The sequence below is a fragment of the Perca flavescens genome, chromosome 21, assembly GCF_004354835.1.
Source record: "Perca flavescens isolate YP-PL-M2 chromosome 21, PFLA_1.0, whole genome shotgun sequence".
Classification (NCBI taxonomy): Eukaryota; Metazoa; Chordata; class Actinopteri; order Perciformes; family Percidae; genus Perca; species Perca flavescens.
The window spans coordinates 24,491,625-24,563,713 of NC_041351.1; the positions used below are offsets into that span (position 1 = coordinate 24,491,625).

Below are 72,089 nucleotides of genomic sequence, written 5' to 3' on the forward strand. Positions count from 1 at the left end.
ATCTTTGGTTCCAACCACCGTGTCTTTGTGCGACGCACTTGAATGAGAAGGTGGATCCAAACTTTTGGCCTGTACTATAGCTAGCTAGCTAGCTGCTCCTCATAACAAGACCCCTGACGTTCACAAAAATGCCTTAAATTGAAATCGGACACAACTGTTAGCTTTATAAGACCTTGGGGAACCTGTAATAAAAGTGCCGTGACGAAATTCAAACTGTAAATATACTATAGTTATGCAGAAAGTGTAGCTAGCTAGCCGTGACCTTTTCCCATTGTATTGAATGGGACATATAGCTAGCTAGCTGCTCCTCCTTACAAGACCCCTCACGTTCATAACTGTAATAGTCGGTAGTGTAGTAATCCACAAAGGCTGACGTTTGAGCTTAAAACGGCCTATATTTGAGCTTAATATAGTTGTTTTTCTCGCATAAAAAAGTCTCAGAAATTAATTTGGTAACGAAACAATGCAGTGCCTGGAATATGAGACCTGCTGTCTCGTCTCTAATGTGTGTGTATGGGGGTTTCGCTCAACCAATCAGCGGGGAGATTATCTAAATATTCATGAGCATACCATATTTGGAAGAAAAGCTCTTGTTACAAATAGAGCCAAAACACAGGCATGCATAAGGGCCAATAAAATATCAACCAGGCCATTTTCAGCCCAACCAATGTTACATACCCCATTAGGAGATCTTAAGGAACAGTGTGAAATACCCTATATAATCATTCTATCAACCCTTTAAGGTCTTAAGATGACACAGACCGAATTTGAAGTTGATCGGATGAAATCTCTAGGAGGAGTTTGTTAAAGTACGACATGTGGAAATGGCCAAAATTGCACTAATTTCAAACTTTGAAATCAAAATGGCGGAGTTCCTGTTGGGTTTAGGGTATGGCTCCAATGAAGCTTTTTGTACATCCTGACATGTTACATATGTGTACCAAGTTTTGTGAGTCTACGTTAAACACACTGCAGGGGCTCCATTTTGTTTAACTTTGTAGGGGGCGCTAGTGAGCCATTTTTGCACGCCTATTCCCTGAAACCCTTAAAATACGTACATTTTCACCAGACTTAATGAGTCCGCCAATTTTGGTGAGTTTTTGAATATGTTAAGCCCCTCAAAAAGGCAATAAATTTGCAGAAAATAATAATAATTCCTTCAGTTTCAATAGGGCCTTCGCCGCTGTTGGTGCTCGGGCCCTAATAATCTCCTCTCTTTCATTGGTTCCAACCCAGACATCTGATGACATATGTGTATGTTTTAATTTTGCTGTCCATAACTGCACTCAGTATGAGCAGAGCTTTTATTTGAGCCTAATATTAAGGCTCTTTGACGATTTTGAAAAAATGACATTTAAATAGCCAAAAATCGGTGGCCATCTTGAATTTGAAGGTCAAAAATAGGTCAAATCAATAAATCTTTATCATTTATGAATTTCTTGACCCAAATAGACTCAGAAACCATGTATTATGCAGTACTGTGGGAAAAACCATTAAAAAGTTAATTTCCAGCTAGGCTGACGGCAGCCATTTTGGATATAGGGCTCCCAAAGAATTTCCCCACATTTTTGAGAGGGGCACCCCGGCTAATTTCTTTCTTTAACCTTCATAGATGACAAATCCAGTGAAAAACAAACCTTTCCTCTCCACGGTCACGGAACTGCTATAGATGACCCAACTAATACCAGGGCCTCTCCTAAGTGGAATGCAGCCATCATTAATGGTTTTGAATACACCTGTGCTCCTACTATGACACGTCAACATGTCTTCTGTGAGAAAGGTCTATAGCCTACTGGATATTTTAGGCCAACACTGTAATGTCATATAATGTCGTGTAATGTCAATGTTTGGGAGTTTAAAAATATATTGTTTTTAAACATAGACAAATATATTGACTGACAATCTTGATAAACATCCTGCTAAATTGTAATCTGATAGTCGATTGTTTTTCATTTTGTTCATTTTGTGTTTATTAAAAGAGCAGGGCAGGTCTGTGCTGCCCTCTGCTGGACAACGTTGTCACACAAAGGTTTTCTCTCATACCACTTGAATTACAATATGCTAAATAAGTTATTATGGTATTTTTGCCCAACGACCCCAAAAATAAACTACCTATCGCAGCTTTAAGTTATTTAATGGGATAGTTGGCTATCAAATTGTATTGCTCACGAATATTTGCACCTGTGTTTCGATTCAGTCCAATAACTGAACTATTTACGCCACCAGTAAGAAAGACCGTCTGTCCATCATCTCAGTTAGTTCTCTCTGAAACACCAGTAAACTCGTCTATATATGTGCAACCAATCTGCTCTTTCACACTGAAAATAAAAAGAGTTAGGGTCGGGATGATACGGACTGAAATGCATCCTTTATTAGGAGATGACACGTTTCTATTTCTATATCACTTTATTACTATTAATGATAAACATTAACAAACAAAATAAGGGACAAGACAAACCCCCAATCATTAAGACACATATACCAGCAGAAAGCTGTGATGAACAATCATTTGTGGCTGAAGTGAGTGGTATTTTGAGCTATTTTTGTACATGAACTTTTTTTTTTTCAGAGTTCAGTAGTTGTATTTACTATCTTTTTCATACAACTTGAATGCAGCATGGTGTTAGCTAGGTAGCCTGCTAACAGGCAAACAATATGAGCATCTTATAAGTTGCGCTTCTTAATTTTGTACCGTATGGCACTTAATTGCAGCGGTGTGGACCCGAAACACCAATACTGTGACACGGGCTATTTTAAAGCTCGTTATTGAATGACTTAAATGATTAATTTAAAGTTATATCATTATACTTCTAGTATTAAAATGTTAGCCACCATAGCAGCTCCGCTAGCGAAAGTAACGTTACGTTAAACTGGTTCTACATTGCCATTGTTATTTTCTTCAGCACACAGACGGAGGATGTTGAATGAAAGAGTGAAGATACACAGTCGACAACTGCGACTAAAGGCAATTGCATGTCTGGGACAATAACAGGTAGCTAACTTAGCTGGAGAGTCAGTCAGTCATGCTATTTTAGTTAGTTTTGTTGTTTTAAAGTACTGCTAGCGTAACTTAACATTAATTGGCATTACTTTGCACGCGCTTTTTGCCAAATAAATAACAGACGGTAATCTAATTTATTTGGCAAAAAGCGCGTTCAAAGAGGAGGAGGAGACGTACATTGTATGTGTGGAATTCTACGATGTCATTTTTGTTAGTAATGGAAGAGAAATGTAGTAAAGTTGAAATATATTTGCCCCATAGATAATAATGCCAGGGGCGTAGCCAGACGTTGTAATCCTTTGGGACTTTGCGGGGGAGTCTGGGGGCATGCTCCATTTATGTCAGCTAGGGCCTATATGCACTATTTTTCAAGCCATTTGATAATAAATTTAGAATGCTAAAAAGTCTGTACAGCATTAGGGAAAACATGATAGTTGCCAAGAAAAAGAATCTTCCTGTTTTGTATCTAATTGTTCCTCAAACTGTCTTCATCATTGTGAATCCAGAACACAACATGCTGAGGATGACTCATTTTCACTTCTGTCACCTAAAGAGAGGCAAAACTTGATGTTATTATTTTTAACTTGCATAACATGTGTAGGGTAGGAATTTGGCTAAAAATGTAAGCCCCCCATCTGCAGCCCTTTGCTGCGTGTCATCCCCCCCTCTCTCTCCCACCTTTCCTGTCTATCCACTGTCACTATCAAATAAAGGGAAAAGCCCCATACAGTGTGGGAAACGGGATACAATCGACAGGATACAAGGGAGGCAGCAGGCGTATATGTCATGCCAAGCAAAATCATAACCCTCACTGTAGGTGGGAAACGTCTGTGTTAACTAGGCAGGGTCAGGGGTGAGTACTTGTGTCAACTTCAAAAAACTGGCTTAGGTTCAACAAGTTATTGAACTATGTGACCTTATGTTTTGACTGATTAGTTTTGACTCTGCGTTGCATAAATAAATTAGCTTAGCCATTGAGGCCAGTCACTTTTCTGTTATCATCACCATTCTCTCTTATATTCTTGTCCTCATCATCAGCTGCCGAGCTTTTCCCATGCTGTAAGCTACTGCCCTAGCTGTGAGGAGAGAGAAGACATGATGCACTGACCACAGTCACAAACTGACCAATTCAAGGTATGTTATTGGTGGCTTGCTTTTACCAGTAGCCCTATAAATGCACACAGCTGTTTTCTTTGTGACCATTGACTTCTTTTATTCTTTCAAGCAGAATAGTTTACCTTATTGTATAAAATCTGGATACAGAGACTGTGGATCAGAGTTACATTTAGTACAAGAAAGCACTGTGCCTTTTCCTTCAATTCAAATTTGCATTTAACATTTAATTTATTATGCAGCTAAGCAATGCAATCAGCAACACCAATGCCATCTAGTTGATTTTTTTAAGTAAAAAGACAGAGGGACCCCTTTGAAATAGGCCATGCCAGTTTTTCCCTCACCAAAATGTAACCTAACTTTGGAGGGTTATTTAACCCCCTTCCCAACAAGCTAGCATGACAAAGATCAATTCTTGGGTTTAATAAATCAATTTTGGATCATTCAAATAAAAATGGATTTCAATGGGGAAATCGATTATTTACACCCAGCCTAGTTGATATAGCTCATCTAGTGGGTTTTGGGCCTTATGATTTCAGTTTCAGTTTGGATGACTCGCGCAGCCGCATCCGCAGTCCAAGTGCTCTAAGTCAAGCAGCGCAGCAGTGAGGAGAGACGGATACAATACAGAGAGCGAGAGCGGACTGGAAGAAAGATGCCTGAATATTAATGCATTAATATCCATTTTGAATTTGAACATTTATTTCCCCTAATGGAAGTGTTTTGGGCCGTTGTAGCGCTTTTGCCGTGGTCGGCCACTGTAGAATACCCTACAAGAAAGGGATAAGCATACTTTGTTCAAGGAAACGTATAGAGTAGGGCTGTCCTCGACTAAAGAAATTCTTAGTCGACTAACACTTATACGATTTTGTCGACTAATCGATTAGTTGATTTAATTGACAGCGCTGTGCGTTTTGAGAGGTGGTTAAGACTGGAAAAGCACAATATAAATTTAGTTAATTAACCATCTGTAAAACTGAGTTTCTCCACAATTAATCCTGCAAAAGCACCACTTTAAATCTTGTGTTTACCATAAATGTGCTCAGAAGGTTCTTGGAAATAAGTAATTAAGCATGAATAAGCATAAAAAATAACTAATCAACTAAAGAAATCTTAGTCAACTAAGACCAAAACGACCGATTAGTCGACTAATCAACTAAGAGGTGGCAGCCCTAGTATAGAGAACTATTCATTTCCAAATACATTAGCTGGTGTTATGCTATGGACATTATACTGTACATGTCAGAAATAACATGTAGTCATTGTTAAAGTTATACTATAAAACCAGAACATATAGGATAATAAATGGCGTTACATCAATTATTATTATTATTATTATTATTACAACCAGCAATGAAAGCATATGAGCTAAGTGAGATTTTCTTAAGAAATTTACCAGCCCCGGAGGTATTACTAGCACCCATGCAATAAAGCTCATCCTTCCATTTTTTTTCGTTTCGTCCCAGACTCACTGGTGTGGAAAGGAATTTAATCTCTGTTTCGTTTCTTCAGCAGTTGAGGTGATCAGCTGGGGCAAGTCAGGAATGTGAAACTCAAAGCCAGTTTTACCCCTCCCTTCCTCAGTCACATGATCTCTTATATTTGTCATTGATGTCACCAGTTTGATTTACTTCTATTACCATGTCATCTGGTAAATACTATATCATTAGGTTTTTGTCTTTGCGGAACAGACTTAAATGAAATAGTGCCTCAGACAAATAGATTTACTGTAGGTCATGAACGACAGGCAGTATGCTTCTCTACTGCAACTCCAGCTGCTTTTGTTTTTTTATTGTCGTCTCTTTTTATTGCTTTGCTTGTGAGCTATGGCATAACCATTTCCAGGAATATGAGAGTGTGACTGTTGGTCACAATCAGCCATAGTCTGAATGAACTTACCAGTTACTTTCAGTTTCATTTCTCTGTGACTGCTCAGAATGAAACACAATAAAAGGAGGAGGGAGGGATGGGAGTTTATAAGCTAAAACAGGAAGGTTGCCTGTTTATACACAGAAGTTCTGCTTCTGATTGAGATCAACAACACATCTTGTAATTTGAAAGAATAGGTAAGATTGACCCAATCTTTCTCTCTACTTTTTATGCAACTTTGTACTCTTGACTTTAGTTTGTTCACCTCTGTCTACATATGTTGGCAATGTTTCATGTTTTGTATGATTTATTTCTGTAATTGAAATGCCATGGTTTATCAAATAAGAAAATACTGTTTACAAGGTGGGGTAGTATTATAGATGGGTTGATAGTGTAAACCTTTTCAACTTTGTGATAGCATTTAATACATTATGTGTTGTGCTGTCTGTCAGATTTGTATGTATAGTCATAAACAAACACTAAGGGTTCATTTGGTGTGCCTCTGTTGGAAAAGAGAATAATCTGCCTTGTTATGCTCGATTTATCACTATACCTTATTGGCTACCTGGTTTGACGAGTGACAGTTTGATCTGGTAGGCAAAATATTTGGTGATGAGCGCCCTCCAAATCAATATTGCAATTTTTGTTTTTGTCAATATTGACAAAACTATTTGCTAGGGCTATTAAGTATTGAATCACCATACTTTCTCAGTACTGACCAAAGTGTGTCCATAGCATTGAGTATCACAAAGCTGTCAAGCTGTCATCGCAATTGTCAAATCAAATCAAATGTTTGGATAGATTGTTAGTCTTATTCTTTCATCAAAATTTCAACATCTAAATCAAGAAATCAGGAGACTTTGCTAGTTATAGACATAATATATTTAGACAGGGTTATTGTGCAACTGTTTGAACAATGTATTTATTTGTGTTAATAATAATAATAATAATAAAGCTAATACTAGGGGTGGGCGATATGGACAAAAAATAATATCTCTATATTTTTTCCGATTTTTGACAATAACGATAATTAGATGATATCCTTTTTAAAAATGTGTTTTAAAAGTCTGAATTACTTAATCACTGATGATAATAATGGGCACAATGTTGAATGAAAACAGTTCTTATTTATTTTCTTTACAATTTAAGTATTCAAGTAAAAACAATTCAAAGACAAAATACTACTATACTAATACTAATTGAACTAGTGTAGGAACATTGACCTCTGAGTAATGTAGGTTGTGCAGCATACAAGCAAGATGAAATCATAATAATAAACAAAGGGCTCTGTTCTGTAACATATTGCACACAACCATGTCCTTATTGGAAGCAGTCCTGGAGCTGATAGGGCAGTGCCAGGCCAATCGATCGCCGCCATCTTTGTTGACATTAGTGAATGTGTAGCGTTCCAATCTATGGTTCCAATACGTGTTTTGAAGTGTTTTTTTCTAAGTAATTTAAATACTCGATAATGTCAATTTGCACATTGTTAACACAACAATGATGATATTATAATAATATAATATAACGATATATATCGCCCACCCCTAGCTAATACTAATAATTACATGCAGCCTCTTTCATATACACATAGACATTTGATTCATTGTTAATACGAAAATATTGATTGTAGCAGTTTTAAACTACTAAACTTATATATAGGCACTATAGCCAGGCAGATGGTGATTTTAAAAATCCAATAATTATACATCTGCGAATGTCCATTTTTTTAAATTTAAGAAAAGATATAACAGAAACAAACATTTCTGGTAAGGATCCCCTCCATTTAATTGAATTAATTATGACCAAACTATGTACTGAGTGGGACATGTTACAGTTGAAAAATAAACTACTGTTACTATAGTCTGGCTCAACGGAAGTACATTGCTGGGATAAAGCCTGACGCGCCGGATGACCAAACTGCAGCGCTGATACAGTGCTGTGGAGAAAGGTCTGGCAATGCGAGACCACTGTTACTACAAAACAACAACATTTCTGTGCTGCAATTTCTTTTTTATTTATCAGTTAGCATACAGTGTGTGCTGGTATAATTTATCTTTGATAAGATAATAGTGGCCAATATATCAGCCCAGACAATTTCTATAAATGGCACCAGTACATTTCAAACAATACTTAGCCCTCATATTGATGGCTACTGTTGTAGGGTTTCCAGTATATAGGTTTCTGCATCTTTTTCTTCTCTCTCTAACATTAAGGATCATTCTCTGTTGGATATTTATGTGTCGTTTGTGTGTTTTAATACAAATTCCTAAACCACATGCATGTAGCTTATTAGTGAGAGCACAGACTACTGGTAAACTACTTTGCAGTGTTCTGTTATTAATGGTCTCTTTTCTCCCTGATAGCATTGTTCAAAATGCCGACGGTTCTGGAGAATATAGTGGCCATGGTGAAGCAGCACCCAGATGGGATCCCCCTTAAAAAGCTGGCTGTATTCTACAACCAGACCTACCGCAAGAACCTGACTTTATCAACACTGGGTTTCGACTCCATGGCTAGCCTGGTAGCCTCTCTGGACAGGGATCTGGTTGTGGAGGGGGAACTGGTGTTTTGCAAGTTCAATCGCCATGATAGTCGGATCGTAACTGGAGCTGGAGCATCAGCAAAAGCTACAGAAGACAACAAGAAGATTGAGAACGTTCTAGAAAATATTGTGGCCATGATGAAAGAACACCCAGATGGGATTCCTCTGAAGAAGGTGGCTATAGTCTACAGCCAAATATATCGCCACAACCTGGCCTTAGCCTCTTTGGGCTTCAAAACTATTTCCTGCCTGGTAGCATCTTTAAAAGAAGATCTAGTTGTAAGTGGGGATTTGGTGTTCCATAAGATTCACCAGCCTCAAAATCAGCCTGTTGCTGAGAAGCCAGCAAAAGCCACAGACGACAGCAGGCCTGCAACACCACAGAGAACTGAAAAACTTATTGGGAAGAGTAGCACTACTCAAAGTGTTACAGTGCCACAGGTGGATGTCAACTCTCACTATGTGCCTTCCAATCCGGCAGGAATTAACTTTTTAGGTCCTCCTTTGATTAGCACTGCCTCTTTATTCTCCACCGACTGTCTTCCTGTTAACCCACTCTTTACTGCGCCCAAGCCAGCTGAGAAATTGAGCCAACAGCAGCTGTACCAAAGGGTCCTAGAGGTCAGTTATGAAAACAAATAAATAGAACTCTGAGTATTTTTCACTCAGGTTGTATTTATTCTGTAAGCTTTTGTTTCTAATGTACATATCTGAAGATATTTGACATTAAAGCAACAATAATACAATAACACTCATTTAACTTAAAGCTAGTAAGTGACCTGGAAAGTGCATGTTTCATCCAAGCATGGTGCTAATTACCCTGACATAAAACTTGACACAAACCAATGCGCAATGACAGTGTAGACATTTAAAATAGGCTAGATATGGGGTTACGAGTCCACAATGTTATTGAGGCTGGCAATAGTTGGTTAGCAAGGCACGTTTACAATCCAAATGGAAACTCCACAACCAAATATCTTTAAAAAAAAAAAAAAAAAAAAAAAGTCACAAATATTTAGCTTAATGAGTTAAAATGCTCAGTAATATCCCATAACAGCTAGGCACTACTTTTATAAAACTCAAACTACAGAAAGTTGTGTATTTGTTGGCGACTATTTTCTGTCATTTTCTACATTTGGTGCTCTAAGTATTTATGGCAGCAGGAAAGTATCAGTAGTCTGAAGGATTACATCAAAATAATCTCCTATTCAAAATAACACCAGCCTCATCCTATAACTAATGCTTCATCACAGTGTTGTACATTAAAAATGGACATGTCAAATACCAACCGAGCAATGCAGGCAATTGCACTGAGAGAGACTGGGAGGAATGACGGTTAGTTTTCCCTCTCTGCCCCTAATTGCAGGTTATTTGGCTATGTAGTAATGTAAGCATGGGTGCTACTTTTGATTAGTTCACTAACCTATTATAAGGCTTTAAATAAGACCCATGGAAATCCATCATTCCTCAGTTTACTGATGCGGAGAGAAGGAGTGTTAGTGCCCAGACCACTGCTTTTGAAACAAAAGCTTTAAATATATTAAGTCAAAACATTTCCGTTCAAAATTGCTATCCATGTCCGACGATTACCACAGTGAAACTGGGGCCATGGTGTTGATACTTTGCATTTGTAATCCACGTTGGCTGACTTTTGACAATGTAATTCTAAAGTATATTCACAAATATATTTGAAGAGTTTGAGTTACATATCAACTAATAACAATTCACAAGCATATAGTCGTTAATGATTTAAACAAACCTTCAAAAGCATTAAGCCAATCGCAAAACTGACCTTTGAATTTTACAGCATGCAAAGTAATTACCACTGTCTACCTTTTGTACTGTATGTGAACCAACTGGGCAGTAAAAGTTTATTAATATGTTCCAGGTGATAAAGAAGTACCAGTTGAAGGCTCCATCAATGGACGAGCTCCAAACCTGCTATTTTAAGAGGTTTAATGAATCGCTCCCTATCACACAGTACATGTCTCTGTATGACAGCTGGGAAGCATCTTGCCCCAAGAAGCTACCCACTCAATCTGAACCAACAGCAGATCCCAATACTGTTGTATTGCAGACAACTACAGGTAGCCAATCATGACATTGTTCACTTTAATGCATTAAAAATGAGAATTGCCACTTATCCATACTTGCATACTAACAAATATGTGTTGCCATATCCTTCCCCAGTAGCACAGGGTCTTACGCAAGAGCCTGAAGAGGAACAGCAGCAACAGGCCATTGCGTCCAACTTCCTCTCGGACTCTGACTTTCCAGTGCTGGGGGCAGATGTGAGCTCGACCAAAGAGAAGAAGAGCAAAATTACAGATGCAACCCAGAAAAAAGGCAGTGCCACTGTCTTTAAAGAAGCTTATCATGCCCAGCTGAGAGAGGTCCATGGAGGTAATATGCGGGCTATCATGCAGGATGAGGAAGAGCTTGCACGGAGAAGGCGGAACCGAGTCCTGGATCAGGATTCTGTCAACAGTTTAATGGAAGATGTGATACGAGACATAGCTGCTGAGGGAGAGCTGGTCACCAAAGAGAAGGTGAGGAAAAAGGTGGTGAACTTAGTTTAGCATAAGGTCTAGAAGCAAGCTAAAACGGCTAGCCTTGCTCTGTCCAAAGATTTAAAAAAAAAAATAAGCCCATTACCAACCCAACTGCAACTAATTAACACTTTATATCTCTTTTGTTTAATTTATACAATAACCTAAAGGTAAGTTGTGGTTTAACAGGGGTTGGCACTAATTTTTGCAGGGTGCAGTTGCTTCTGATTCAATTCAATTTTATTTTTAGTATCAAATCATAACATAGGTTATCTCGAGACACTTTACAGATAGAGTAGGTCTAGACCACACTCTATAATTTACAAAGCCCCAACAATTCCAACAATTACAGTAATTCCCTTAAGAGCAAGCAGTGCGACAGTGGCGAGGAAAAACTCCCTCTTGGGAAGAAACCTCGGACAGACCCAGGCTTTTTTTTAGGCGGTGTCTGACGGGCCGGTTGGGGGTGTGATGAACAGTGGCAATAATAGTCACATTAATAATGGAACAGTGACTGGATGTAGCAGGAAGCTGCAGGGTTCAGCAGGAAGCAGATGTCTCTGCTAGTTGCCTGGCAACTTCACAGTGATGACAAGAAAGGGAAGTCATGACCAAGAGTCGCCTTCTCTCTTGCCTTTGTTGTTTTATTGCTACATTTCCTGGCATATTACCTGTATTACCTATACCTGTCAATCAGTGGAATAGTGTGATACTGCCAGCATTGTGTCACCCATATGCTCCTCATATGTGCGATACAAACACTACAGGGACCCCCCTCACAAAAACGTTAAGTGATTTTAAAAAACCTTCATGGTACATTTTGCTACTAAAAGGTCATTCTGGTGCTGTAGTTGCATAAACAAAAATAACACTGCAATCCCTATAGAGTCTATCCGGGAGGCATTAATATAGTTATTTCAATCAACAGTAGCCTCAGCAGACCATGATGCAGTGTAGGAACAGGACATGTTGAACTTTCAGTAAGTGACCTTGGCATAATAAGAAATGTTAAAATAACCAAGTTCAGTAGTGAAAAGAAGTAAATATATATGATTTCTATTAGCCTTAAGAGCATCCAAGGGTAGGTTTTGCCCTCAATGTGTTACATTTGTGACTGTGTGTAACTAACTGATGTACTGTATCTCATTTCCTCATTGCCCCCTCAATGCCTACCACAACTGTATCCAGGTGATATCCAGGGTGTGTAGGCTTATGCAGATTCCCTCTTTGGATGTTGGAAGGATACAACCCTGGAAGATTCCGGCTTTAAAAGACCTTCAATACCTCATAAGAGAGATCAACATGTTCATAGAGGTTAGCACACATGCATTTGCGAAGAATTGATTCAACCTGGATATTTGGTTGCTATTGAAGTCCTTTTTCTCTTTCTATCAGTCTACTGAAGCAGTGACATCCATCTGTACCCTGTATGAGCTGGGCCAGTCACTAGCGGGGCTGAAGGACAAGAAGCGCTATGAAGAGCTGAACTTGGGGCCCCTCTGCAAACTCCCCCTCATCCACCGCATGTTCAAGATTGACAGTAACACTAAGGATGACGATATCCACCAGATCGAGACAATTGACATCTTAAAGGTTGGACTCACTTGCCAAATGACATTTAGCTGGTACTAAACATTCACCAATCACCAATATAATAAGTTTTATTTATAATAATTGCAGTCACCTTTTGTGTTTGAACAAAAATGTTTATTTTGATTTCACTTTCTCTGTTGAAAAATTTGGTTCTGGTAAAAGATAATGAGCTACAGTTCAAGGGTATGTTTGCAGATGTGCATCTGAAGTTACACAAAACATTAACTGTTAAAAAAACCACAACATTTTTCTCAGTTTCTGAAAAAAGCCCAGGTGCCAGGATAGTAGACGTGTTTCTATTAGCAGATGCAAATGAAATCAGAAGGGCAATGCAAAATAATTCAAATGACCTCAAGGTGCCACACAACCATATAGTCATGTGGCTGTGGTTGCTTTGGCAATATGGGAGCCATTGGGTGCAGCTTAAACATAAAAGATAAATCCCACAAACTGTATGTTTAGCCACATTAACTGAAGATGCTACAGAGCAATCTAGTTTGTACTGAATTCTGATCATTATCAATACAAAAGTAGCGATTGAGAACATAAAGTCATTATTATTACTAAGGTAATAAATCAACTGAGGGTTTATAATATTTCTCAGACTTCTATACAATATGACTTCTTTTTAGAACCATCCATACAGTTGTCGCTTGTTTACCTACTAATTCATGATTTCTGTAGCTTTTCAGTATGTGGGTACTGTCTTGTCTGAACATTTTTACTTTCAATTTTTAATTCTTGCCTGAATGTGTCTACTCTTGCTTCCATTGTTTAGCAAATTCGTGTTTTTAGGAAGCAGCAGAACAAGCCAAAAGTGGACCTGGCTGAGTTCATGAAGTATCTGTCTGACCACTACAACTGTGATTCTCCCTACGAGCTGGGTATCAGGATACACAGCCTTGGGCTGCCCATAGGGGTAAGAGACATGACCTATGGCAACCTTCCAAAGTTGTTTCCTCATGAGTTAACTATTGTTGTTTTTTTATTCTGCACTTATTTTATTTTCACTATTTCCCTGCAACAGCACTAATCTTATTAATTTCTGTAAACAAATCACACAGAAGGTTTACAGCCTTTTTTGTGGTCACCAACAGGGGTAACTAGGTCAAAAAATGGTTGACATTGGTCCCAATCTGTTTGTCTGCATAAATGGCCAGTAATGCCAAGTCATTGTTGAGAATATTTACATCCTCTATCAATCTCTTCATTTACTGTGTTAACCTAGTCAGGTCTCAGTGTCCTCTTATGATCCAAAGTGTAATGCTTTTTAGGCAAAACGGATTCATACAAATATTATTGCACAATTTTACGTGACAGACTTATGCACAGCTTTGTTTCATTATTTTAAATCTATAGTTTCACCCTTTTTTTGGCTGACCTTGTCTGGCAATTAGAGTTTAATGGAATGAAGTAAATACTGATCAGTTTGCTATTCATAGAGCTTTAAAGTTATTTAGACTGAAAATAGAAAAAAAATACAGTTGAGATGAAAAATACATTTGGTTGTGTATAATTCTCAGCTTGATTAACAATCCTTCTCCGTCCCCTTCAGACCTTACTGAAGGTGAGTCGATGTGAGTACATGATAATGGACCAAGCCAGGGAGGTCATCCAGAAAGAGCTGGAGGATGAGACCTACGAGCGGCTGAGAAAGATAAAGAAGACCGTGTTGGAGCCAGTGCAAGGAGCATCTTCCTTCTCCACGGGAAGCTTAGACCTCAGGAAGAAGTACGCTTCTATGACTGCAGCCGAGGTAGCGCTGGCAGTCTACTCAAACGCAGAGGGGGTGTTCAGTCCCAAGATGGCTAAGGTGGGTCCTAGACACTGCTAGATGTATTCTATTAATGAATCCCATGCTTGCTCAGATGCATCAAAAGAGCTTGCTCAGTGGCAGTGTCGGCATTTTGTGTCCACTTTTTTGGGAGCTCAGTGGTTATGACACTCTGGTTTTGTGTCCTTAAATTGCTGCCTTAAGCTGCTGGGTGTTAATTCCTCTAAACCTCCCACAATGAGCCATTTGGGGGGTATAACAAAGAGTTACAGTGCTGCTCTCTAGTTCTGAACTCATTTACAAAATGTTACCCTTAATCTCCTAATCCTTAATAAAGGCGTAAGAAAAAAAGTTAGTTTTAGCTGATGAATACGGGGTAGATTTAGTGGCTTAACTCATCTTGATAGCTGCCTACTTGTACATGTTCTGGAATTATCTTTATCCTGGAGAATTTATTCAACTTATCTGCAGTCTTTGACATAACAGGCATTTTTTTATCATCATTAAAATACCAATCATTATTAATCATCCAGGTCAACATGGCCATCTCCATTTGTTTATACCCCATCTGTTTCCAACTAGATCATATCCTAAAATGGAAAGATGGAAGCACGCTATTATCTCTGCATCACTGTATGTTGTATCATTAATATTTCCTTTATATTATATTAATAAGAACTAAGCTATAAAAACTATAAAAACCAGCTTCAGACCAAAAGTACATGCAAACATGTGATGGGTCAAAAAATGTGACGAGACCCCCAGCTCACGAGATGAAACGAGATTGGGTTCTCGAGACGAGATTTTAACACTATTTTAAAGAAAGCTTCATTGAAGGAATAAGACTGGAAAAATAGTCCTTTATTCAATCAAAAGTCACAAAATGAAAAACGAGCACTGAAAGGTTTTGCCACAAACTCAAATGACTGGCTTCTCTCCTGTTACAGCGTTACTTTCTATCTATATGTACGGTGGAGAGATGGTCTCTTTACTCAGTCAACCAAGGTTAAAGTGTAAACTAGCCTGTAAGCTTATTTTACTATTGTTTCACAGTGATTACGTTCTAAAGCACAAATAAATTAGTATCAAACACTCAACAGATGAGTTTTGTGAAGACAAATGCTCTTTTCTCCTAGCCTGGAAATCCAGACCCAAATGCAAATTCAAATTGTGCTAATTTCAAGGTCAAAGTCAGACTCCTCCGTCATGCTGGCTGCTGCTCTGCACTTGTGTACTGATATCGCCACACACTTTTTACCTTGACTAGAGACGTAATTGCGATAGGATCAAATGGGGCTAGGGGTGTAAAGTGGGGGCCCTGTTACATACTTTCCACCTCCTTACTTCTGGGGACCTTGCTCAGACCTGAACTCAGCCTTCACTTTGATCTTAAACACACACCTGTAAAGGTTGGTGACTGCAATTTGAATGGAATAGATTGAACTGTGAAGTAAAGTTTTTGATGTCATTAAGTTGTTCTGCAGACACAGGCGGGGTGATGCATGTTTGAAGCAAAAACTATGTAATGGAATTAGGGCTAGGCGATATAGCTGAAAACTGTATCGCGATATAAGTGTTTCATATCGGTCGATATCGATAATTATTGATATTTTTTATGACCTATTTAAAATAAGGACCAGGATAAAAATATATTAAATTTAAAAAAAATTATTTTAAACTTAACCTTCCTCTGATTATAATCCCCTCAGTTATAAAAGCAGAAATGTCAACACAACCATGGAAAACACTCAAATAATTAAAATGTAAACATAGGTCTAAAATCACAATGAACACTTAACAATTGTCTCTTAACATTAAGGTGCAAACTTAAAGAATAAGTAAGAAATGCTTAATAAAGTGTAATAAAATAGTGCCAAATGTTAAATATAAGAAACCTGAGAAAAACTATTTTCTGCAGGTTTAGTGCTAGGTTGGTAACCTGGCTTCTGGACAGTGCTCAGCATGTCTGCCTCCGTTATTTCTTTGTAGCGTTTAGTAAGGTGCTGATGCAGAGTACCTCTCCATGGTGGTCTGCTGCTTGTAGTGTTTAGTAAGGCGCTGATGCAGAGTACCTCTCCACTGTGGTCTGCTGCTTGTGCGGTGTAGCAGCTGCAGATGTTGTTGGATGTTGCTGGCGAATACGGCTGTGCTCCAAAGTGTGAGCGCGGCTAAGGTGGTAAAACAAGTTTGTGGTAGTACCAGTGTTGGTGGGGACGACGGCCTGACCTATAAAATCCCCCAAAAACTGCCATACTGACTTTGTTTTATCAACAATTTCCTCGCTTGCTGCGGCACTCACTTTCCACTTATCACTCCACGCTGGTTCTGTTATTGAAGAACACGAGACAGCGATGTGGCACAACCAAACTTGATACTGTTACATGATTGGCTGTTAGAGTGTCACTCCCTACGTTGCTAGGTTACCAGAGAGTGAGTGCCTTTGTTCATGCAACCAAACTTGCTTCACAACCTCTGGTTTCTTCTGATGAAGAAAAACAAGTTATCAAACATTTTATCAACCGCATTTTCTATTGATATTGATTACGTGTCTATCGCGAGACATATTGTTATCGTTTTATCGCCCAGCCCTAAATGGAATGCTTTTTTATGTTTACACATGAACAAAAATTAAATATGATGTACTCTAGAGAAACTTGTTTTTATTTTAGACCATAGTTCTCAATAGTCATTTTTGATGTCATGTCAATGATTACCATGTCTGTGATACATACCTTTTTGTTTAATTTCCAATCCAGCACATCCAGAACTTCCTGCTGCAGGTGTCAGGTAACCGTCTGGCAACAGCTCTGTTTCAGCTGGCCATCTGTGGAGGCTCCCTGGCTGTCCCACAGGACCTGGTGCCCAAAGATAAGACATCCAACACCACCGAACAAACTAAAGATGCAGACAAACCCACCACATCCCTCCCCAGTGAAGGTATTAATGCAGGATATAGTGTTTCTGCCATATCATATCCGCTATTCTGATAATGTCTGCTATTGATGTATCTGGTCCACATTAGTCTATGATTTACTGACATTTCTGCCCTATGTTTCACAGCGAAAGTGAAACAGTACCTTAAAGACAGCCTGTCCTCTCAGCACACAGCCATCACTTTAGCCCACATGGCCTCTTTGGAGAGGAAGTTGACCAAACACTTCCAGGTCAACAATTTCCTCTCTTTAGAGCAAGGCAACTTTCTGGAGTACCTTGTTAAACACATTCAGGTAAAAGTTTTTCCATCTCTAAAACCGTTTACTCTAACTCTCAGATTCTGTGAAATATAGATCTAAGGCATTTAACAGCCCTTGAAAACATCTCCTGTTTTTGCCACAGTAATAAGATACAAATTCATCCTGTTTTTTTGTCTCTTGTTGTGTGCAGCTCCTGCAGGACACACTGGGGTCTACTTTGCCTCTGAGCAGTGGCTGCATGGAACTTGTGGGCACTGGTTTCAGACCCACCAGACAAGACGTGTTTGAGTTCATCACACAGTGTGGTGACATAACGTCCACTGATCCAGAAGAAGTGAGTCGTTTAAAGACACACACAAAGTTGTTCAAAACATACACTAATTACATGCCACTTGATCACATGATAATACTGAGGAGGCCTAATTTATCAAAATGATATTTCAATACGATCCAGCTTACTACAATGTGCTACCTTGACAAGTGGCTCATGTTAATGCTTGGTGATTAAATCTTACCGTAATGTTATAAGGTTACAACAAACTTCTACACGCTCGTAACTTTATTTTTAGTATGATTGTTTTGAGCACGGTTAATATACAATTACATTTTGCCAAGTAACGTTAGCTGTATGGGTAGTCGTCTGTCTGTCTAATCTAATGCTAAGTTAGCCAGCTAGTGCATTTCAATCCGTCTGTCTCACTCCCCGCCGCTAAGAGACTTAAGTCGGGATAAGAGCGGACAAAAAGCCCTGGGGGCACATCCACAGTTAGCTCCCAGCCCAACTACAGCAACCTGAACCTAGCCAGTACAAACCCCAGCGCTGGGTGCTAACGACGGTAACAGCAATAACAGAAAGTTCGGGGAACATATCAGATCCAGGCGGCTGGGTCTGGCCAAAATAGAGCCACCACAGTGGCCATCCAGACGTCTGCAGTCCGCCCCAGAGATGCTACCCGGCCCCACCGGCGAAGTAAGTCTTCCAGCGACCGGTAGTAATGTTGCTACAAACCAATTTCCCACAAGTGCTGAAAACATTCGAGAAGGGACACTGACATCTGAAATGTATTCTGATAATGTGGTTTTAGCTGCTGGTTAATGTTAGCTTGCCTGCTTGCTGCTAACAGGTTAGCCATCACCACAAATAGAATCTAAGTAATTAAATAGAAAACACTGCAACTATTTCATTAGAATGTCATTACATTATTAAACGTGCTAAACGTAATATAAATAGATTAACTTTTCCTTGAATAGATGCATATAATCGGCAATGGTGGTTAACAATGAAGACAACAACTCCCTTGATCCCACACAACGTCATCATAAGTCTGTGTTTACATTATAGACCGTTCATATCCATGGTTTTCTATTGACATAGCATTTCTTATGATTTCTTTGTCATCTAAGGACGAATATATGTAGACTAATAGATGATTAACAGTTAACTGCAAAAAGTAATAAAAGGATTTCAGTCAGACAGCACAGCAGCTGAGATCTAAGGGTGATTATACCGCAAAGGCCCAATATCCCAAAATCTTCCCTACAAAACCCAGATCATCAACCTGGTTTACAGGCAAACAAAGTTTTGACCTCCTCGGATGGGGGATGGCTGTATATGATCTGCCTGTAAAATAAATGTTCTAGAAGGTGAGAGTAACATCAACATTCACCCTTCTTTACTCAGCTCTCCCACATTGAGTCAGCACTGAGATCCCACTACCGGGTCCGGGACAGTCGTGACCTAGGCTACGGCACTCTGCAAATGCTGGCTGGCCTGGTCCAACGCCAGAGAGGGCTGAATGGAGGAGGACAGAGCCAGGTCTACTACGAGTCAGCCCTGTTTGCCAAACACAGCAATTCAAGGTTAGTAGTGTATTATCAGACAGACAGGCTTTATGTTACATGCTAAGATAACCTTGAGGACATCATCAGGGTTATCTTAGTACACATTGCAACTGCTTTCACAGGCTGTACAGTACTTCTATTATGAATAAACTTGGTATGTGAGAAATGTAGAATGCTCCTTTAATGGCTCCAACTGTTGAATCAACAAGGCTAGGTGGAGACCCAGCCCAGTACATGGCAAGACCATGTATGGTCCAGCAGGAATGTGATCTGAAATTGGGAAGAAATTAACAACAGAGTTTTGAGTGGTTGGGTCCACCAACATTTTTTGCATCTGCCAAAAAACTTGACTTGAAATGTGATATGGTTTTGAGCATCATGTGTCAGTTGGTTTTCAAGATATTTTTCTAGTAACTGAAAAACAAAGTTTTGTCTCCCATATCCCTCCCATGAACAGTGTTGAAGGTGGGTGTGGATCAGTGGGACGGCTAGGTGAGATGTCCAAGGCCCACGCTCTGGCCAGCTTGCTCTCCTGCCCTCTGCTAGAAGATTTAAGTGAGTGGAGCCAATGGGAGCTGATCTTCAAACCCCTTCATGGCTCCCTCAAAGATTTCATTGAAAGAAACGCAGGTAGGTCTCTAGGAAATCTACTCTTCCTGTGCAGTGAAATTTTAATTGTGCTCAATTTTCCTCAAACATGCCAAATTAAAGAAAGAAAATTGTAGTTAATGAACATTTAAAATTCTTTTTGAGGATTTTTTCTATTTTTTATACTTAACACAGCTAATACAGGCCTGGCAGCGTTGGAGGTGACACCAGGTTTGCTCCTCAGGATCACCACGCACACAGGAGACAAGCATTTCTCCAGTGCAGCAATGGCCCTCGACTCAGTCAGCACAGCTGGCCACCTTGTGTCCATGGTAGTAGCTGATGGGATCGTCAATGCTCCCACAGCCCTCCTGGCCAATCACATGCAGAGCTCCCTGGCAGCAGCTGTGGGCAAAGAAGGTAGTGATGCAAGTTTTAATTCCTTGCTTTTAAATTCCCTTTTAATGCCTTTCTAACTTGCTTCTTAGAAAGGAAATATTTAAAGCTAGCATAAGCCATTATATTTAAAATGCAGCATGATTGTGTCATCATTACTAAAATAAGGTTTGTGTTCCTTAGATTTGTCCCAGTCTGAAGAGGATGTGTCATGTTACAGCAGAGTGGCCAAATTCCTCTTGGCATGTTTGACACGAATCCCCACCAGAATCTGCCAGGCTCTTTTGCAACAGGTTAGTCACAGTAAATTGTAGGATCAAATCATATACCTTATGTTATTTCTGGAGAAAGGGGTTATGGTGAAGTGTGTTTTGGATTTTAGAATAAAGATAGTGGGAGAATACACAGAACGGAAATTTCAAAAGGAGAAAATACTGGCATTAGCATTGTTGTCAGAAAAGATAGTATTTCAACTTAACATGTTTCCTATTAGTAACTGTATTACATATTGGACCTTGAATGTCATTTTGATGCAACATTGGCTTGTAACAGGTAGAATGGTGCTTCTGTCATTCCCACTCCACGTCCGGAACACTGTTCTTGCACTATGTAACTTGGGCGGGTACAATCTCTCCTGTACATTAGTGAAAGGTTGTAAAAAAAAAAAAAGAGGGCTTTAGCCTGTGAATTTAATCTGCTCAACCAAATTGCTAAGGATGTGGTTGTTTATCAGTCTTACAGTTGTCATTCCATAGACTTTTCCAGCAAGCCAGTCAGGTCAGATAGATACATCAGCTTTTTGAATTACTGGTAATTTTTTGAGTTGCTGTGTACTATCTTCTTTATTTTAGCCCGTTTTTAATTTTCTATTTTCTTTAATTAATGTTTTTAATTGTTTTTGATGTTTTATGTAAAGCACTTTTAATTGCCTTGCCCTCCTTGAATTGTTGCTGAAATGTGCTATAAATGAACTTGCCTTGCCTTTACATCAGACACAGGATTACAGCTATCATTGTAATCCTTTATCATCACAATCATGTTTTTTTATTTTTGCATAATTACCAAACCTATGTTGAAAGAAGTGCAATCCGGTTGTAACTCTAATTAAGAAATGATGTGTATGTTCTTGTGTGTGAATGTGACTTCCAGGTGTTTCTGGAGCCTTTCTCTCTTGTCTTGGGCCAGGCCAAGTCTAAACAGGTCCTGATCACTGTAGCTCAGTCTGACCTGAGGCACATGAACTGTCTGCATCGGCTTGGTATCCTCCTGGGCATCACAGACTGGATCAAAGACTACCAGAAAAAACTGAACCCACAACAGATCCAAAGCTGCAACACACAAACAGCCCCTGTGGAACAGGCCAAGGTCAGAATACAAGTCCGAAAAAATTAGAAAAACAGTACTCGATTGGATTGGATGAATCCTATTTGAAACTGACAAATATCAACACCGGTGCAATTATTGTGCTTGGACCTTGTACATATATTGCTCTAAACTTATACAGTGTTGATTACAGTACATCTTTCTTGGGAGAAAACAGTAATGTGATCTACAGGAAGTTATCTTTTTTACATTCTCAGCAGCAGTATCAGTGAAATAAACAGAGAAAGAATTGGCCCCAGTTTAACTGGCAAGTGATCTCTGGTTAGTGTAATACTACTGCTGCACTAACCGTTGCTTTCACGGGTTAAAACGTCAAACATCGCCATGACACGATCCTATCAGCTGTCACCAATTAACGTTAATTCCAAGTGGAACTTGACCACTTGCCAAAATGAATCTCTGCAGCCGGTGTCTGTACTCAGCCAAATATCATTTGTGAGGGAAGAACATTCACTTTGTTACATCATTGTACAACCGCAAGCGGAACGTTTTGTGGTTGTCCACAATACAAACCAAGTGATAGGCCTTCTCTAGTAAAAACGATCTAGTAGTTGTATTTTCCCAGTCAAACTTCTGTTCATGTCATACCAATAGTCTAAGCTTATCAGTTTGATAGTTCTGAATCTTGACCTAGGAGTATTTGGAGAAAGTTGCTTGTGAAAAATTAAGTTTGCCAAAGTCAATATGCTACTGTTATTTTCATGTGCCAGATACTTAATCAACATTTCATATATTATGCTACTTTAGTAAAATAAATGTTCATAATGACAGAGAAATTGTCTTTTGCAATTATTTGAGTTCTATTTTATGTCATTTTCAAGCTGGATTCAGATTTGAAGTTGTAACACTGAAATCAGATTCAGATTCTATACTATATTCAGATTGGATAAAATGCTATCAAACTCAACCCTAATTGATTAAAAAAGTACTATGCATACCTGTCCTTAGTTATTCATTTTTATTCATCAGTGATTGAATAGTTAAATCAGCTTACCCCTGCATCTTATGCACACTGTATGTTTAATGTAAAACAAAGCAAACAGATAATGATTGGCATTGGCTTGGCTTCTAATTTCCTTTTCTTTTTTTCTTGTCTTCAGCCTAATTTGAAAGATTCTGAGACCATCAGTCTGTCAGCTCTAAATATCAATGAAGATGATTATCTTGAGGATAACACAATGGACAACAGCTTTGCCTCCTCCCATCTCAACCAGAGCCTACAACAAGGTGATTTAAAGTAGTACTCCACCACAGCAATCTACATTTTCTTTTCATAATGTATAAGGACTCTACCAGTTTCCCTTTCTATCATTTGATTGCAATTTATTTTTACTTCTAGTCAATGGCGAGAAAGACGTAGTGGTTGAGGACATAGAGGATGAAGAGGAGCTGTATGAGTTGGCCTCAATGCCTAACGGAGAGACATCAGACGTCAGCAGTGAAGCTGAAGGGAGCCTGGACGAGGAACAGTCAGAAATGTCCGATTCTGATGAAATGGATGCTGCCAGCTGCCAATCAACGACGACATTAGGCTTCCAAAAAGCCATCATTGAGGACATTAGGTTTGTTCTCATATCGTCTCCTTTACAATTTCCTACACAATGTCCACCAAAGTATCATGATTTGGTTTTGCCAAGTAGGGCTCCCTAAATGTATAGCTGATCTATACTTTGTTCTTCTGTATCTTCTTTTTCTCTGACAGGAAGAATGAGTTTGGTATTGGTGTGGAATTGACCGCTGAAGGCCAGAAGCTGATGCAGGTCCAACAGGACAGGCTGGGCCGCAGTTTAGACCGCCTCTCCACCGAACTCTACAGCAAAGACACACACTTTGTCCTGGAACTCATTCAGGTGGATTCCTAATATTTACATCCTGAAAGATGATGCTTGATCTTGTGTATTTTTGTTCATTTATTGTAAGTCAAATTTGTGAATATTGCGCCACTCCCAAGTTAAAAGATTGTCTAGTAAACAAAGAGAGCTAAAAGAACTGAAGAAATATATTATACTTACTACTGATTAAAGAATCACATAAAAAAAATTTTTTAAATCTCTTGATCAAGTGTGATTTAATATATTGTAAAAGTAAAAAGCCATTTGAGATTTTTATTCACTCTGAAGATGGCTATCTAGAGTTTCATGTCCTAGTTTAATTTGAAATACAGTATGTCTGTCTAAAAATGACTTAATATAACCTCTTTGTTTCCATTTTTCAGAATGCTGATGACAACAGTTACCCATCAGATGTTGGTGTCATTCCAGCGCTGGCCTTTGTGGTGGAGAGAGACAGCATCTCCGTTCTCAACAATGAGATCGGCTTCAAGGAGACGAACATCAGGGCCATCTGTGATGTGGGTCGCAGCACCAAGGGCAAACACAAATATGGATACATAGGTAAGTATTTACATGATGCCTTGAAGGAGCTCAGAAAGTCAAGGCTCATTGTTTGAAATGTCCAAGCCTTTGTCACCAGAGGATATACTATGAAGTTAGAAAACGTGACCTTGTCTAAACATGGTCCGTTTATGATCCTGATTGTTCTACTTCTCATAGGTCAAAAGGGCATCGGCTTCAAATCGGTGTTCAAAGTCACAGACCGTCCGGAGATTCACTCCAATGGCTTCCACTTGCGCTTCGACAAGACCTGCGGCCCCATGGGATACATCCTCCCCCACTGGACTGAAGATGAGAAGCTTCTAGACTCACAGCTGAAAGACATGAATCAGCACAGGTTGGATGATTAATAAACAGTAGGCTTTGACTGGTCATAGTAAGGGAAAAGCACAGATGTTAAAAATAACGTTCGATGGCTCTGTTCTTTTCAGATGTCCAAGTAAGCCATGGCATTGTGACAGTGAGCCAGTATGCACAATAACTGAAGCAGCTAAATGGATTTCAGCCATCAATTTATTATTTATGCCTGTATAAGGTGTAGGATGTGAAAATATGCCAGCTTCACACGCTGCATTTCCTAGGGCTGGGTTTAAAAAAACACAAAATTCCAATACAAATAGATTTTCATTTGAATGATCAAATATCAATTCATAAAATCTGATCATAGAATCAATGTCTGTCTATATCATATGAAACTACATGAACTAAAGAATCCATTGGTGCCAACTATTCTATGCTAGCTTGTCGGGAAGGGGGTTAAAAACGCTCCAAAGTCAGGCTACATTTTGGTGAGGGAAAAACTGGCATGGCTACTTGTACAATTGTAGAATGTCTTTCATATCCAAGCAAAATTGGTTTTGCAATATTTAGCAGATGGTATATGGCATTTGTTTGTTAATATTGTCTCTGGTGGATTTATGAGGACTACGGTTAACTGCTCCTCAGAGCTCTGCAGGGTAAATCCAGACAGCTAGCTAGACTATCTGTCCAATCTAAGTTTTCTCTCGCACAACTAAAACAAAATTATTTTTTTTTTAAGATACATTTTTTATTATTTTTAGATCTTTTGAACATACATAACAGTCAAACACAACTGAACAAGAACAACATACCTCTCCCACCCCCCACCCTCTGCGGTCTCGAGGAAAACCAGAGGCTGGTCAGAGCACGGAGGCGGATCTGTCAAATCGAGACTTACTAGTTTTCTAACTACATCACTGTATTTTTTTTTTTCTTATCAGCTGGACCACTAAGATCTACCTTCCTCTACGCTCCGAAAGCCATCAGACCAGAAACCTGTTTCAGGACGTGCACCCATCCCTGCTGCTCTTCCTGCACCGCCTGCGCTCCATCTCGATCTACAATCAGGTAGCTCTTGCATTAACACCTTTGCTGACATGTATTTTTGAAAACAAACATCATTGTTTCAATCCTAAAACAAGCCATGAAGAATCATCTGTTTTTTATACATCCTCGTCTGTTTCCCTGCAGAGTGAGAAGCGTCTTGTGACAATGACTCGGAAAGATCTGAGTCACAATGTGTTAGAGGTGGAGCACACAGAGGGCATTGAGCGCTGGCTAGTGGTCAAAACTATGGTGCAGCCCAAGAAGGTAATGCAGAACATATCTCATCTCAAATCTCATTCTGTTGCTTTCTTTTCAGGCACGCATATCATATCTAGATCTCAGAACAATAAGTGGACATCTGTTCCTAAATTCCATCCTTCCTGGGAAATTAATAAAAATGACTGTAACTTTGCATTTTTCTGACGTGCTCCTGTGTTGGCACTATATAACTGTTCCTCGTTCTGCTCCATAAAAGTCTTTCCCTCTCTGCGTCTTGCCAGATGTCGTGAAAACTCAAAAAAAAAGAAAACTTTTTGGCAAGCTTGATCTTTCAGTCTGAAATGACGCTATAATCCCTGCCCCTCTTCTTCAACGTTACCGTTCCCTTTCCCATAAGCAGCCACCAGTTACCAGCTGTCAGGTTATGTAAGAGAAGAAATGAAGCTGAGTGAGAAAATATGTTGAGACGTTCTGTGCTCTAGTTCCCCAACAACCATTTAACAGGCCCAAACTATATTTCTGTAATATTTTTTGTAAGCTGTCGCATCTATTTTGACATTGATCTGTTTTTGCTTCAGATCAAAGAGGATGTTGAGTCCACCGAGCTTGCCCTGGCTTTCCAGCTTGACAGCAACATTACAGAAAGTGACATTGTATGCCAGCCGCAGAAACAGCCTGTCTTTGCTTACCTGCCCCTTCGCAGTTTTGGCTTCCGTTTCATCATCCAAGGTGAGAATAGAGTTTTGAATTATAAAGCTATCCATTAATGGAGACACCGTTCGTTTGCTGAAGAAGAAATCTGACTCTCAGTTGATACTCTTTCTTAGGTGACTTTGACATCCCTTCCTCTCGTGAAGATGTTGACAGAGACAGCTCATGGAACCAGTCGCTTCGATCTGAGATACCACAACTCTTCCTCCAGGCCATGGATGTCTTCACTGTAAGACCATACTGTATCTACAGTATTTACTACATATCTAGTAATTTATTAAGAAAATGTACTAAGAGATCAAATGAGATCATGATGAGATGTTACTGACAGGAAACCTGATCATTAACAATAAAATAAAATAGAAATAGAATATAGTAGAATGCAGCAAACTAGAGAGAAGAAAAAGTTGTATAAAGCATTCAACTAGGACAAGGCAAAAGGACATTGAAGAAGAATATCTTATAGGTCATATGGTAAGTTCAGCATAATGTGCTACTGCTTTTGTCCAAATAATAATTCCAGTGGCTACTCCTTTCTTGGCGTTTCGTTGATAGGGCTGCGACACCTCACAAGGGCTTAATGGAGACACCTGGGTCCCAGGTCAGGGTCATGTCGAGCCTTACCTTGTAGCATTTGTATTACTCAGTAAGGCTAGTGATAGGCAGGTTGAGAGCCCTGTTCCCATACAAGCCGATATTGCTGAGGGCAGCGTGGGATTCCAAGCCATTTCTTGTTGAATGTACTGTCTGTTCTGTCCAGCTTCTCAACTTTGGTGTATGGAACCTCATAGATCGTCAGAGGCCTCATCAGATGGGGGAGCAATCCAAACTGCAGGCACCAAAGTTCTAACTTCCCTTGAAGTAGGGTCCTGTCTATGTTAGCAAGGCCTTTGATTGTGTCTTCCTGAAAGCTGCACTTTCACAGCAGTCACTGGTTTTATCCAGCAGATCAGTCAGTTGAGCTTATAGGACTTGGTTTTACATTCCCTTATTGTAATCGGCTATCATTCCTTAAGTGAGGTTAGGAGTGTAATTCTTCACTAGCGGCCATTAGTTTTGTTGATAGGCCCACGACACCTCTAGAAGGCTCAATGGTGACACCTGGCACCCCTTCCACTTTTGTTAAAACCAGTGTTCTGTTTTCTGCTTATTCCAGCATCACCCAGAGTTCAAGGGGCTGAAGGGCCTCTCCCAGTTCCTGCAGTTTATCCCCCTGCCTGACGAGGTGTTGGACTTCTTCAAGCCTGTTGCTGGGAAGATTATTCAGATGCTCAAGGGCAAGGAATTCCTGCCTACACTCAGCTCAGGTATTACTCACACATGCAGGTTGTGAAATTTTAAAATCTCACAAAAACAGCATAAGCAAAGCAAAAATATTTCTAATATACCACTGCTGTGAGTTTAATTTCGGTGTACTAGCAATGAAAAGCATTGTATCTAACCCTGTGAGTGTTCCTCTCTCTATGCTTTCTCTCCCAGATGGTAAGGTTGTGTACAAGCTGCCTTCCCAAGTGGCCGTCTGTCACGACGCCGTGATCCGTGACGTGATTGGCGGAGACGAGCTAGAAAGGCATCTGTCTCTGTCCTATCTCCATCCGGGTTTGAGCCCTGCACCACCCTCCTCCCTGCTCGCTCACCTAGGAGTTAAATACCTGCGGGGATCCGATGTTACCACAGTAACCACAGCCATGGCCAGGGAGCTGATGGAAGGCATCCATTCAGGTGTGTTGAAGGGAGGAAGAAGGAAAGGGATGGGGAAGGAGAGGGAGAGAAATTTGATGGAAAGTCAATGCATGTTGCTTCAAATAATGGCAGAACACAATGGATTATAACTGCTGACAGAATGCAGTGTGTGTAATAGATATTTTGGGCATTTTCCTGTGAGACAATGATAGAAATTTTGCATTCCTATATATCTATGATAGCACCAGATACTTGAAGCATTTGCTGCAAGCCATCACTTATTAAACCCATGCTATTACAGCCTTGTGATATGTGAATAGTAGCATGCAGTATGGCCACCATCAAATATTTGCTAAGGAATGCACTGCTGTAATTTGCTTCATTATTGACCTTATTGGTATAACATTTAGTACTATACCTCAACCCCCTCTTGTTTTTAATGATAAATTATTAATTAAAGTCATTATTTTAACATGTTTAAACGTAACTGGTATGCTTCTAAGGGTGTGCATTAATTGGGCACAACCTATTCATTATGTAATTTATAATACCACAAATTTCTCTGTAATCTAAAACTCATTACATTTTCGGCACCAACCCACTGTCTTCCAGATGCCGGCCTGCGTCAACTGGCCAAGCTGTTGGTTTGCAACTTCCGAGCTCTGGAACATGGCTATGGGGAGGCAGACTCTATCCTGCAAACCCTAAGGGATCTACCCATAATCCCCCTGGCTGATGGACGCATGGTGGCACTAAGTGGAGAAGGAGTGTTCTTCCCAATTGAGGAAAACAAGACCAAAAAAAAGAAAGCTCAAGCTCAGACAGGTAATTTCACTTCAGTGTATAATCTACTACAGTTTTATTCTAATAGTTATTTATTTAGTAAATATCATCTCTATGACATCATGATGATGATGATGACATGTCTTGGTAATTTCATTGCAAGTAAGTTTGAGTCTATTTTCTCTCACAAAGATGTTTCCTGTTTTTGCAAGGATTTTATTAAGATGCTGTATGTTTTTGAATAGTCTTGTTCCTAATCCTTCTTTTATTCTACATTTCAACATTTTAACATAGATCTAAGGGTACACCTGTGTGTGTGTGTGTGTGTGTGTGTGTGTGTGTGTGTGTGTGTGTGTGTGTGTGTGTGTGTGTGTGTGTGTGTGTGTGTGTGTGTGTGTGTGTGTGTGTGTGTACACACGTGGGTACACGTGGCTACATTTAAAAAGTTTTATTTTCCTAGGAGGCTAGACATCGTTTTTAATCACCAAATGAAATGCTAAGATCTCAGAATACTGCAACATTGCTAAAAATAGGTCCAATAAACCGTATACAGGGGTATGTAGAATTGAATTTGCATGCATGCGTTTCTTATCTTCAGATAATTATTACCCAGCACCTGCTAAGAATTTATATATGTGCATGTGCCTCCTGATTACAAGTGCTAAATCAACCATGACAACAAAAACAAAAAGAGGAAGAAAAGCAGTCAGAATATAGGCCAGTATAGTTTCACAGGTTTCACAAGTTTCCAGTTTTGAATAATATGATACGCTGATGTAGAAAAACAAAATAGACAAATATTGATCACCTTGTCGATGGTGAGAGGTGAAAATGTAACACCTTTCCATCTCAGCAGTGAAATACTGTACTTGCAGAAACTGAAAGTTTTGGTGGGAATTCATGATATTAATAAATTATTTTGTACAATTGGACTAACATACTCTACCTTAGTTTCCAGTTTCTGAGAAGTGATAGAAACAGACTTTATTTTGCTTTCTGAAATGACCTGCTTTAACAGCTTTGTCTGCTGTCTTAGAAGTCAGCACATTCATAGACATTTAGGGCAGCGAAGTAGGTGTATGATAAACTTCACCTCTCACTAAGAATAACCAGGCATCAAAACATGCCCCCCACCCCCCATGTTGTGCGTCATCACATTCAAAAACAGTACCCAAAGCAGAGGTTTAGAATGCCAAGCATGAATAATTGATTTTCACACTCTGATGTAAGCATCCTGCCACTGCAGTTTGTTGGCCTTAATAGTCATGTAGCCTAGGTGGTTTGGTGTCTTTATAAGTAACTCAAAGGGCTTATGGACTTGAAATGTATTCTGCTTTTTTTTTTCTGTATTCTACCTACACACTCTTTATCCTATCACTTTAGTGCTTTACATGAGCAGCACTAATGTCTAGGGCTGGATCTGAATATTCAAATATTCGATCGATTGGTAGTTATTCGATTTTCTTTTATTTATTTTTTAAACTTGCATGCAGGCTGAAATTTATTGTGGTGTTTTGTCGGATTAAGCTGCCTGCTAAATGTCCGCTAGCTGCTGGTTAATTTATGCAGGGCTATGTCATATATATATATATATATATATATATATATATATATATATATCAGCCAAGAACAGAAAGCGAGCAGTCTGATGTTTGTAGAGGTCTGTGTGGTTATACTGTATCTGTCTGGTGTTGTTTTCAGGCGATTTGATGAAGGTAAAAACAGTAACATGTTAGTTATGGCTGTCCATAATGCCAATACGGTGAGGCAGTTTAGTAATCCAGTCTGGAACTGCAGTGTCTTTTCGGAGACTGCATAATAATTCCAGAACAATATATATCCACATCCATATTTCACAAGGAAACTAGGCGACCCAAACGTTGGAAAAAATGGCATAAAAGGGTTAATATGAAGAAAAAAATAAAACCGCAGCCTTTGGATTCTCTTAACATCTGCTGTAAAATGATCTATAAAGGGGATGTAAATTATGAAATTGACTGGAATAACTTAAACCCTATTTAGTATCCTGAGGCATTAAACTCCATTTTGAAACTAAAATGTTCACCCAAATAAATGAATTCCTGAAGTTAGTTGGATTGTTAAAACAATCCAATAATATTAAGTACAACTACCCTGTAACAAATATGGCCTTTGGAAAGTTCAAAACATTAAAAAAAAAAAATGTTTTGCTAAAATTCATGGTGGTGTTAATCCAGCTCTCATGCATTGTCTTTTCATAGGCCCTCTGTCTGCATTGTACAAGGATGTAAATGTAGTTCACCCCTCTCTGCTGAGTTGTGTGGAGCCTCTGGAAAGTCAGCAGGTTCGGGAGCTGCTGAAAAGACTCGGAGTTCACGAACTGGAGCCTCAAGAACTACTGGAGCAGCACATCTACCCTTCAATACAGAACAACAAATGGAAGGTACCGTATTGTATAAACTGGATCAACTGTCACAGAAATGATTTTGTATTGCCCATAATATTTGGCTTAAATATCTCTTTCTTTCTTCCCATTGTTCCACCACCAGTCAAAGCCAGAGTCAGTGGTGGTGAGTTACTTGGTTTTCATCAAGCTGCATTCCTCCTCCAGCCAGCAGTACTCAGACTTTGCAGTACCCGTCCTCACCAACAGGGGTCTGCTGTGCCCGGCCAATGAAAGGGTGCACTTCTCTGAAGAGTACAGCAACATCAACCTGCCACAGAAACTGCCTGGTATGGAGAAACCCACAATGCTTAAAACAGACGTGTGTGTGTGTGTGTGTGTGTGTGTGTGTGTGTGTGTGTGTGTGTGTGTGTGTGTGTGTGTGTGTGTGTGTGTGTGTTATTTAGTGAGAAAAGTAGTTTATGTGAGGGTTTGCTTCTATTGTTAGGGTTAAAGAGTTCAGATTCTCAGAGTTCAGATTCTTGTTCAATACTTACATATTTCAGCATTGCACAGTTTAAGAACAATACAGATAATACACCCAATCCCATTTTGGAAGGCAGCCTGCTTGACAGCCCTGGCTTACACAAATAGTCAGCCACACATATTTCCGTTACGGTGTTTTTCTTTTTTTTACCAAATAAAAAAAATAATTTCATCTGTGAAGCATCTGTGCGGCGTGCTGACAGACCTGGGCTGAGCAGGGAGAGGGAAGTCTCAGAGAGAAGAGCAGATGTAGTAGATGTCTGCAGCTAAAGATACTGCGTAGCTTATCTGTAGCCTGCAGCTGGACTTTCAGAGACACCGTGGCCATAGCCAGAATGTGAGATAACGGAGAAACTGAAAAATCTGCCTGCTTCCCTGAGGTTACCCATGTGAGTTATGTAAACAACTACCGACAAAGCGTGTGGGCGCCACCAGGGACTTCATGGTGCATTCGGGTGCACCTCGTAAGACACTAAGGGCTAGATTTATCAAGCCATTTTGCGCCTGTTTCCAGGCGCTAATTGGTCGCAAAGACGGACGTAACCGATGCGGGCTATTTACAGGGCGCACTTGGGTAAAATCGCAGATTGTCTGCCACATGAGCGAGAAGAGACAAGTTGCGTTTTCAATATGCGTTCGTGGGAGGGTCGTGGGGAAAATAGGAGTGGGAGGATAAGCACAAAGTGCGCCTAATTATATATTCCGTGGTATTTACAAAGACTGTCAGTAAGAGCGCGTCTCTATTCTGCAGGGGAAATTCTCCGCCTCTTAAAAGCAGGTCTGAACCAGCCGCAATCGAGTTTCCTCGTAGACCTTTATGCCACTGGTGAAATGGCAACAGTAATTTGAGCAAGACGAAGACATAGGCGAGGCTGAAAATGTTTTTAACACAAGAGTCAGACACTGTCAGTGAACACAACATCATTTAGCGTTACAGATCAAGCAGCCGTGCAATATTAGAGTTACTGGAAGAAATCAAAGATGAAATTGAATCTCCCACTCAGCGTTCACATCCCATTCCAGCAGTTGTTAAACTCCTCGCTACATTACAAATATTGGCAGCAGGATCATTTCAAACAGTCATAGCATCAGACGCAGCGCAAACTGCGCTAGTGTTAGTAAATTAGGCTCTAAGAAACTCAAGCTGTTGTTGTACCCGTCTGCCATCTAGTGGCTGTTCTTTTTATTCCTTGACAGTTTGTTTTCAATTGACTAATGAAATAAGTTCTGGTCATTACATTTTAAATAAATTATTTAAATTTGACCATATGACTTTAGTGTGGATTATTAACAGACTATTATTTAATTATAAAGAACAGCAACCAAATAAACTGGATGAAATTAATTTACAGGTATTATAAACTGAGGTGAATTTGATATTATGTAAACGTTTTTTTCTGTAAAATAAGCACCTGACCTCAAAGAATCGGAACCAATAAAATTGAAACAATAACCAACCCTAATTGGCTGTAATTCAAATGCAGATGCGCATGCATTTCAGCGGAAAATCCTGCAGAAAACGTTGCTATTCTAGCATTGTCAGAGCAACCCAAAAAAGAAAAAACCTTTGTTCTTACATAATCTGTAAGTTAATGATTAACTGATATCAAAACAGAAAACATTGCACTGCAGTCCTTTCAATCATTAATTTTCTCATCTCCTTAGCCTGTTTCACTTCTTGTGTTCGCCAGATTTAAATGTCTTATACAAGATGTCTTTATTGTTCTTCTTCCTGTTAATACTTATCCTGTCTACTTCTTTCTCCACCAGGCTGTGATTGGGTCTTGCTGGACCCCTGCTATGTGCAGACAGATGACGATGTAGCAGGATGGAGGAAGCTGTTCAGCACCCTGGGAGTCAGAGACGGTCTCATCATCCGCAAAGAGAGACAAACACTCACTGCTAAAGAACTGGTGAGAAGGACATCCCTGAACTGTTACCTCAGCTATTTAGGAATCATGCTGCAAAAATGCTATTATACTGGCACAAAAAGACCAGACCAAGGTTGTGACAGCCCCACTTGTGAGCCTAGATGATAAAAGGCTATGGATATGTCCAGAACAATGGCCCGATGACCTGGGGCCAGTAAAACAGTATGTCGGTTAAGTTGATTGGCCAGCCACTGGCCTGAACAGGCCAGTGCTATGTTTTGTGCCAATCAAAGTCATGAGTCAGTTCTTTGTAATTTGATGCTAAAGTGAGGTGCAACACTATCTACTGTAACGCTGATTAGAAATGTAGTTCACTTACATCAACAAACTACCGCCGGCACCCACCACAAAGAGTTCACACATGCTTTGGACCTTCAGTAGCTGCTACAGCAACTCAAACCCAGCCAGTCCAGAGCTGCTGCCTGTTCTCCTCCTTCGCTGGGAGCTAGCTGGTAATTTTAGCATACGTCACGGTCCCTCGCCTCCACCCCTCAATGATCTCTTGAAAATAAATAAAGGTTGAATGAATGAAGGAGTTGCTGCAGCCTCAACTTGAACTCAGTTGCAGCTGCTGTTTGCTGCTGTCCACTCTCCTCCCAGCGAAGTAGTCGCCTAGAAGCTGGGATTAAGGCGGAGGGACGCGGGGTGCGTTAATAATCGCTAGCTAACATTAGCAAACTGCAAAGTAAGCTTCCCCTGTGCTGTGTTCAAAGCTGTTGGAAATTTTACAATCATTTCAAAATGAACGCTTAACGTAGCCCAGTAAACATAGCTGGGGAATATGCAGGTCACTACAATATGAACACGAAGAGGAAACGCACTCAGTGTTACCAGATAGCTGTTATTTGAATAAAATAATTTTACTTTAAATATCTGATATTTGTCTAATCAGCATGTCTTCTCTTCATTGTGGCAAATAATTAGCTATGTTGCATAATTTAAGAACAATAACCTATATACCAAAATCATATCACAAAAGTTATCAATGATTGCTCTTTTTTAAACCAAAATACACTATTAATTCATGATGACAATCATCGACATTGGGAGTTTACGAAGAGTGAGTGAAGGCAGCAGTTTCATGGTCTTGACACAGTGAAACTCACTCTGGCCTTTTTAACGTAAATTAAAACAAGCAATACTGTATAATAACTATAATTTATTAGAGTGCAAATCCAACTAAATTGACTGAACTCATATTTGTAGATGCAGAATAGTTTTTTGTTTTGTTTAGATTAATCCTATAAACTGTATATTAGATTAATACATTTAACAATTTGAAAAAGTGTTGTTCCCCTTTTTTTTTTTCTTCGGGCCAGTTAAAATATACAAGGGCCCAGTGGGAAATTTCTTTTATGTTGGAAACACTATTTACCGGTTGCATGGACACCAGAGGAAGAACACAATCTTACTGAAGTACGCTGCATTAAAAACTAACTGTGACTCATCATGAGGAATAACATAGTGATTAAAGGATTAAGGTATTAACCACTGTGAGTCACACTAGGACTAGAAAGACTATAGCTGCTTTGAGGATGAGCAGAAAAAGCAGGTGACTGATGGGGACCCATCAGACATTCCTGATGCCTGTTTTAGCCTGGGCTAAAGCAAGCAGGGATAAAATGTGGATTTGTCATGACACCATCAGTCATTGTGTAACTTATGCTGCCTTCATGTAATATAGGAACAATTGTATTTACTTTATTCCTGTTTTTAGGTGCAGATGCTTTGGAATTAACTCTACATTATATACTACATATTAATTGTAAATTAATATAAAGGAATAGACTCTTCTTCTACTCTTTCCCCCAGGCCTCCAGTCCCTGGTCAGTAGAAAGTGCAATGTGGCACCAAAATCCAGGAGAGGGCTTTGTGCTTGATGACTACCCCTGCGAGGAGTTTTATTCCCTGGCCACAGCCCAGCTGCCCGGCCACCTCCTCCTGCAGCAGAGAATGTCATTGCTGGAGCTTCTGGCCTCAAACTGGGATACAGGGTAACACACACACACACACACACACACACACACACACACACACACACACACAGACACACAGACAGTCCTATGTTATGTTCTGTTGAGTGTCCCATTTGAGAAGCATGTGAATTAACTAGGTGTCTGTTATGGTTAGACTTAGACTTCTCTTTATTGATCCTTTTGGGTTGACTCCCTGCAAGGAAATTGGATTTCCAGCAGCAGTTTTCAGCAGCTTACAAAACACTAAGAAAATAAAGAGGTATAGAAAATACAGTATCAAAATAACAATAAACTTTTAGATAAATATAGGAAGTAAATAAACAGTAAAAAACAATAAACTACAGATAAATAAATATATATATATATATATATATATATATATATATATATATATATATATATATATATATATATATATATATATAAAATATATATATTTATTGTGTCCTGTACTTTCACTCAAGAGCACTGCTACGCTGGTGCATGCTCTTGTAACATCACGAATCGACTACTGTAATGCTTTGTTTTATGAGCTTCCTTCAAAATCTCTCCATAAATTACAGTTGGTACAAAACGCAGCAGCTCGAGTCATTACCAAAACTCGCATTTTTGAACACATTTCTCCTGTCTTACAGAAGTTGCATTGGCTCCCGGTTAAATTCCGTGTAGATTTTTTGTGTAGGTTTTGCTTTTAACTTACAAAGCACTTAACAATTTGGCTCCTTCATATCTTCAAGATCTTCTTCATATTCACAGTCCTTCCCGCTCTCTAAGCACTTACACTTGTTCTGCCACGCACTAGGACAGCTTCTATGGGGTCGCGAGCTTTTGGCTATGCTGCTCCCCACTTATGGAACTCTCTTCCTGTGGAAGTTCGTAACAGTTCTAGTCTCTCAGTTTTTAAATCTCGTCTTAAAACGTATCTGTTTAGGCAGGCTTTCATGTGATTAATGTTTGATGTTGTACTGGTTTGATTTTTTTGAAATGTTTTTATAAATTCTGTAAGGCGTCCTTGAGTGCCATGAAAGGCGCCTTTAAATAAAATGTATTATTTTATATATATATATAGGATTGTGTATGGAATTGTGTTAGGAAACCTAATGGCCGGAGAACAGCTAGGTTAATGGCTTTGGGGTTAGTCAGGGTCAGGTAGTAATCCCCTTCATTTTTACTGTAGCCGGTAAGTGATTACTCAGGTCAAGTGATGACATTCTTTGACAGTAATGTTATTTTCTCCTCGAGAGAAAAGCAGTGTCACATCAGCCTTTGTTTGGGTTTAACGTTGACCGAGAGAGATCAGTCTGGGGATTAATTCATCTGGATTTAGTTGCTCTTAGCTCTGACCAATCTCGTGAGCTACTGTTGTATGCTATATAAATACAGCTGCATTAAGATCACTAAGGCTACGTTCAGTCTGCAGGTCAAAGTAACCCAAATCTGAATTTATTTATTTATTTATTTTTATTAATTTTTTTGCTCACAGTGTGAAAAGCCCAAGTCACATGGCATCCGATCTTTTCCAGTTATGATTTGGGCCACTTTCAAATGTGGTCCAAATCGGTTACAGGTCGGATTTAAAAAATAATGTGACCCAAGTCACAAGATCGAAATTCATGCTACTCTGACATCCCTCTAGAGCACATGTGTCAAACTCAAGGCCCGCAGGCCAAATCCGGCCCCTTGCAGATTTAGATCTGGCCCGTATATCAATTTGGGTTCACAATACATTTTGGCCCTCCAAGTTGTGCACCAAACCAAAAACACATGATAGTGTTTTAACTGAAATTACCTGACATTCAAAGCAGAATATGGCAGATTTGCTGACTCTGAGACTCAGAAATTCCCCCCAGAAGAAGAGTTTAATATTCAGGCTGTGAAACAGGTTGTTGTTAAAAAAAAAAAAAAAAAAAATCATTGTTTTTGCTTGATTTGCTAAATTCTATGATGGCTAAGGAACTCTTTTGATGACTTTTGTAAGGCTCCATGTCAACAAAAAGCATACAAAAATGTTGGAAAACCCAAAAATTTACAAAAAGGTGACCAATGTCTGAGAAAGCCACAAAAAAGTTGGAACAAAAATGAGGAAAAAAGCTACCAAAATGTAAAAAAAAAAAAAAAGTGGCATGCAGTAACAAAAGCACGTCAGTAAACTCTCCATGTCTGGCCCTCGGTGTGATTCTCTTTTTCCAGTGTGGCCCTCTGGGAAAATGAGTTTGACACCCCTGCTCTAGAGTGACCATCGTCACAATTCTACGCGTTTCCGTAGACTTTACATGGCGGAAGATGCGTCTGTATATTAGCGAATACATTTTTCCAACTTACCAGTCCGAACACTTAAATAGTCCTTATTCATTATCATTATGTTTTAAAAGTTGTAACATGCACTAATAGCCGGATCCAGAGCTATTCACCTAGGCATAAGGAACGCATAGCAGCAGACCCGGGGGACTGCACACTGCAGGCTCATATGACAGTTCTCCCGTGTTCCTGTAGCTGTATAATGGATATAATGGCTATAATTCATCATTGTACGTATGTATGTATTGTATTGTATCGTATTATCTTATAATGCATTCAAGGGCTGTATGCTTTAAACCCTGTAACGTAGATGTAACTCTATTATGGTCTCTATCCCAAAATACAGTAGCTAGTAGCTTGACATAATGATTACATCTCCGTGGTTCTCTCAATACATCCAGGGGTTTAGTTTGATAAGCTTTTAGGTAAGGTGCGTGTGACGTTGTATTACTCTTTTGTGGATGCGGGTCACTTTCAGGCCATGTCCAGTTTATACTTGAGTCTGATGCGGGCCACATTTGAAAAAATAATGTGAACAGTCTTAAAAATCTAATCTGGCAATCAATCAGAATTGAGTATTAAGGCCTGAAGTCTGAATGTAGCCTAAACTACAACTGAAGAGGCTGCGAGCCATACATTGCAGCATTGTGTTGTTGGATCTCTGAAGTTATATGATCAAATATTAAATGTATCTTGTCAAAGAAACTTTATCATTGTTTGCTGAGAGGGGTTTGAAAGTTTGTATTAACCTATTCCAAACATTATCTATAATCACCTTTTTTATTTTTATTTTTTGCAGACATCGCTACTCTCAGTACCTCACAGCTCAGGTGATTGACAGCAATGGACAACCGATCAAAAGCACCAACTCCTCCTTCTACCACTTCTTGCGTTCTCTTGAATGGGTACCAGCCTATCGCCCCAAGGAAGGAGAACAGCAAGAGAGAAAGTACCTCTGTCCAAACTCAGTCTACCTGACCTCACCTGAAGTCACCAGCCTGCTGGGGACTCATGTCTGTTATGTGGACATAGACCCCAGCGAGTTTAGCAGAGCTCTTGGTAAACATGTATTCTATGGTGTACATCTGTTGTTCATAGCTCAAGTTATTGGTTATCTTATATTTGCTGCAGGCTATGTTTAGTCCGTTACATAATGGACAATCTGTGAGTCACTGTCTTGTTCCCTCTTTCAGGAATGAGACAAAGTATCTCAGTGGATGATCTGATAAACTACCTGAAGAAGTGGTGTGTCAAACCAGAAGCAGATGACCAGGAGCAGAGACTACGTGAGGACGAGTTAGAGGGGGCAGATTTCACTTCCACAGTTAAGCACATCCACAACGTCTACACCTATCTGTATAATAACTGTCCCCAGAGCAGCCTGAAGGATTTGTTCCAGCATACCCCTTCTGTATTCATAGAACACGACAGGTACGTTGTCGGTGTATCAGCATACTTTTCCGGATTATTGTCTACATTTTGTCCCTTCACAATTTAAACCTTGCTCCCAGGCAAAATGAGTGGTGTTCAGGACGTTTCTACCACCTAAAGGAGGTGTGCTGGAGTGACCCAACGGGTGTTTTCCAGCGCTACAGACCACTGACTCGTGCACCAGACAGCCCTGTCCAGCAGCCCAAAGTCCTGGCTCCCTTCTACAAACCACTGGATGGCATGAAATCTTTCTTCACCAAAGTAAACTCACATAATTTTCCTACATGTATAAAATGTAGGACTTGACTTGACTCATGGTTACTGTTGTAAAGTATCGAATTTGGTACCCAGCGCTACTATGCAGGTTCTTCTGCTGTCTCTGTTGTTTTATTAAACTGTATTCCTACTGTTTGTAGCCAACTTTAAGACTAAACTACACCATTACTAATGTACACTATGCATATATCTGTGATTACTGATCTTATGTATAGCTGCTGAATGTGGATCTCAGTCCCAATATGAAGCAGTATGTTGGCTTGTTGGAATTGATCTGTTCATCATCCCCCATACCAACTGCTGAAGTGCTACAGGATGTGTCAGTGCTCTATGCCATACTTGGTAAGGACATTTAGATTTCCAGTCTTTTGCTCCATAGCGTGTCTCACATTCTAGTGACTCATAAATTGCTTTACTTTTTATGTCCTATCTGTCTGCAGCTCATTATCTAAAGAGATAATGAGTTCAACAAATGTTAGGTTTCCTTCTTAACTAGCTTGATTTGTTACAGCCTGCCTGTGCTCCCTGACTTTAGATATAATATATTTTTGTTTCAACAGCTCAAAAGTGTAAAATTCAAGTATCTGGTGAACAGGAAAACATCCCTCAGTTCAATCTCAATCTGGACTACTGCTCCACCTTGAAGGGTGAGTAATGCATACACATTAGGCCAGTCTAAAAAAGAATAATTTCAAATCGGTTTGATATTAAGTCAAACACCAGACCGGTATGCCTAATTTTACAACCAGAAGAACCATTACCAATAGCACTTTACTCCCGAGTGGAACATAATGAGACTAAGAAAGCCCATTAATGAGAGTGTAGCGACTCCAGTCCACTTGCTGGCGGTAATTCACCTCCAACCGCAAATAAACACTATTTAAGAAAAAGAAGTGAAGCTGCATCACTTGCTGTGTCCACTATGTGGTCTTAGAGAGCACGCACTTAGCATACATCATGTTACTCTGTATCAGTTGTAGACCAGACAATGTAAATGTCATGTAAATTGGATGTTTGTCACATAAGGGTGACTTCCTGTTGGGTTGCACCACCTGAAGATGGCTGTACAACCTGATCAATTTAAGGCCAATCCCCACAGCAAATAAATGATCAATTTGATTTGTACATCATTCCCCTGTGATGATAAAGTCTAATGAATTTTTAAGAAGAACAGCTTTAGAATATTATGGAGCATCATGTGCACTACAGTGTTGTTAAGTGTAGATCCCATTTTGTTTGTATAGTGCACCCGCACTACTAGCACTAAGCAGAAGGCGCGATACACATCCTGCTGCCAGCTTTAAGTTATTCCACTCATCAACAGTAAGTGGCTGCAACATGAAAGAAAGAAAGAAATGAATTTACCAACAAAAGCAGTAAAGACGAAGCCTGCTAAACATGGATGTAACATATTTTCAACATTGGGAAATAAATACATGCTTGTCAGTGACAAGGATACACACACTGTGTTTTGGTAAGAAACACTGAATGTAAACATAACTTTGTTTGTTTACAAGAAAACTAGTCAGGCCACCTTCAATGATCAAGGAGCAGTAAATCAATCAATCTTCAACTGACCCAGGCTGTCCTTTTTCCTTATGTCCAGGTATGGTGTCTAATAAGGGGGTCTTCCCCACCAAGGATAACAGATGGGTGAGTCTGGCACGCAAACCCATGATTGCTGACAACAAGGAGTTGGAAAAGATCTTTAAACCACACAAACAGATCTGTCTGCTCAACCTGCCACCAGCAGAGAAAAAGACTGCTCCCAAGAACAGGACTGGGAAGTTTGGTACGCTGTATTTTTTTTTTTTACATATACTTATCAATGTTAGATTTATACTTTACTACTTTTCACCATACCCAGTAGGAATTATGCCCATAACTACACCCAGGTTGAAATGGAGATTCTGAATTTTGTTGTACGTTTGCCTGCCAGTTCCGACAGTGCCGGGGGAACGAGTTAACACCGTACTTGCCTTCAACGAGATGGACCGATCTTTGTTTCTGGAGATCTGTGGGATCCGTCAGCTGTCCCAGTGTGTCAAGACTGAACCTCAGACTGAGAACCTCAGACCCTGTCCGGCCATGCAGGCCATGGTGCACTCTGTGATACCCTACATCCAGAGGTTCCTGTACCACCACGACGAGCTGGCTGAAGTCTATTCAGAACTGATTGACAACAACATTAGAGAGAAAATCAAGCGACTGAACTTCGCACAGGTCAGAAAGTCACACCTAGTTAGTTTAGAGTAGTTTAAAACCTTGAGGTAGTTCCCTTTTGGTTGGTTTACTAAATACATATAATTGGACTGCGTATGGGAGAATCTCCAATAATCATACCCATCTAAAGGACATATATTTATCATTGAGCCCCTATCAACAGCAGGAACTTTCTCTTTTCTACATACTTGTTTGCAGGTGGGTAAGCTGTACATTCGCTATCAGCTGGATGTTGCTGACATTGAGGATGAGGTGGTGGAGGTGCAGGATGTTATTTGTCTGCTAAACGGCGAGAAGGATCTCTACATCCAGAAAGATCACCTCTCGGCCAAGCTCGACGTCTGCAGGTTTGTGTGTGATGGATAGTCCACTAGAGATGTCCCGAATACCTTTTTTTTTACACATAATTGTTCATTTACCTTCATTAAATTGCCTGATAATTACACCAGAATGCTGAAGTAGAACCATACAGACTTGTACACATAGGACCGCTTGGCTATAACTCGACTCAACCAGACATGTCTCGGTTTATGGATGGTTTTTGGATGGCATAGCACTGCGTTCCAATGTTCACACGGCATAAATTAGCCTAGCGGCTAGCAGGACTTTTCCTCTGCTCCTATCTTAATCAAGACAGAACACCAAGGTGAACTTTAGCCTGCATGCATGCTCTTTTCAACCTAACATTTTTGAATGAAACAGAGCAGCTAATATTGGTAGCGAGAGCAACAAGTTAGCCGACTCCAGAGTTGTGACTGCACCTTTCTCTCTGCACCACACCAATTGTTTGTGTGTGTGATCTCTGTGAAACACAGAGATCCAAGGAGAAGAGCGAGCCACGGCTGTAAATGACAGCAAAACCAAATAAAGACTCAAACCCTAAAATTAAAGGCAGCTATTTTTAAGAATTATGTAATTCTACAGTTTCAAGAGAAAAAAAGATTTAAAACGAATATCTGAATATTCAGGTTCAGCCCTAATACCTACAGGTGTTGGTCAAACAACAAGAACATCATCTTCATCTTTTTTAACCTCCATTAAATCAAGAAAAGTTCACGGAGAAGACGCACCTTTTCCCACAATGCTTTAACACATTCCTACCTGAGAACTCGGTTAGAGCAGTTGGGTGTTTACGGCAGTGCTTAAAAATGTATGTTCAAGGTAGTTGAATATGATTGCATACAGTGGGGGAAATAAGTATTTGACCCCTTGCTGATTTTGCAGGTTTGCCCACTTACAAAGAATGCAAAAATCTACAATTTTAATCATATGTACATTCTAACAGTGAAAGACAGAATCCCAAAGAAAATTCCAGAAAATCACATCATATGAATTTATTAAAATTGATAACCATCTGATGAGGAAAAACAAGTATTTGACCCCCTGGACAAACAGCAAGTATTCTGGCTCCTACAAGCCAGTTAGTCTTTCTTTAAGACACAGCCCCAATCCGAACCAATTATCTACATCAAATACACCTGCCTCACCTCGTTACCTGTATAAAAGACACCTGTAAACACCCAAACAACCAGCATCCAACATCACCACCATGGGCAAGACCAAAGAGCTTTCTACGGACATCAGGGATAAGATTGTTGATCTGCACAAGGCTGGGATGGGCTACAAGAGAATCGGAAAGCAACTTGGAGAGAAAAAGATCAACTGTCGGTGCAGTTATCACGAAATGGAAGAAGCACCACACCACCGCCAACCTCCCTTGGTCTGGGCCTCCACACAAGATCTTGCCTCGTGGGGTGTCCCTGATCATGCGAACGGTGAGGAATCATCCCAAAACCACAAGGGGGATCTGATGAATCAACTGAAGGCAGCTGGGACCACAGTTACAAAAAAACGGTTGGTAACACACTACGCCCGTCATGGATTGAAATCCTGCAGCGCACGCAAGGTCCCCCTGCTCAAGAAGAGACATGTACAGGCCCGCATGAAGTTCGCCATTCACCACCTGGACGACTCAGAAGAGGCCTGGAAGAAGGTGATGTGGTCAGATGAGACCAAAATAGAACTTTTTGCCTCAACTCAACTCGTCGTGTTTGGAGGGCAAAGAACACCGAGTACAACCCAAAGAACACCATCTCCACCGTCAAGCATGGTGGTGGCAACATCATGCTTTGGGGGTGCTTTTCAGCCAAGGGGACGGGACAACTCCATCGTATTGAGGGGAGGATGGACGGGGCCATGTATCGTGGAATTCTGGACCGACATCTCCTTCCCTCAGTGAGAGAGCTGAAGATGGGTCGAGGATGGGTGTTTCAGCACGACAACGACCCTAAGCACACCGCCAAAGCAACAAAAGAGTGGCTGAAGAAGAAGCACATCAAGGTTCTGGAGTGGCCTAGCCAGTCTCCAGACCTGAATCCGATTGAAAATCTTTGGAGGGAGCTTAAAATTCGAGTTGCCAGGCGACAACCTCGGAACCTGAATGATTTGGAGGCTGTCTGCAGGGAGGAGTGGGCCAACATCCCTGCCGAAATGTGCACAAACCTTGTCACCAACTATAAAAACCGTTTGACATCTGTGCTGGCCAATAATGGCTTTTCTACAAAATATTAACATGCTGTTTGTCCAGGGGGTCAAATACTTGTTTTTCCTCATCAGATGGTTATCAATTTTAATAAATTTATATGATGTGATTTTCTGGAATTTTCTTTGGGATTCTGTCTTTCACTGTTAGAATGTACATATGATTAAAATTATAATAATATTATTATTTATAATATTATAATAAATTATAATAAGATTTTTGCATTCTTTGTAAGTGGGCAAACCTGCAAAATCAGCAAGGGGTCAAATACTTATTTCCCCCACTGTATAAAGTAAACGGGAAACAAGTTTTAGCATCTAAAGAATTCGGATGGATGCAATAGAGATTCTGTGTATTTGCAGGTTGTTCTAACTTATTCATTAGCTGCTGACTTTGAGTCCCAGGTCTTATGTTACTTTGCATAAAATTTGTAATAGCTTGTATTGTCAGATAGCCTGAGCTATTTGTAAGGATTAGTTGTAAGGAGAGACAAAGTTTTTAATGGTACCTAGTCTTATCAGTCAATCAACCAATCAATAAATGTTTTATTGTCATGTGAAATCAAAACAAAACTATGTCAGTGAAATTTAATCCTTCAATTTCTTCAATTATGCATTATAATACTCTTATAACTTATATGGTTTGGAGTTGCAAATAATAATCAATTAATTGATAACTAATTTTTATATTAAATGAAGCTAATTATTAAATAAATTGCCAACTTTTTTGATAATTAGTAATTAAAGTAATTAGTAATTAAAGTAATTAAGTAATTAAAGTAAAGTAAAATTTGTTTTGATTCCAGCTTCTTAAATGTGAATATTTTCTGGTTTCTTTACTCCTCTATGACAGTTAATAATTACTAAAATATATTTGACAAAACAAGGGAAATCCTGATTGACAATTTTGATTCTCACTTCTCTATATATTATGTGTGCGTTTGAATCTGTATGTCCACACAATTTATCTTGCTATATCTTGTGATCCTGATTGTCTGTATGCGTGTGTTTCAGGGAGCTGGTGAAACTGTTCTGTACAGAGAGCAGCCACAGAAAAGAGCTGAATCATTTCCTGAGCGGCCTGATAACCTCTCTCAGTGTAAGTGATATACAGTGGTGTGAAAAAGTGTTTGCCCCCTTCCTCATTTCCTGTTCCTTTGCATGTGTGTCACACTTAAGTGTTTCGGAACATCAAACCAATTTAAACAAAAGTCAAGGACAACACAAGTAAACACAAAATGCAATTTGTAAATGAAGGTGTTTATTATTAAAGGAGAAAAAAAATCCAAACCATCATGGCCCTGTGTGAAAAAGTGATTGCCCCCCTTGTTAAAACATACTATAACTGTGGTTGTCCACACCTGAGTTCAATTTCTCTAGCCACACCCAGGCCTGATTATTGCCACACCTGTTCACAATCAAGGCATCACTTAAATAGGAGCTGCTTGACACAGTAAGGTCCACCAGAAGATCCTTAAAAGCTACACATCATGCCGAGACCCAAAGAAATTCAGGAACAATTGAGAAAGAAAGTAATTGAGATCTATCAGTCTGAAAGGGTTATAAAGCCATTTCCAAAGCTTTGGGAATCCAGCGAACCACAGTGAGAGCCATTATCCAAAATGGCGAAGACATGGAACAGTGGTGAACCTTCCCAGGAGTGGCCGGCCGCCCAAAATTACCCCAAGAGCGCAGCGACGACTCATCAAGAGGTCAAAAGACCCCACAACAACGTCCAAAGAACTGCAGGCCTCACTTGCCTCAGTTAAGGTCAGCGTTCATGCCTCCACCATCAGGAAAAGACTGGGCAAAAATGGCCTGCATGGCAGAGTTCCAAGGAGAAAACCACTGCTGAGCAAAAAGAACATCAAAGCTCGTCTCAATTTCTCCAGAACACATCTTGATGATCCCCAAGACTTTTGGGACAACATTCTGTGGACCGATGAGACAAAAGTGGAACTCTTTGGAAGGTGTGTCCAAGTATATCTGGCGTAGAAGGAACACTGCATTTCATAAAAAGAACATTATACCAACTGTAAAATATGGTGGTGGCAGTGTGATGGTCTGGGGCTGTTTTGCTGCTTCAGGACCTGGAAGACTTGCCGTGATAAAAGGAACTATGAATTCTGCTGTCTACCAAGAGATCCTGAAGGAGAATGTCCCACCATCTGTTCGTGTTCAAGCTGAAACGAACTTGGGTTCTGCAGCAGGACAATGATCCTAAACACACCAGCAAGTCCACCACCGAATGGCTGAAGAAAAACAAAATGAAGACTTTGGAGTGGCCTAGCCAAAGTCCTGACCTGAATCCTATTGAGATGTTGTGGTATGACCTTAAAAAGGCCGTTCATGCTCGAAACCCTCTAATGTAACTGAATTAGGACAATTCTGCAAAGATGAGGGGCAAAAATTCCTCCAGGACGCTTAAAAGCCTCATTGCACGTTATCGCAAACGCTTGGTTGCAGTTGTTGCTGCTAAGGGTGGCCCAACCAGTTATTAGGTTTAGGGGGCAATCACTTTTTCACACAGGGCCATGATGGTTTGGATTTTTTTCTCCTTTAATGATAAACACCTTCATTTACAAATTGCATTTTGTGTTTACTTGTGTTGTCCTTGACTATTGTTTAAATTGGTTTGATGTTCAAACACTTAAGTGTGACAAACATGCAAAGGAACAGGAAATGAGGAAGGGGCAACACTTTTTCACACCACTGTATATATACGGTGTGTGTGTGTGTGTATATATGTATATATATATATATATATATATATATATATATATATATATATATATATATATATATATATATATATTAGGGGTGTGACGAGACGCTTACTCCACGAGACGAGACACATCACGAGATTGGGTTCACGAGAACGAGACGAGACGAGATTTAAAAAAAAATCCTCAATGATGAAATATATGAATGGAAAATAGTTTTTTTATTCAACTGACCTTGGCTTCTTTGTAGAGGTTTGGGACTACAGTGCGAGTTAAATGCGGCGTGATGGGATGGCGACCTGCGTTTTCAGTGTGTGGAGGAGTCGCCAAAATCCGACATTTTCCACCACAGAAAATGGCCTCATATGAGCTGCAATGAAAACGCCTATGTCCCTCGTTATTGCCGTGGCTCTTGCACTTACTGGTGGCAGAGATGCAAAGGCTTTTAGAGTTGTTTGCCCTTTTAATGTTTTCGTCGTGGGTGCAGTAGTTAGTAGAGAGCTGTGGTGGTGCTGTAAGTGTTTTTGCATAGTGCTCGTGTTAGCGGCGGTATACGGCATTTTTTTTTTTTACAATGTTTACATATTGCGTTCGTCTTGTCTGTCACTCTTTCGCCGTTTATTATTTCCGCAGGAAAACCAAAATGTTGCCACACAAATGATTTAAAAGTGGCAGGGGGATCTTCAATAGTAATAGGCGATCACATCGCCTTACGAGACAACTTTTTCACCTCGACGAGAAATCTCGTCATTTATTTAATTCGCGAGATCTCGTAAAAATCGAGATCTCGTCACACCCTTTATATATATATATATATATATATATATATATATATATATATATATATATACATACATACATACATATATATATATATATATATATATATATATATATATATATATAGTGAATATGGTCCCTTAAAACAATGATCACTAATCTTAGGTCTTTGCTCACTTACAGTTTTTCATCCAATCATTCTCTTTTCTGCTACCACCACAGAGCTGACTGTAGCTAGAACCTGTAGGCTATTTCCCTGTAAGGAATCGCGTTTATATAACATGGCAACTTGCTCTCATCTCTGTAGAGCAGTGCAGCAGTAGAGACTGCAAAGTCAGAGTTAAAGGTGCAATATGTAATATTGTGTGTAATACTGGCAGCTAGCGGTTAAAATAGTTACTGCACTACCAATTCAAAATACTGGAGAGTCGTCTCCCCCGCCCCCTCCTGCCCAGACTCGAAGTTCACGGAGGTTGCCAGGCTGAGACAGCAGCATTCACAACAATGTTGCTAGACGCTTTTCTCACATAGCCAGACATTACTCCACAGCACAGCGGAGTAGCTAACATTAGATGCTAGTCTCATATAGCCGGACATTACTCCACAGCACAGCGGAGTAGCTAACGTTAGCTGCTGGCTATATTGATAAGTCATAAAAGCCCATGCTCACGCGGAGCTCACTCTGTAACCAACTGACAGACACACTTTTTCGGCTTAAAATTACAGTATGAACCGCTAAAAACACAACAACCTCACTGTCCTCTCCACACGCCAGTCAGGCACACTTCCTTGGCTTAGAATTACAATACGAAACGCTAAAAATACCACTACCTTGCCGACGGAACACACTTCATTGGCTTGGAATTACGGCAACAATCGCTAAACACACTGCATCTCACAGTCCCCTCTTTCCGATTTACAGCCCCCCTCTCGTGGCTTAAAATAACTCACCGTTGTCGGCTCCAGCCGCTGAAGAGGCTACACGCTGTAAACAGCCATGGGCTGCTTGCCTGGTCCTCCCGGTAACGTTAACAGTTAGCAGGGTTAGCATGGCGGCATTAGCCAGGACCAGTCGGGATCACTTTACTGGCTATTAGGGGTGGGGGAAAAAATCGATACAGCATAGTATCGCGATATTTTTCGTGGCAATACTGTATCGATACACAGACACCAAGTATCGATCTTTTATGACATATGTGTTGGTCAGTTTGTCTGCTTGACAATCACATTTTGCAGCAATAAAATTGAAGTGAGATGAACAAACAGAGAAATGTATCTTTTAAGATATAGCAGATGTTGACAAAATTGGCCTTTCGGTACATCATTTGAAATTGGGAAAAATTTGAAGTTGGAAAAAAGGTAATACATTGCAATATCGCAGAATATTGCAATATGTTTAAAATCGCAATAATATCGTATCGTGACATAAGTATCGGGATGATATCGTATCGCGAGGCCTCTGGTGATTCCCACCCCTACTGGCTATGTCTCAATTGTTTTTGCGAGTAACCAACTCGGGTACTCTAGCTATATAATTCAATGTGAGTACACAAATGTTGAAATGACAAAAAATGCCCTTCCCTAGTAGCTGTGATAAATTAGCCTGAAGCTAATGCTTACCTGTTCAGGAGAAAATAAGACAACTCTGCGTCCTTTTGGGCTCTAAGCTGTCTCCATCTTTCAAATACATCTCCAATATTTACCAGGGGGTTGTTACGTCTCTGGTCACGCAACTGTTAGAAACATGCAGTTTTCTTTTTTTATGTCATGTAGAATCTATCTCCGTTGATCCTGTTCGTTTGTTTGCTGCTTTCATGGCTGTACTACCGTTACAGCTGTAGCGCGCTGGGTTTACGTTTTTACATGTATATCTGGCAACCTGGCCTGCCTGTCAAACTGGGCCGTTGATAACAACATACAGATCAAAACATAAACATAAATTCCGTCACGGATTTGTTTGAGCAAGATTTCTGCTCATGTCCAAAACTTTGTGCACATTCAAAATATATCTGTGTTATCTGAGTTTTGGAGGAGTCGTGATATTTTGAGAAAAATAAAGTTATAGATATATTTCAGAAAATAATCTACCTGCACCATGATCTGCTGTGCTTTACGTGATTGCTCTGCTGATACGGTAGATCTCAGACCGTCTGACTGACACAGAGCCCAGTTTGGGTCTCTGGTCTCTGAATGAGCGAATATTTAGGGAAGTGTCTATACGCTTGCTTTTTTTCATTGGTTGTTGCGTTAAATCTTATTAGCTATTGTGTAGCTAATAATCAATCTTTTTTTTGATTGGATGAAAAGTGGCAGGCTCGACTAACAACTCCAGGGGAGACGCGCTTGATTCCTGCCAGTTCCATAGTGAGAGCGGCGCGCCAGAGACATTTTGGGCGCTGCGGCATATTCAATTTATTATAAATAGTTTTTCCACGTGAGAAATACAATGTGTGGCGGGAGTGCGTGACAAAAGACCGAAATGAGTGACTGTCACGCTTAATTCGTGACACTTGAGAGCCTGCAGTCCCTTAACTCAAGTGTTACAACAGCGGATTCACAAACCTGCACCACTTGTCCGCGGTTCGTCTGACGCTGCTTCTGAATCACTCTCCGGCCGGTGAGGTCTGTTACTATGGTTACTAGTGTTCCTGTTCCGTACTATAAAAAAACGTTGTTATATCCATAACTTAAGCCGGTTAGGCAGTAAGCTCGCGACACCGATGCATGACAACAGCCCGCCAGCCCCTGATGACAAGTTAACGACGAAGAAGAAGATTTATATTCTTTTTTGTTATTTTTTATTGGCAGTTGGCAAACAAGCTGCGTGATGCGTGATTCATTACCGTCCGCCACCACGCACGGTAATAGAGCTTTTGTTTCATTTTTTGCCGCTCCAGTCACAAAGACTGAGAGAGGAAATGAAACAAAGTTGAAGTTATTTTAAACAACCTAAAAGATTCGGGGCTTTTGACAAAACATTCGGGGCTTAAGGCCAATTAGCCACCCCCCTGCTCCGCCGATGTTAGGTGCTATGTCTGGATTTGACAAAGTAAATAAAATTTGATAAAATATTTGACTGAAAAGCACATCCATTTAATACACAGGAGTCCAATGCAGACAGGAGAGGCTAATACAGATCTGCTTCTCTAGATTCAAGGTTGGGAACATCGGCCCTTACTCTAGCATTAGAATCTGAAAAGAGAAACCCAAAATCTACTCTGGCTTCAGAAGTTCTTTTTGTAAATCCTGACTAGCATGTCAATCCTCAGTTTCTGTATGTAGTACTTAAATTCATTATCAAAATGTGATGTTTTAAAGACTCAATAGTAAAAGTTTACTATTCTCGGAAGGCATTAAGAATGTCTTTAATATAATATTTAAAAAAAAGTTTTATCCTATATCAATCTTCGATATTGCATACTGTCACCACAGTCATTAACTCTGTTTGTGTGTGCAGGACCAAGGATCTCTAAAGAGATTCTTAGGCAAGGAGGACATCAGAGAGCTGCCCAGTCAGGAGGAGCTGTGGGAGGTCCCAGAGCCCCCCAAACCAGAGATTAACCTAGAGAGAGGTAAGGAGGGCACATACACAAAGTTCCTAGAAGTTAGCCATCGCTGCACTTACAGCAAGACGACGAAACTTTTGACAAAAGAATTAGAACTATTTTATTAAAAATAACAAGTTGAATTCTTAAGCCTTAAAAAACACTGTCAAAATACAGTGTCACACTAGTAGTCCACAATTGAGTGGTTTTAAGACAAAAGAAGAAGCTAAAACTGTGGCTCACTAGAAAACCTGTTATGAAAATGTCTTTCTTTTAAAATGACTTCAGCGAATCAAAAAAAATTAAGGAATATTGTGCTTGTACTGTAATTCACTGATTATCCTGCAATTACCACTTTTCTGCAATAGTTACATAGTCGTACCCACAAAACCAGTTAAAGGAAAGGTCAGGTGTTATTAGGGTTGGGTACCGAAACCCGTTGCTTATAAGGCATCTAAACAACCGGTACCTACCGGACGGAATAGCAGCACGACAACAGAAGCATCGCTGCTAGTTAATGTTACACTTGGCAGCAGGTAACGTTAGCCTACCGTTAGCTAGTAGCTGGATTAAACGCAGTTAAAATGCTGACAGCTAACGTTAAACTGTGTAAAGTGTGTCTGTATTTCACTGTCGAGGATTCCAACACCGGGACATAACCGTCTGTTGCTGCTGTGTTACAACACAGACGGTGCGAGTCTCATAGTTACTGTAAAATACCCTTTTCCCATTTGGTGGTTGTTTTTGTCGTTTAACAGCAATTTACTGGTGAAATAAGTTGTTACATTATTAATAATTCATTTAATTTTGACCATATAGCCTTTTTTTGGGCCATTTTGTGCTCTTATTTTTATTAACTTTTATTTGATTTTTTGATTTTTTTTAACCCTTGTGTGGTCCTTCGGGTCACCCAAGGGTTATGTACTTACATTTATTTTGTTGAGAATTGCTATCTAAACCCTGTCTCTTGTAAAGTAAGTAAGTAAAGTTTGTTTATAGAGCACATTTAAACACCGTTTAAGCTGACCAAAATGCTGTACAAACAAACTAAGGTGCTGTATTAACCCTCGTTAACACAAGGGTTAAGTATCGGTCCAGGCACCATTTAGGCACCGGCACCATTTTAAAAGTATCCTTTTAGCACCGGTATCGAGGAAAAGGAAAAAAAAAGATACCCAACCCTAGGCAATATTCTATATTTTTCCTCTTATTAACAAAAAAAACAGGTTTGTCCATCTCTCTACTTTGCGACCTCTGTACCCCGTCCGTTTGTTTCTTCTGAAGGCATGAATCTTCAATGCTCTCCATTGGTTGATGTATCGCAGTGGGAATTGAACGTGTGTGTGTGTGTGTTCATAATAATGAAGGAAAATCAACAATGGAGGAATAAGATTTATCAGACTTTGGACACACACAATACTTGTACAAACCATCTAAAAGACTACAGTGCCAAGCTGTCTTAGGAAAGTGTTGAATAAAAAAATGTAACTGTATTTGGGAATTGTTAAATATTCTTCAGTAGGAATCAGAAGCAGAAATGTCCATCAGTATTAATAATGAATAACTATCAGGCTGTTATTATTTTGATGGCGTTGCACCATCTTCATTAACATGTCCTTGACTGCTGTTAAAGTATAAACAATGTTAGGAAAATAGACTGGAAAATGCGCATCTGTAAATGTGTGAAAGAATCACAGTTTGATGCGGAGCATCAGCATGTAGCAGTGCTAGAACTGGAGCATGAGATGAATTCCAACAACACTGCTGTTTTCTCTCAGTCTGTGTTAGTGATATCTTACATCTGCAGTTTCTCCAATTCTCTCCGTGACACTTGCCCCGATTTCCATTATCATTGTATAACATTCAAAGTGTTTTTTCTCAGTCTCAGCCTTGCAGAAACCCGTTAACACTTTAAACGCACAGACACACATGCACATACATAGATAACTGGTGCGTTTCTCACATATGCTAATTCAAATTTGTTCACTGTTGCGTGTGGTGACATAAAAGAGCAGCTGTTGCCAGGGCTCAAAGAGCGTGAGGAGCAGATCCCTCACTGCAGCAAAGAGCACACACATACACTCACTTTGTCTCACACATACAGGGATTAATATGATCAAAAGACAATTTTCATTACAGATCTGTTATGGCATAGCAGCACTGAACCAGGAATCGTGCTTTGCAACTTGTATCCAATCTTTTCTTTTTCTGCTTTGGTTTTAACTCCTTGAAAATGTTGTATGTCAGTGCTATCAAGGAGTTACTCCTCCATCAGCTCCCCAGAGGAGCCTTCTCGCTCCGCTCAAGAGGATGGGGAACAGACGCTGGTTTGCTGGCCTCCTCGAGCATCTATGCTCAATACTGGAGTCAGTCGCACAGGTACATTGAGAAGAAAATGGTTGTTTCAGCATGGTAATTTCTTCACAACTGGGAAACTACATTGTTCATTTTCCACAACGTTTATGTACCAACAGGTCAGGCAGATGGCGGTGTGGTCGAAGCAGTCATGAAGATGTGGCCACCTCCAGCTGGGCCTAAGGACAGAGAACAAGAAAAGGACGCCGCTGCCAGAGGAAGCAGCCATGTCATCCCCCAAAGCCCCAGCAGCAGCAGCAGCTACGACGGAAACCAGCCACTCAGGAGCAGCAGCAGCAGCAGACCTACAGATCAGTCTGGCCTTCAGAGAGTCCCCAGCTCTCCAGGCCAACCTAACCCCTCACCACGGCCTCCAGGTTACACATTCAACACACTTCTGTCTTCTACTGCCCATGTTCATACTAGTTTAGAGTTACTTGGAAAATCCTGTAATTAGGGGGTCAAAGCAGCGCAGCTCACTGCTGGAGCCTTATTTTGTGCGTGGCATAGGTGGATGCAAAAGCATCCTATATTGTACTGCTTTCTGGACCTTTGCCTTTGTCACATGTCTGAGTGATAAACCCACAGAGAATTACCACCAACTATGCAGTTCATCTCAGCTATCGCTTTAGCCTCTTTTAGCTGATTGTATTGGTTTTCTGGCCCTCAAACTCATCAAAGTGGCCAAAAATATAAATTACTGCATGGAAAGGTGTTTTTGCTCCATACATTTTACATATTAGAAAGTTGGTCACCCAGCATATATCACAGAACTGGTTAATATAGAAATAATAGCTATTGCTTGTTACATTTTGTGGTTAGTAATATATGAAGATGAAAGAAGGATGCTATAATCACACTAAACAAATCTGCACGTAGTGGCTTAATTCATACAGAAAATCCTTTGTTAAATTCTTCTATATGGTCTTGTCTGTCACTGACAGAGTGCAGTCAACAGAGTGAGACTACAATGTCTGACAGAGCTGAGAATGGAGAGGGAAGCCTCACAGCCGTCGCACCAACACGGAGTCCTCCAGATGCACATCCTGCTGAGACAGCCCGCGAACAAGCCGCTCCAAACAGCCTGTAAGCTTCTTCTCCTCACCCAGAACAATCTGAAACATTTACTAATGTTGACTTTTACTGTTGCTCAATACATAATCCCAAATCCCACTACCTTCTTTTCTTCTCTAAACTGATGCTTTGTCTCTCTGTCAGCGTCATCCCTGAGGCTGTGGTGCTTCCCAGTATGTTTCAGGGGGCTGCGGAGACTGAGCGTCCTCCCCTGAGCCTGCACTTCCCTCTCTGGAACAAAGTCCAACCTCCACATGCCACTCTGGAGGACATGGAGCTCACCTGCCAGAGACCTACCACCGTCAGTACATTAGCCACATGTGATGGTTTCTCAGAGGTTGAGTGTTGGCAGGATTTTCTAAATTGTACTATGCTTGCGTAGGTGGTGTTCTCAGATGACCAGATGGATATGTCAGCGATCGGTGAGTGGGGGGAGCAGCTGGTCAACACTTTCCTGTGCCACTGGAGGGACGGTGGCGACCCCAGACGACCCACAGACATCCTGTGGTGCAACCAGAGCGGAGAGAGCGGCCAGCCCTACGACTTTAAGCTCACTTTTGGACCTGCAGGAGGGCCGACGGTGGTGTATGTGGAAGTGAAGTCAACTATAAAGAAAGAGAAGTCATTCATCCAACTCTCTGCCAACGAGCTGGACTTTGCACTGAAAGAGAAGGAGCGCTATCACATATTCCGAGTGTACAGCACAGGAGATGCCCAGAACGTCCGCCTGTGTCGCATTAAGAACCTTGCGCAGCATCTCCACACCAAAAACCTGGCACTTTATCTGTTTGTATAAGTCCTTTGTAAGTTTGTGGAGATTTTTGCACTGTAGTAACTCACACCACAATGACAGGCTTACATGTGTATTCTAAAAGCATCTCATGCCTTTTAAGTACATCCTAACTACACTGATTTTAGTTGTTTTTTAATGTGCCTATGATACTAGAGTTATTTTGCCTGCTAATGAGAAAAAAATGCACATTCCTTTTCCATTTTCATGTCGGAGGTAATTTTATAGCTACACACAGCTGTGTGTTTTCTGGTATTTGTACAATTGTATTGGTTTTTAGTGGTCAGTGGACAAACTGAATGTTTTTATTTTTTTATTCCCCCTACCTTAACCTTTTCTCTAGCATTCCTTTTGAATAAAATACTTTTTCTGTCAGCTGAATGACTGTGAATGAGTTTGACTCATGGTTTTTATTCATTAAATAAGCTTACAGACCATTCTAGGCATTATTAGTAATAAGGGATTTTGTCACCTTAACCTCACTGACTGATGAAGTGATAATAGATGAGGGTTAAGTTAAATAAAATGGAAGCAGAGCTGACTGGACAGTTCCACCACCGGCTCCCATCCCTGGTAATTACACTGTCACAGTAAACAAGCTGTACTTTTGATAGTGACACACATCTATATAATGCTCACATAGCAACTTGTCTTTAACCACTTGCAAGGCTCCATTGATACAATTATGACCCTTACAAGAAAAGTCCATCTGACGTCCTGTCCAGGTCAAGAACAATAGAAACTGACCAAATCTGAAATAAGGAAAAAATATACAGACTATGTGGAGTGGTAACAATGCAGAGAAAGTAATCCATAATCAAATTTCTTGCTTCTTATTTTTCTGGCCTCCAGTGGTAAGTGAACCACACTATTGGAGCCACAGTCTATGTACTTGCTGTAGAACGGTAATCCTTGCAAAACAGGACACTTATTACCCATGTGATGATGTTGGTGGAGAGATCAGAAAAAGCCTCTGGGGACAGCACCTCCCTATTTTCATCCTGTGATGCAACCTCTTGGTAACCAGAGGGCTGTTTTCTACAAAGAATCAGTCAAGGGTAATGCGCCACTGAGAGACAAAATAGTACTAAATAAGCCAATTGCAGCATATGTCTGATCAGGACAAAGGTTAAGTGTCAAGCTCATGAAAAGCAGTGCAGTATCCTACATAGGACTAGTAAAATATAATGTCTCAATAGAGAAAATGAACAAAGATATCACTGTCACAACTTGCTGCAGTGTTGTGGACCACAGAGTTGAATATTGTACCAATGTTTTGTCACGGTCATGAGACAGAACCAGATAATATTTGATTTTTCACCCCCCAAAAAAAAAACAACTATATTAGATATGGGACATTCAGGCATGCAGTTACTGCTTGTAAACTCCAGCTTCAGAGCTCTGAAGTCATAAGAGTCAAGAAGTGATTTTGGATTGAAACCAAAATGAAACCTTGTGTATTTAAAGGTTCTGGAAAGGTATGCACCAGATTTAATTTGATTATTAACAAAACTGTATTGGTTTTTATCTAACCTTTATTTCAGCAGGCAGCTAGCATTGAGGTTGGAAACCTTTATTTATTTTTTTCTTCTTTTTTTAAGATTATTTTTTGGGGCATTTTAGGCCTTTATTTGTAAAGGACAGCTGAATACATGAAAGGGGAGAGAGAGAGGGGAATGACATGCAGCAAAGGGCCACAGGTTGGTGTCGAACCTACGTCCACTGCATCAAAGGTGAACAGTAGATTATGAAGTACATCTTTTCTACAGCCATACAAAAGAAACCTTTCCTGAAAACGCTCCCATAGGTCGTTTGTTAAAGCAGATGACTCACCTTAACATTAATAGTGACGGCGCCCTCTATTGGCCTTAGTAATTATTGTGGTAGCAAAGCAGAAAGTAATGTGACAAAGTATAAGAGTGCCCAGTTAAAAGTAAACACCGATTATTGTATTATTTTACTTTATGGAACAAACGCAGGTAGCTTACTTCACGTAAGTAATGTCTAATTTTAACCGGGGGTTCAACAGTAGAGAAGCAATGGTATGATATGATACGAATAAAAAATCATTCCTTTCCTTTCATGGCCCAAAAGTGTTTGTAGTTACCTACACAAAAATGGCAATCTAACTACTTAAAGCACTATACAAATATGAATGTTGTAGAACTACAAGCAAGCTACTGTAAAATGTAGATAAACTAGTTTAATTAGGCCTACATGTAAGCCTAGTCGGGAAGTAGTGAACTGAAATTAATTTCAAATCTGGTGAACGTTGTCCCCAGAAATCTAGTCACAGACTGACTATTACACAGTTTGTGGTTGATAATGGCAGGACATGAAGACATATAGTAGTGTAGCATTTAATGAACTGAAACCCCAGCATCTCTTGAATATTTCCGGCTGCCCCCGAATGCAGCATAGTCTGTACGGAGACAGCGAGCAGCGGCGGCTACCGGCGGAGCAGCGCTGCGATTGGCGAGAGCGGAGAGGGGGGGAGGGCTTTTCTCCCTTCTCCTCGCCTCCTCTGCTGCGATCCCCCTCTCCTCTCCTCTCCTCTCCTCTCCTCCCATCCTAGAGGACAGAGCGATGCGGAGACAATAGGACGCAGAGCCGGAGGAGTCTGCAGGATGCTCGGCGCCACATCCACCGTCACAAGGTTGCACGGAGGCTATTCACAGGAGATCAGGCGTTTCTCCCAACTCACCTGGCCTTAGTATGCTCTCAGACCATCCCGTGTGTTCACCGGCAGCTTGGACTGACAGTGCGGACTCCACAGCCTCCATATGGGAACCAATTGAAGGGTGAGTAGCGAAATAAACCCGGATTTACGCTTCATCTATCCTCACCTGCACCCTGACTAACCCGCATCTGACTCGCTAAATTATACAGCCATTAGCCTACAAAAATAACAATAACTGCATTACACTGTATTTTCTTGTATCCATGATCGATTCGGCCTATTCTGGGCAGCAGCATACAGAAAACAATGCTGTGCTCCTTGAAGGTGGTTATTGATCACAACACAATCTCTTTCACCGCTCCCTCAACCTCCACCCCCCCACCATACATCCTCTGTTTTGGTATCTGCAGCAGCTCGTGTGTGTGTGTGTGTGTGTGTGTGTGTGTGTGCGCGCGTGCGTGCGTGCGTAAGTGACAGTGATTTTCCTCAGAGTCAGTGCGGTCTGAGGACACACTGCAGGGGGGTGAACCAACGTGACATAGCCTGACGAAATGCTGGATGCTGAATAATAGGAGACCATAATGTTTACATCCTGACTGGCTTGGTCCACATGCTGGTTTCAGTGCATGCTGGGCCAAAAGGAATTGTGGGTTGTGTTTGCACCTATTATGTTGCATTATTGCCACCCAGAAAACTTGCTACTGAATGAAATTCTCAATTAATGTAGGAGTAAATTGAGTAAATTAATTTAGTACTATTTTGTCTCTCAACCTTCAACCTTGTGTGAATTCCTTATTTTGTGTAATATACTATTTCATTATGTATTCTGAGCCCTGTGTGTGTGAACCCAAGACACAGCTGATCAAAGTGGGTTTAAGCTTCTTGATGGCACTTTAAAGCAAACACACACACACACACACACACACACACACACACACACACACACACAGGAAAATACACTCCAGCATGATGAGTCACAGATCACAATGTAGGTCACAGAGACGGTCCGGTCGGTGCTCAACAATCTTTGTCAGCGGGCGTCTCGCTGACAGCGGCGGTAACTTCACCTGGTAGGAAAATGGGAAACGTTCTGATGTTGCTAATATATACAGAGAAACAGTGATGTTTGATGTAGGTGCAGAGATGCAATGTGTTTCACTTTTATGCGGTACATGACGCCAAACTCTTAATAACTGTAAATAAAAACCATCAATAATTGATTCATTATGTTAGTTTTTAATTACAGCTAACTCGGGGTCAGAAATCTGTTGACTGCTACCATGATATGGATATCACGATACTCAATAATAGATAATATTGGATTATCGACCAGCCCTGCTTTTAAAGAGTTTTACGTTTTGTTACCTTTTGTTCACTTTCTTGCCCCGACGTAGATAAGAAGATCAACACCACTCTCATATCTTTACGCTAAATATGAAGTGAGAGCCACGGGGCGATTAGCTTAGCTTAGCACGAAGACTAAAAACAAGGGGAAAAGCTAACCTGGCGGTGTCAAAAGTGAAAAAAATCCACCACCCAACACCTCTACATCTCACTAATTAACATAGTGGATCTTGTTTATTTACTCCGTGCACAACCTGAAATGTAAAAAAATAATCTAATCTACAGCTTCACAGGGACATATCTCCCAAACTATTTCTTGGCCGCATTTATGCCGTGTTTTCACTGTTTGGTGTGGCTCTGCTCTGTTTGACTTGACTCACTTTTTTTTAGTTCCAGTACTTTTCTCTTTTTGTTTTCCACTGCGGATTTTTTTTAAATCTGGCTCTGGGGGCGACCTCTAGCTCACCCAATAAGAGCGCGCACCCCATGTAGGCTGAGTCCTTTGCGGCGGCCCAGGTTCAAGTCTGACCTGCGGCCCTCTTCTGCGTGTCATCCCCCATCTCTCTCCCACCTTTCCTGTCTATCCACTGTCACTATCTAATAAAGGGAAAAAGCCCCCAGCCCCCCCCAAAAAAAATCTGGGTCTGTGGCTAGTACTGGCTACTAAAAAAATCTTGGGTTTTTAGAAGATGTCCCAGGTCGCGCTAGGAATGATTTCATGACAAATGTGTTTTAACTCCACCTTTCAGCTCGCTTGGAACCTCGACTGTAAGGTAGTACCGGTAACAAAAAAAAGACCAAGTACTATCCACAACTTTTGCGAATGGAAACACGAAAATAAATGTTCCACAGTGTAAAGAACTAAACAGAACTTAACTGGGCTGGACTGCTTGGTGGAAATGCGACTATAGTGAAGTCTTAGGGTCTCTGCTGCTGGTTGCCTCATGCTAAAGACCAGACTTCAAGAAGTAAAATTGAAAGGTGCTGGTAGATAGATTTTGACAACACAGTCTCACTCCCTACTCGTCAAATGTATGACGCATGGTCAAGGACCCTGGCGTCAAGTTTCAACGAAATAGGGGTACCCTTGACGTTATTTTTCGACGAGGGGGTCCGTCAGATAGACATTCATGTTATTCCCTCACCGTCGGATATCGACGAAAGAAAAAAACACGCCCCCCGCCCCTTAACTCAAAATCTGTGACAGTTATTGGTATTTTTAGCCCAATAACCGCTGTTTTAATCAACATTATTTACGAGATAGTATCATGGTTTATATGTATTTCTTTTAATGTTATTATTTCGGTATATTTCGGCCAGGGAAGCTGGATTGCTTTTTTGTTGATTTATATTTTTTAAACTATAATTCTACATCTATCAACATTTATTTAGATGTTATCATGGTATTCATTTCTTTACTTTAATAATATTATTTCGGTCTTATTACCGGTGAAATATTACAATATATGCTGTAATACAGAACATTACGATATGATCCGAGCAGGAAGCATTCAAAGCCGATAGGCCTATCCCCCAATGCAAATGCGGCCATTCATTTCAAAGAATCGGGCAGCGATCAGCTGGTCTTTAACGCCAGGATCGCTTCAATATACATATATACAGTCAGTGATTGTGTCACCAGCAACAACACGTTGCTCAGTTTTGTTCCAGTAAGTTATGAACCATAATAACGTTTAAACGAATCCGCGGAAAAATCCGGAAGTGACGTAGTACGTCCCGCTCGGCGGATACGAGGATAAAAATATACAGGCCTAACATTCGTAATATTAATGTTTTTTTCTAATATTGGATTTGAGGAGTTAAACAGTAAATATAGTTATAATATTAAAATACAAATTCCACATCTCGTCTGTGAAAGAATATTCCACATTGTACGTGAGAATTTACACAATAAAATACTAATAATGAAAAAAATGTGTTTTATATTTAGCACTTTGATTTGCCTTATATATACTATATAAAAAACCTACAGTTGAGTGTTTAGAAATACAGCCTAATGGCTTGTTTGACTAATTTGCATTTGTTTTGAATTGTACTGTTGTGAAAAACAATAAACTATATACAAAGAGAAGCATTTTTTATTTTATTTTATTTTCCATACATAGTTATTTAAAAACACAATTTTCTAATTTTGCAGTTGATGAATATTAATAGCAAAGACTAAAGGGGAAAAACATGAGTATATTTATGTGTGGGACTTAGTTTGATTTAAAATCACACTGCATTATTAGTTGTTTTAAATAAATTACTTTTTTGAAATATCAATTTATGGAGGTTTTTGTTCACAGAGTAAAATGTATATAGCTTTGTTTGGGTATGTCTACATATACAACATGTGTTTTGGCATTTTTGGCACACTTCTACCTCAGCCCTACTGCACAAAGACAAAACTCACACATCTCATTCAACCATTTCACAAGCTGAGAAAAGGGTCATGACATGGGTCAGAGCAGTGGTTCCCAACCTTTTTTCCTTGGTGCCCCCCCCCCTAGTCATGTCTAAGAAAAGCTGCCCCCCCCCCTCCCTTTGAAACTGAAGTTGAGGTAACTCTCGAGATAGAGCTGGGTCAGAGGATATCAGAGGTCATAAATGATGAACCAATCCATCGGCTCTGCTCCTATAGGCCCAATGGTGTTCATATGGACAACATGCACCTTTGGCTGGAAGGCCCGTGTTGAAAGTGTGTTATCATTTAGAGCAGACACCCACGGTGAATCAGATGGTTTATGTTATACAAGGCTGCATTACAGAGAATTTTATTATGACTCTCATGAAGGTTGTGTAGAGGAATAGAAACCAGTCTCTCCAGGCAAGCACACAGAATATGGTCTGCTCTATCTTTATTCTCCATGCCAAGTATGAGCTCTTATCCTCTGGCAGAAGATATGGGTAAACTTAACATTTCTAAACTATAAAAACGTTGATGATGATATAGGCCTAATTTGGACCTACCTCAATTAAAACTTTAAATAATGTTGCTTGAGATTGAGGGTGTGCAATAGCTTCATGATATGAAGCATGGTTGTGTTGCTCTTGTCACTGTTTGTGAAAGATGAGCAATAGATTGTTGCTGTGTGATGTGTTTCAAGTCTGACTACATATCACTTTGTTCATGTTGTTTTTTATTGTAATTATGTCAGCTGTATGATAAAACAATATGTCAAGTGTTATATGTGAAGCATTTGAACTCAAGGCAAATATCCCTCTGGGGACAATAAAGTAGGCCTATCTCCTGCTAAGTGGTCTCCATGATGTGTAAAAATTTAAACGTTGTTGTAGGACTATAGCAAACACATCGTTGGAAAGGTCTCAACCTGGAGAGGAACATATGTCAGTCTGAAGAGGATACATTACTCCTGCTTTGAAATATTGACCTCTGAACCTTGAACCCAGTCCATGTTTGAAGGCCTATCATCTAGCAACAGAAGGTTCTACACACATAAAACCAGCTGTTATAGAAAGCTCTGGACCTCAGCTGTCATGTAGATATGGTAACCAAAGTTTATCCACTGTAAGCACTGTCAAATATGGTAATAAGCTATTTTCACCTATTTAACGATTCGATTTTTAAAATCTGATGACACCAGTGTGTTCCCCATCCCAAAAAACCCCAGGGTGTATCCAAAATTATACACTGCCAACTTCTACTTATGAGAAATATACCAATATACTTTAAAACTACAACTACCATAAGAAACGCCACAGAAGCTGTAACAAAGCTTGAGCACTTGTAGTTCTTCCGGGTAGGGTGGGGGGACTCGTTCGGCTCCTCTTTCTGCTGTCTGCCGTGAAATGGCTTGATTCCATTTCAGATTGAGGCCGCCCGCCGGCCGGGCGAGCACACAATATATGAGACAAATACATGAAACTGTATTTTATTATTATAACTATCTTTATTGTTTAACTCCTTAAATACAACGTTAGAAAAAAACATCAATATTACGAATATTATATATTTTTATCTTCGTATCCGCTGAGCGGGACGTACTACGTCACTTCCGGAGTTTTCCGCGGATTCGTTTAAACGTTATTATGGTTCATAACTTACTGGAACAAAACTGAGCAACGTGTTGTTGCTGGTGACACAACCACTGACTGTATATATGTATATTGAAGCGATCCTGGCGTTAAAGACCAGCTGATCGCTGCCCGATTCTTTGAAATGAATGGCCGCATTGCATTGGGGGATAGGCCTATCGGCTTTGAATGCTTCCTGCTCGGATCATATCGTAATGTTCTATATTACAGCATATACTGTAATATTTCACCGGTAATAAGACCGAAATAATATTATTAAAGTAAAGAAATGAATACAATGATAACATCTAAATAAATGTTGATAGATGTAGCATTATAGTTTAAAAAATATAAATCAACAAAAAAGCAATCCAGCTTCCCTGGCCGAAATAGACCGAAATAATAACATAAAAAGAAATACATATAAACCATGATACTATATCGTGAATAATGTTGATTAAAACAGCGGTTACTGGGCTAAAAATACCAATAACTGTCACAGATTTCGAGTTAAGGGGCGGGGGGCGTGTTTTTTTCTTTCGTCGATATCCGACGGTGAGGGAATAACATTAATGTCTATCTGACGGACCCCCTCGTCGAAAAATAACGTCAAGGGTACCCCTATTTCGTTGAAACTTGACGCCAGGGTCCTTGAGCATGCGTCATACATTTGACGAGTAGGGAGTGAGACTGTGTTGATTTTGACCTCCTTTCCACTGCATGGTAACAGCATGGCTTGACTCGATTCAACTCATCTGGAACCGTGCTTTATTGCTTTTCCATTGGCAAAAGTTGTAGATACTGTAGTACCTGATACCTGGTACTTTTGTTTTAACACCTTGGCCAAGGTTCCCAGGGAGCTAAGTCTAATTGGTCAGAGAGAACTGTCACTAGAGCAACACGGGACATAATGCATCAATACCATTTTTAAATGGTGGGGTGGCTGTGGCTTAGGTGGTAGAGCCAAAGTGTCCTCGGCAAGACACTGAACCCCGAATTGCTCCAGATGCTGCGTCATCCAAGTGTAAATGAGTGCATGTTTATCTGATGAGCAGGTGGCACCTTGTATGGCAGCCTCGGCCATGTGTGTGAATGGTTCCTGTACTATGTAAAAGAGCTTTGAGTAGTTAAGACTAGAAAAGCGCTATATAAATGCAGTCCATTTATAAATAGCGACTGTAATTTTCTTTATTTACCCATGTTCTTTTTTTCAAATGGCAGCCTGCAAAGCCACGCTGTGGTCAATTGATGAAGAGCATTCCTCTGTATGGTTGCTGATGAATGATTCAGCAATCCTGTGTCACATTGAAGATTACGTCACTGCCATTTCACGCAGCGTCACTATGAAGGTCAGCTAAGAGTCCCGGGTATTATCTGCAGTGTAAACCGAAATTGAGAAAAGCACCTGGTACCAAAAGTAAGTTGAGTCAAGTCAAGTCGACCCACCCCGTGGAAATTAAGCATAACGTATCTTCGGACAGAGCCAGGCTAGCCTTTTTCCCCTGCTTCTAGTCTTTCTGCTAAGCTAACTGTGTGCTACCACTAGCTTCATATTTTCTGTACAATCATGAGAGTGGTATCAACGCTTGGCACAAATGCTGAAAAGATAATTAATTCACTCTGGCGGAGGCAACCATCTGATGCTCCGGTGTCCATTAATTCCTGATAATGGACACCTTCCTTTATTTCTCATATTGCGATATATGTGATATAATCTTTTGTTAGACCCTTCCTGGCGAGTAAACACCCAAGTCTTTCATACTCCATGCATTCAGTTTGTAACGCAGGTTTTCCGTTACAAATGTGTAGTTTCCAAGTCCATGATGAGATAACTCTGATGACATCATAAGGGGTAATTTTCCAGAGCCACAGAAGACGATATGCTGTTGTCATGTATAGAATCGGCGGAGTGCAACTTTAAAGCCAGAATGTGGGATTGTCAACTTGTTAATGAGAAAGGCTTGAATGTAGTTTTAGGCCGTAAAGGAGTTCTAATTACAATAAGTTCAGAGGTCAGGGGTCAGTTACAGAAAGAGGAGTTCTGAATAATTATTTTTCTAACCTTTAGACAAAGCTGTAAATGAGGTCAAAAATCTACACCAGGATGTCAGTAGGTGGTGTTGGCTAGTGGTGCAGGGATATTGGACCACACACACACGCACACACACACACACACACACACACTTGCTGGTACTTTGCTACTAAACGGTCCTTGTCATTGTGTGCCGCTCTGCCTCTCTCTCCTTTCTCATTATTTTCTCTCCAATACACCACTCCCTGTCAAAGCTTTGTAACAAACAAACACTTTGATGTGCGTGCAGCAGTCAGTCACTTCTGGTCATGCCATCTTTTTATAAACCAAAGACAATTCCTATGTGGGCATTACATTTAATGGCTTAATGTCTGTGTTGTGGTTGCTCCACACACAAACAGAAATGTATTTGTGGGTCGTGCATCGGGAAAACTGAAAGGTCACCAAAAAAAGGTGAAGATGGCGGTGGCTCTAATTGTTCCGGGGCAGTATTGCTTCATCAGCGGGGGTGGACGTGGCTGTGTTCCTCGCCTTGGTTGGCTAAATGTGCTCGGCCGATCAGCTCTGCCTGCTGGTTGCATAAGCAGTCTGGGATTTAGTCAGCTGCAGTCCCTGGTCGCTGCTCTGTTCTCGGAGGAGGCAGGAAGAGGGGAGGGCTGGATTTGTGGTCACTTCACAGGAACATCTATTTTGTGTCCATTTCAGTATGTTGCATTTGAAAGCCTGTGGGAGTGTACAGGTGCAGTCCTGAGGAGGAAAATAGGATTTTTATAAAATGGTTAGTTTAAAGCTGCAAGCAAATCATTACCACATGCATTTTTAGATGATTTTTTTAATAATTACTAGTGTTTGCAACACTTATTTTCATCATCAATTCATCTATTGATTGATTTTTAATTGTTTAGTCTTTAAAATATCACAAACTAGTGAAAATTGCAGATCACAACTGACCATAGCACAAGATAACATCTCTATGATGGTGTCCAAAACTCCATAATATTCATTTTACAATAAAACAAAAAGCAGTAACACATTAAGGATTCTGGAGCCAGCATGTGCTTGGCATTTTTGCTTGATGACAATTTTAATAATAAAATAATTGCTACGATTACGATTACAAATGAGGTTGTCACAAAAAAAACTGGAAGCCTCTGCACTGCTCTTTACCTGTTGATAATGGAGGCTTATCTGCTGCATTATTTAGAATATAAATTGGTTCCCTTGTGGGGGCAGAGGAACACCAAACCAAGCGGAAAGAACAACATTGACATAATCACCTTTTAAAATAGTTATGGAAAACATGTTAGCTAAATTTAGCAACATTAGCATTCATTTAAATGCATATCAAATTAAAATGCAGATACATAAATTTAAAGGAAAACTGAGCAAATATTAACTTTGAGGTTTCACAGTTCCCTTGACAATAAGCTTGTGTTTAAGTTATAGTAATGATTTAGAAACATGATCATGAAGTCAAGCAAGATTTTAAGCATTGTTATTTTAACCGTATTCCTCTGCAGAGCCAACACACACACAAGTTGCATGTGTGAGACTCTTAGGATCACAAGTGCCACAGTAAGCGCTTCTGATCCTGGAAAGAAAATAATGGCCTTCTCTGTTGTCAACTGCCTGGCCTCCCTCCTGTGTGCGTGTGTGTGTGTGTGTGTGTGTGTTTGTGTGTGTTTATCACATGTCCGAGAGCTTTTACTTAAGAGAGGGAGAAAGGTACAGTACATCCTCTCTCCGCTGCCATTTATCACTCACAGACTCATCTCTCCTCACCTGCTGGTGTCAACTGCTCTGCCAGACCAAAAGAGGCCTTTTCAATGACGTGTTTGTGTGTGTGTGTGTGTGTGTGTGTGTTTGTGTGTGCACGCGCGTGAGTGCATCCGTGGCGTGCATGCATGTGTGTGTGTCACATAGTTGGTAGTCTGACTCACCGTGTAGACTATTTGTATAAGCCTGCCAATGGTTGCCTAGTTCAGACAGAATTCTCCTCCCCTTCTGCTATCTTCGCTATCTATTTTGCAAGGACATTGTCGCTGGGGCGCTGCCCAAGACAATTGTGATTGGTTTAACACAAGCAAGCCAAAGCGTTTTTCCCCCTATACTAGAATAATAATGGGTGGAGATTACATAGCTGGTGATTTGTGATGAAGCAGGTTATTGCAGCTGCTCAACCCATATAAGAATCGTACTCTCTGCATCCCACTAGACAGTGAAAAGAGATTTAACAATTTGAGAGATTTTGGGACAATATCAGATAGATTGACATAGATATGTGCTGATGATGACGAAAGTGCTCTAAATATGACAGCAGTCCAAGTGTGAGCGAAAGTGTATGTGTGTGTGTGTGTGTGTGTGTGTGTGTGTGTGTGTGTGTGTGTGTGTGTGCAAAGTCATATATTTTTTCCACATGTGCTTGGATCTATAGAGTGAGGGTCAGGATTTGGCAGGTATCACTGCTCAGGGAGTTGAGAAAAGAAAAGCAATCATGAAGAATAATCACACTGCAGCAAACAATGGATTTGCGAAGAATTATTTGCTTTGTGTGTGTGTGTGTGTGTGTGTGTGTGTGTGTGTGTGTGTGTGTGTGTGAGATTTAACTCACAGCTCAGCTGTGGCATTCCCCTTGGCGAGAAGCATTTAGAATTACTTAAGCCTTCACTGCAGATAATTAGCATTTTCATTGACTATCACACTGCAGATCAGAGCAGCAGAGCAGACTGTGAGCTGCAACATCAAAGACTTATCCATCGCTGGCCTTGAAAACCAACACACACTCTCCTATTTACATCCCAGAACAGCGCGTGTGTTTCTTCTATGTTTCAATCCCTCCACGACTTTTTTTATTAAATGAAAAGGAGTATACGAATGGAGCTGCCTGCCCTCCACATTCTGGACACAGTGACAATGAATGTGGCTTACGAGGCCAAACATGCCATTGTTATCTTGTCAAATATACCTGTAATCTCATATTTTTTATAAAAAAAAAAAAAATTTATTATGTATTTCTTTATCATCATATTTAACATGTGAAATGTTTGGAAAACCACATATGCCTCAATGTGAATTTACCAGATATAAAATATATTTCATATGTGATTTTACATGTGAAATGTTGGAAAACCACAAGAAAGTGTAAAATGTAAAATGTGTTTTTTGATTTTCTATTATGAAAAAAATTCCCTGGTACCTGCCAACAGATTTTTTAGTATCACCCCATCGAGGTTCCAAGCAAGCTGAGGCGCTACCAAAAGGTGATGTGAAAACCTGCAGACTACTGATTGGTCAGAGAGAATTGTCACTAATCACTGCATCATCATTGCTACCGGCAGACGGGGGTGTCCCATAGACAGTATATAAACTGGACCGACAGATCCGTCTCTGGACGGAGACCAGTGAAGGGTATTAGAAGCACTTTTCTGGTGATCGCTGAGAGTTACTGCGCAGCCTCCAACTGAGAGAGACGACGTAAATGTGACGTGAGCAACGTGTCTGAAAGTTGTAAGTCTTCTGGTAGCTGTGCCAAGAGAAATCTCAATCATTCCCAATCTTACAGAGACGGAGAGTGTAGGTATATGTAAGGAGATAACATGGGCACAGGCTAATTATTGCTAACTAAAATGCTAGTTAACAATATTAATTAAACTTGAACAGCACATGTAAGTCGAAACTGCCTGCGAGCTTCTCCTGTACTATTCCTCTACTAATTCCTCTACTCTGCGACAGTAAGTCGCTTGGTTATGACACAATTGTTAGCCTATTTTTACAAAAACGTCTGCTACGGAGCCATAACGTGAGATACAATGTAATGGAGCCTTTTATACATTGTCGTGTTTCTTCAGAAATAAACAATGGACAAATAGAGTCTTTAAACGCTTCAGATGTAAAGTTATTTGCTGTCAAAGTGACGGCAAAATGAATGGCAGTCAATGGAATGCTAACATCGGGTGATCGTTTGGTAGCATCAAAATTGCGCCATAGGAGGTTCGAGTTCTGAAGAGAGGCTTACCCCCCTGGGGTGTCCTGAACAAACCTGCCATTTTTAAATAGCTGAGCTTCAGCTTATTATGAAACTAAATTGGTCTTCTGGCTGTGGCAAACAGCCATATGCCACATGCACACGGCAGTTTCCTGCGGCGTCACTATGACGACCAGCCACGCTCATCTCACACATGAGGCAGTACTAAATCTGCAATGGAAAAAAGAGGACGGTGCACCTTATCCGAGTCGAGTCGAGTCAAGCCAAGTAGAGCTGGTACTAGCAGTCGGTAAGCACCAGTATATAGCGCCTTTCTACCTTACCGGACAACGTGCTTTACAATTATCCTCTCATTCCTCCATTCACATACACAGATGGTGACGGAGCTGCCATGCAAGGTGCTGGCCCACTACATGATGTGCCCGTGGGCCCGTCAGAAGTGTTGTGGCCACAAAAGAAAAAGACCTCGCTCTCTCCGGACAATACTGGCGTCTAGAAAGTCACTAGATTTGTCTCTAGTCATCGCTACTGTACAGAACGTTGGTGGTGAACCGCAATCAATGAGCCATCTAGGGATGAAGCAACTCCTTGCTCCCACTACTGTACAGCGTGCTGCGCGTGACATCTCGGTTTATAGTTCGATATTGTGTAATTATAATGTGATTTTTATATCTTAAATGTATAATGTCAATTAAGAAATGTGTCCTCTCTCGTTTCTGTACAGTGATACCAGCTGTTAGCTGTCCCACCTGAGCGTCTGTTTCCCAGTTTTTTCTCTTGGCCCGTCCCCTAAAGCGGTCCCTAGCATGAGTTCTTCTCCGCTGGTATCTCGAGCCAACATGGACATCCTGGACGAGCTGCAGCTGATCGCAGCCCAGAACCTGGAGAGGCTGGAGGTCAACAAGTACTACGAGGTGATTAGGGAGCTGGGCAAGGGCACCTATGGCAAGGTGGATCTGGTCATTCACAAGATCAGAGGTGAGGGGACACATACACACACATACACACAAACAATATCCTCCTGCTTTTAAAGTGATGGTTCGGAGTAATTTACCCTAGGGTCCTTTGCACCATGACCTCGAGCCAAACACCCCCCCAGAAGCTTTTTTCACCTGGGTCTAACATTGGGCGAGTTAGCGTAGAGTAGCGTTAGCTGCTGAATAGCTTAGCGCAGGGGCTAATGGACCCACGTTTGTATCTCTTAAATGACCCCACTAATAATGCCCGAAATGATACCAAAGGTCTACACTAGTTTATATAGGTTATGCACTCATAAAACGATGGATTGGAAAGTTTGTAAGTACACCAGAAGTTTATGTAAATAACACTTGCCTGCTGGCTTCTGCTCTCTGCTGTTGTTGTTGCTGCTGTGAGACGAGTGCTTAGGGACGTCTACAAATTACAACACCGAAAAGAGATGCAACAAAAATATTTTTTAATTTAACTTATTTTTTAAAGTAAGTGCTGTAGTATAACTAGCAGGAGACAAGTAATAATTGAGGTAAGTTTGGAGACATTACCTTATTTAATCATTAAATTAATAAATATTTTTGTTGTATCTCTTTTCATTGTAGTAATTTGTAGACAGCCCTAAACAGTCGTCTAACTGCAGGTAGCAGCAGCAGTTGTTGTGTTCATAAACTTCTGGTGTACTTACAAACTTTCCAATCCATCGTTTTATGAGTGCATAACCTATTTGTACTAGTGTAGACCTTTGGTATCCTTTTGGGCATTATTAGTGGGGTAACTTACGAGATACAAATGTGGGTCCATTAGCCCCTGCGCTAAGCTATTCAGCGGCTAACGCTACTCTACGCTAACTCGCCCAATGTTAGTCCCAGGTTAAAAAAGCTTCTGGGGGGGGTGTTTGGTCATCGAGGTCATGGTGCGAAGGACCCTAGGGTAAATTACTCCGAACCATCACTTTAAATAAGCAACAACAAAAATACAAAAGTCTATGCAATTATTTTTCCTCCACTTCGTCCAATAAGGTACAAAAATGGCACTGAAGTTTCTGAAGAAGAAGACAACAAAGCTGAAGTCGTTCCTGCGGGAGTACAGCATCTCACTCTACCTGTCCCCCTGCCCTTTCATCATCAACATGTTCGGCATCGCTTTCGAGACAGATGACTACTATGTGTTCGCACAGGAGTACGCTCTGGCAGGGGACCTTTTC

The 72,089-nt window shown here is 40.3% G+C and overlaps 2 protein-coding genes across 6 annotated transcripts in view; both read left to right on the forward strand.

Annotated features, from left to right (window-relative positions):
* Nucleotides 1-2,448: 2,448 nt before the first annotated feature.
* wu:fj29h11 (uncharacterized) lies at nt 2,449-56,228 on the forward strand. Of its 4 annotated transcripts, none has more exons than XM_028567165.1 (49): nt 2,449-2,520; nt 2,904-2,992; nt 4,040-4,135; nt 8,350-9,149; nt 10,417-10,615; nt 10,719-11,077; nt 12,266-12,391; nt 12,473-12,670; nt 13,449-13,589; nt 14,226-14,483; nt 17,201-17,381; nt 17,505-17,671; nt 17,829-17,972; nt 19,320-19,498; nt 19,938-20,110; nt 20,264-20,488; nt 20,648-20,757; nt 21,614-21,829; nt 22,948-23,074; nt 23,187-23,409; nt 23,550-23,697; nt 24,063-24,240; nt 24,400-24,577; nt 25,482-25,608; nt 25,732-25,851; nt 26,385-26,535; nt 26,634-26,746; nt 27,674-27,824; nt 27,997-28,239; nt 28,813-29,025; nt 31,224-31,405; nt 31,512-31,695; nt 33,662-33,804; nt 35,635-35,816; nt 38,896-39,155; nt 39,290-39,527; nt 39,608-39,788; nt 40,019-40,145; nt 40,364-40,450; nt 41,410-41,595; nt 41,743-42,026; nt 42,225-42,373; nt 45,582-45,666; nt 51,528-51,642; nt 53,863-53,994; nt 54,090-54,347; nt 54,915-55,056; nt 55,189-55,345; nt 55,427-56,228. In XM_028567165.1, the coding sequence occupies exons 4-49, from the start codon at nt 8,361-8,363 to the stop codon at nt 55,838-55,840; spliced, it is 8,943 nt and encodes a 2,980-aa protein (XP_028422966.1). In that variant the 5' UTR covers nt 2,449-2,520; nt 2,904-2,992; nt 4,040-4,135; nt 8,350-8,360; the 3' UTR covers nt 55,841-56,228. The 4 variants fall into 4 exon arrangements, with proteins under 4 accessions (XP_028422966.1, XP_028422967.1, XP_028422969.1 ...); XM_028567166.1 differs by lacking the exon at nt 2,449-2,520 and adding an exon at nt 3,715-3,854 and having other exon boundaries at nt 2,643-2,992; XM_028567168.1 differs by lacking the exon at nt 2,449-2,520 and having other exon boundaries at nt 2,643-2,992; nt 10,722-11,077.
* A 2,150-nt stretch (nt 56,229-58,378) lies between these two features.
* bsk146 (brain specific kinase 146) overlaps nt 58,379-72,089 on the forward strand; it is a 15,704-nt gene continuing 1,993 nt past the window's right edge. The window contains exons 1-3 of one of the 2 annotated variants that reach the window (XM_028567912.1): nt 58,379-58,635; nt 70,638-70,891; nt 71,905-72,089. The exon at nt 71,905-72,089 is cut by the window's right edge and continues 18 nt beyond it. In XM_028567912.1, the coding sequence (XP_028423713.1) occupies nt 70,720-70,891; nt 71,905-72,089 (357 nt within the window). In that variant the 5' untranslated portion in view covers nt 58,379-58,635; nt 70,638-70,719. Of the gene's footprint in view, nt 58,636-59,513; nt 59,585-70,637; nt 70,892-71,904 lie in introns of those variants that run through there. The other variant, XM_028567913.1, reaches the window with a different exon arrangement.

Excerpts from the sequence above, each read along its gene's own strand:
- wu:fj29h11 (XM_028567165.1), top strand. The coding sequence starts at position 8,361 with ATGCCGACGGTTCTGGAGAATATAGTGGCCATGGTGAAGCAGCACCCA. Across the intron at positions 23,698-24,062 it reads TTGTCCTGGAACTCATTCAG|AATGCTGATGACAACAGTTA; the intron begins GTGGATTCCTAA and ends TCCATTTTTCAG. Across the intron at positions 31,696-33,661 it reads CCTGCCACAGAAACTGCCTG|GCTGTGATTGGGTCTTGCTG; the intron begins GTATGGAGAAAC and ends TTTCTCCACCAG.